Genomic DNA, 72,089 nt, shown 5'->3' with positions numbered 1-72,089 from the left:
CTTGAGCCGTTTCTGTGTTTCAGTCTTTTGTGATATCGTTCCAGGCTGTGATCATGCCCTGCCACATGGCCTTCCTGGTGCACGTAACATGAAGGTAGAGAAATGTATGTGACCTGAGCCTGCAAAGGAGGAAAATGAGCATGACTCGTATTCCCATGTATCAAAATGGAAATAAAAATCTCTCTAAGGTGATTTTACATCCCTTGGAAAAACATATGCATTGTTAAAATGACAAAATCACACCTATCATTGGCTCCCACAGCCACCCAGGTGGAACATACCTACTGGAAAATAACCTCACCCCCTCCTGGTACCCTGCTTTCCTTACATCCTGGGAGTTGGGGAAGTCACTTTAACAAAGGTGCAGAGACACAAGTCTGGTAGCCGGGAGGCTGAAGAATAGGGGAGGACTAGAAAGGGAGTGTCAGGTTTAAATGGCTGCTCTTTCCAAGTCCAGCCTCTTCTCTTTTCATTAGTAGCACCTAAAGTCCTAAGTGGTATCAGGCCCCATTTTTAGAAAGCACAAATAAAAGTAAAGACAGTTTCCTTTTTTTAACTTTTTTTTCCTTGTTGGGGAAGATGGAATTATTTTTGGATTAAACAGAATCAAACCCTTTTTGTTAAACTAAATCAAAGCATATAATTCTAGATCAGAACAAGACAAATCTGAGCTGTTGATACTGATTTTCCGATTCAGCCCGTTTATCACAGTTTTGCCTGCATAGTTTATTAGCTGGAGCATGTGTGGAGGGAAGAGGATGGAGGGAAGGAGTGAAATTAAAATGGAGCCAGAATTGCTTTTTGAATACTAGAAGTGCAGCTTGGAAGGACCTCTTGGGTTAAAACTGCAGACAAAAAGCTATGAGCAGCAATCCAGCAGTTTGGAGTCTTTCAGAGAATGAACAAATCCCCCACATTTTAAATACAGAGAAAATACTAAGCAAATATGTCTCTCCAGCATTTTTTTCCCTGCCACTTTCTTTCATCACACCACCTAGTAATACTAGTGTTCATACTCCGCATATAATTTTTTTCCAAGGATATTCCTTAAAAAAGAGGTTGTGTTTAAAAATATGGTTGAAATTTATGATTCATAAGCAAATATCAGCAGGCCCCTGTTTCAGGGTGTCAATAGGATGGCTGCCTTTGTACTGCTGAGGTGGTTGATAACATGCAGTTGAAATCACTGCTGGCCTCCTTTGCTTATTCCTCCATTAGCTTTTATTGTCTTTGGTAATTCTTCCACTGATTTGAATAAATAATAATTACAGCTCAGTAATCCTTGTTATAGCATAGCCTAATTAGTCTCTGTAGCTTGCTGAAGCCTTTGAATCATGAACATAGAAATGAATTAAATACAGGATAAACACCCCCCCACCCCCCCAACAGCTTTCCCTTCAATGTCATAAAATTTTTTCTCAAGGAACTATGGAAAAACATTACTGGTTTAAAAAGCATTTTAACTTCTTTTCTTGTGTAACTGCCAATTCTTAACTTGTTGACATTTTTATTTTGCTCTCTTGGGTCTCACTTGTAAGATGGACCATGTCTTGAAATGCCGATAATATTTTTCTCCTTAAATAATCTTCTCCTAGGAGTGATGCTGCATGCATAAAATATCTGACGTACAATAGACCAGACTAAGCTCTTGTACAAATCTATCAAAGTCAATGAGTTACACCAAGAATGAATTTGGCCCAGTTCTGGAGAATAATGTGCAACCTATCAGATTATGTACAAGAAAATAGAATACCAGTGCTGCACAGCTGGACAATTTAATCCTATTTTCATTTTGGCTCAAAAGCTTCTTGGTTGCTAGTTTCTATTCTGCATAGTTTTTTATGCTGCAGTCACCACCACAAGATCCAAATACCTTCCAATAATGCATTAAATAGTGTGACTAACAGCTGGTACATACTTGTTTTCTCATCTTCTCCAATGCACTAGGAAGTTCTGTTTACAATGAATCTTTACTAGGAGGAAAAGTATTTGTCCATTAAAACTATTAAAAAAAAGGAAATAGCCTTATTTACACAGAGAATCAAATACTTAGGGGGAAAACAATTCTTTTCTATGCTTTGTAAGTACAGATTTAGACTTATAATGTTTAAAAAGTGCTTTCTGATGATGTCTCAGAAAGAACACTTTGCAGCACAAATATATTCATAATGCCTTTCTGTACCCTGAATTGTTTCAAGGCAAAACTTTGCGAGAGGAGACTGAGTTGTCAAGTCAATGGGAATCAAAGTGGCTCACCTCCTTGCAGAAGATGCTTGGCCATTTCTGAGATTGGCAAGCTGAGAGCAGAGCAGGAGGGGGGAATTTAAGGCTCAGCTCATGGGGTGCTCAAGCAGCAGCTGGAGTGGACAACAGCAGCGTGAATGTTGCCCATCTTCATATAGAATAGGAAGGAGGCAAGTAAACTATTCACGCAATGAAATCAGAAAAAAAAGGAGAACTTGGGATTTGAGTGATATTCCTTATGAATGAGTAGTATACATTTCTTGGGACACAAAAAGAAATCTTCAAAAATAATTAAAAAAAAGGTGAAGAAATGTTCAAAAATATCATTAGTATGATGTTGCATGAAGTTATTTAAAGCCATGTGTGCATTCAAGCCCCAGGATCACTTCTTTTGATACATCAAACATCAATCATGTTATTGCCTGACCGTCTGCATTTGGATGTTGCATTTCAAATTTAGTTGAATCCTAGCAAGCACAGAAGTTGTTACTCCCTAATTTGAATTCAATTGAGTAGTATCTATGCAGAGAAGCTAATTGCACAGATTTTCCATGGTCTTTATATGAAACATTTCCCTTTTTTCCATTTGAGATATAAGGCTTTTGTTAGCTCTGCAGGTAACCACAGCTCAAATTCATGCCTACCAGTAGCTTGTTCTTTGTTTTATTTTCTCAGGTGTTTATGTGAATTTGATTCCATCCTCTTTCACAGTGCTGCCAGATAACACCTATGGTTTCTCCTAACAGTTGATTCCTTGCATAAGAGCATTTCTGTGCCAGCTCTTAGATCACACATTCCCTGCAGAGTTCAGGTACTCCTCTGAGTCCCACCTCTGTTGCTGCAAAAGCTTCTGTTGGCTTTGGGTTCCCTGTGATATGATTTATTTCAGTAAGATTTTCAAAAGATGGTAGTTTAAACAGAAATAACTTAGAAGAACTGGGAATCTGAAATATAAGATGAAGTTTCCTTCAAGCTAGCCCATCTTGAAAGAGTGTCCAGGAATGGTTCAAACCACTATGAAGAGTGTTCTTCTTGGAGGATGCATCAATACCATTTTTTTCATCTGGAAGTTTATGTTGAATAATTAACAGACCTGAAAACTTGTGTATGTGTTCAGCTAGCAGGCAGAATCCACCTTGCTCCTGAGAAGGTGGTCAGCATGTAAGCTACAACACTGCGACTCCAAAGATGCTAGATAGCTCAGAAACTTGCCCAATGACATTTATAAGCATTCAAACTGAAATCTTGCATGTACTTCAGACAAACTGATTTATTTCAACAGTACCTGTACCCTTGAATCCTATATTTTGTCACTGAACCAATCTGCACAATCAGCATAAACATTTGTGATAACTGCTGTAAATGTTGCATTAAAATGGGACCAGAATCTGCTGTTGGCAATGTGAATCTGTTTCTCTTCACTCCTGAGGGAGCTGTAAAAACAGAGGAACGCCCACCTCAAACTGTAAGAAAAATTCACTTTTAGATTGATGCATTTTTCCTGTTTATTATTTTTCTCTCACTCATACTGGAAAGAAAAATACATTATTCTCGTTGTGCTAAGAACTATATTGATTGTGTGTTGCAGCTATAAAGAACCACCATTGCATCTTGCATAGTTTTTATCCCTTGTGTCTGCTGGTGGAAGAAACAGATCAAATTCTTAAAAATTAACTGAATACAGAAGTATTGAACTAAAGGCAGGTGCATTTAAAGAAACAACTAAAACCCATTTTGAAAAAGAAAAGACCTAAAAATAAAGTAAAGCAGGCAGACTAAATTAGCTTTTAACCTTTGTGCTCCAGTACCTGCTTTTTGACCTGTGACTCTTCAGTGGGGCAAAAGAAAGTTTTAATCAAAAATATCCCTGTCATTTAGGCACTATAATAACTTGCAGTCTACAGGCTTTCAGGACTCGGAGAGGTAACTGCCTTTTGTTCAGCTCCTTCTTCTCCGTCATTTTCATCCTAAGCACCTAAGACAGAACGTCACAGGAATCTATGGGCTGATTTCTATTTGAGGAAATTAGAGAATGCTAAGTGCTGTTAATCTGTCTATTACTATCTTTAAAGACCTCCATAATGAGCAGCAGTATATCAGTGATTTGAACTTTTCCTGTTATAATCATCCACATTAATGTGGGACTCCAAAATGATCTCTATGTCCAAAACCATTTTCTTTTTACATGTTCCATACAAAATTTAGTGATGAATTGTAAAAGGCAAATGAACTGTGGCCAGGTGGATAGATTTACCTTATCATAATATTATGACAGCTTACTTAGTCATTTTATTGAGTGAGCTGTGTATTGTGCCACTTCAGAAACACAGCAGAGAGCTGTAAGAATGCATGATGGCAGTTAGCACCTGTGGAAGGTGAAAAAGCCTCATATTGCTGCTGTAGTCTTAAGGGGAAAGAAAGGGATGATCTAAAAAATCCCCCGAAGACTCATTAAGAAGCATTCTATTTGCACATTTGTGTATTGTGCTAAATTTACTTGCTAATTTTGGTGTCAACAGCAGCTAGCACTAAGGAAAAGTTTATGCAACATCAGAGAGTTTAGTAAAGTAAAAATAAAAAAATCAGTTTAAGGAGATAGATCACACCCGACTGTAATTACTAGTTCAAGATTACACAAGACTGTAATTAACAGCTCAGTGTTACAAACACTATCAAAAGGCAGGGGGACCCATTTACAATATGTACAAACACTGTTGCTAGCAAGGTTTTAATATTCTGGGTTTTTTCCTTTTACTAGTGGTTCAAATGGCTTAGATAAGCTAGATGCCAGTAGGGAATTCTGGCCAGATTAACGTTATCTACTGTGTCCCAGTTCAAGATGGCTCTTAAGCTGCTGCTTAAATGCACCTCTCTAAAAATAAATTTCTTAAACATACACTTGACAGTAGCATGTGCTAAGACTGCATTTTGTACAACAGCACACACATAAATATTTTCCTGACTTAGATCCAGGAGGATATAATCCTCATTTTAAACCCTTCCAATCAAAGCACATAAGAATTTAGAGCATCCTTCTAGGTGGAATGTTATAATGTAAACCATGCTTCTCTCCAAAACAGATGCAATAAAAGCAAGACAACTATATTCACACGTGGTCAGGCCCTACAGTGAGATAACTATGATGATTCAGGTCTGATCTGGTGCGTAAAATATTGTGAATTCCCTGCCCTTAATGGAACTTATAATTAATTGTGTTTAAAAAAGATGGCAAGTCTTAACAGAGGGGCACTGTACTTATATAAGCTGGGTAATAAATTTGCAATGAGAGAGGAACGCATCAAAGGAAAGACAGCTAGAGGCTTGCTGCAGGCTTATCTAATGTAGTAGACTGTGCAAAACTCAAATTCAAACCAATATTCCAGAGGGAGATGCTGACCCTAAGGGATTCTTCTCATCAAGGGAGGGAGTTACTTCTAACACCTTTCTGGATCCTGCTATAGGCTTTCAATATTGCTGACCAATGCACGCCTCAATTTTGCCCGAGAGAAGTTGTAGGGCATGCAGACATATTCACTGGAGTAATTTGGAAAGACGAAAGCAATGCTCTACAATGAGAAACCTCATCCCTGCTGCTTGAGGACTCACCCCTGAAGACCCACAGGGCCCAAACTTGTCACTAGCTCTTATCAGTTTCTTTTTCAGTTTATGGGTGAGCTGGTTGGACAGCATGGGCTGAAGCGCTGGCAGTAGAAGAGAAACTATTTACCATATATATACCGTATATGTATTATAAGTAAGATCCAGTTCTTGTGTGGGTTCAGGTTATGGAAGAGGAATAACCGAGCAAGACAGAACCCATGAGACTGGGCAGTGGGAGGCGCCCTATTAACTGCTTCAGCTTGTATGGTGCAAGTCACTGATTCTAAATTACATCATTTTTCATTGCAGCATTTGAATGTGTGCATTGCTGCATCGTGCTGAAGCTTTCATACTTAGAGTTTTCCATCACTGCTCACTCAGAGGTAGCACCATTCAGGTGGGCAATGACCTGACTTTAGCTGTTCATGCCTGTGTCGTCTCTCCACTGAGCTGCAGCTGCCTGATGCAGCTGGGGAGATGGCTGTTAGTGCTTGAGAAACCTACTTAGTTCATGATGGGGCTGTGCTAATACAGTAGATCCCCTTGGCAATCTGATTTTTTCTTTCCTGCTACTCTCTGCTGCCTTCCCTAAAAAACTGTCCAAAGTGTTGGATTTCCACGTTTACCATTCATACATCTCATGGTTTATGCTAACTGGGAGTTTATGCAAATCCAGTTTGTTGAGCACAACTTTTCCAGCACAATGGAAGTTTCCCAGAGCAGGACTGAGTGGGACACAGACCCTTCCTCATGCCTCCTTCTGGGGTCTAACAAGCTCCTCTGGGAAGGCACTTTCTCATCCATAACCTTCATTCTTCACTACTGCAGCTGCAAGTGGTTATTTCTTTGACTTCGTTATCTTTAATGTTACCATATTCTTACATGTTACATTTATGTTTTAAGGGCATGGTGGGTTTTCATTTTCACCTGCTAGCTCATAGAATGGTTTGGGTTTGAAGGGACCTTAAAAATCATCTAGTTCCAACCTCGCTGCCATGGGCAGGGACACCTCCCATTGGATCAGGTTGCTTAAAGCCTCATCCAACCTGGCCTTGAACACCTCCAAGGATGGGGCATCCAAGACTTCTCTAAGCAGCCTCACTGCCCTCATGGTAAAACAATTCTTCCTAATATCTAATCTAAATCTTCCCTTTTTCATCTTAAAACCGTTACTCCTCATCCTATCACATCCCCCTACTTGGAGAAAAATGAGAAAAACCCATCAGTGGTCTCAATAACATCAGGCACTTCAGGTGCTGCTGGAAGACACAACTTGATGTGATGTGCCAGAAAGCAGAGAGCTTTCAGCACCGGAGGAAGACATATGGCCTGTCACTGGTATGGGGACTATTTCTCCATTCAGAAATCCTGCAGTGATGGGGACCAGAGGATTATTAGCACTAATACCTGCTCCCTTGGTATGCTAGTCTTAATTTTTGTTCTCTTCATGTTATCCTATTGCATTCCCTGAAAGAGCTTATGCCATAACACAGCTCAGATAGATCACTGGTCCGGCAATTCTGCTCATTGAACATAAGTATCTCTGGTTTACAATTAAGGTGATGTAGTGGGACTAATAACAGGAGCTTCCGGCAAAATGAACTCTTGAAGCTTTTGCCAGCTTGGGGAGTTCAAAAGCCAAGTTGTACAACAAAGCAACTGGAAGAAAAAATACTCATGAAAGGCTTTTTCAACAGCCATATTCATATATTTTAAAAGGACTATATAAAGTTGAAAGCAAAGTTACATACCTGAAGAATTTTTAACTTACTGTTTGCTATATGCAGTAGATAAATTCTTAACTCAAAAGGATTTAAAATATACTAACAACACAGCTTTGATCTGAATTTTTTTCCTTTTCTCTATTCCTTCTGATATTTAATGGTGGAAATAGAGGCGTTAATTATGACTTGCCTGCAGATAAGATGTCTATCAATATTTTTTTCACAAGCACATTACTAGTTGGGATGTCTGCACTGGGGGCAGAGGGAAAAACTCATTGTCCATTGTAAAGACTGAGCTGTATTATCCATGCAAAAAAATAATAGATGCATGTGTCCAGAAGATTCTCACTTACTTCAGAAACTTAAAAAAGGCGAATATACTGCCATCCTTTTGAATACACATTTTTTTCAGACCAACCACATCTGCCCTCACTGTGTCCTTTAATGTTTGAGACTCTGCATGGTGGCTTCAAATGACTTTTAAAAGTAATTTTCACATTTGTGTTTGTTTTCAGTGATTTCTTAATACAATATAAACTGTTTGCCAGAAACAATCCTTCTCTGTCAGACAAAGGCACAAAAGTAAACATCCCTTGATTTGTCCTTGGGAGCAGTTGAAGGAAAACCTTGTCAACAGGAAATTCTTTTTACTGCTGAAACACTTGGTTATCAAATAAAACTTAGGTGATTTTTCAGGACCATGCAATTCCTATAGTATATTATTTCTGGTAGATTTTTCCGTTTATGCTTTTACCTTTACCGTGGATTTTCCCTTTACCATAAAAAATATTGAAATTTTCAACAGTTCAGAGACAAAATTGTGGTGGGAGCACTGGTTAGCCATGTGCCCACCTTCAGTATGTACATCCTGAATGCCTGGCTGGTTAAGGCAATTTTTTTTCTTTTCCCATTCCTTTTTTCTTTGAATAATTTCCCACATTTGTCTTCTTTGTTTATGAGATTATATATATACTTTTTTTCATATGAGTTAGGATCAAAAGCCATACTAATATCCTAGATGTAGGACATCTACTATTTTTCCCTTAATCACAAGGCCCATCACCTTGCTGTAGAAGAAAATTAGCTTGCCAGGATTTTCTCTTGATAAAGCTACTCCCTTATTCCTTGAGACTTTTGAGCATACAGGTGGCTTGATCAAGGGAACCACAGAGAGCTGACCAGTAAGTAATCCCCCTGCTCCTGCCAACTGCACCTTTAAAAAATAAGCACACATACATGTTTTCTTCTTCTCCCTGCTATTTCTCCCATCCTTCCTGAATTTTTGAAGGGGACTATCTATATATCTGAGGCAGTTTCACCAGGATCATTAGCCTAGGGAAAGCTCATCTCATGTGCCTAACTGGAAAGCCTCCAAATTAACCAATGACCAGCTCACTTTTTTTGCCTCCTTTTGCCTGTTACTGGTACTAACTTCACAAGCCGCTTGCTCACTGCTGACCTATACTTAAGGAAGACTGATGCAAAAAGTCTCTTTCCATAAGACTGTCTAATTCAAGATGGGTTCTGAATTTGCATTAGCTTCCACCACCCTGTTTTGTCTCCCCACCTTCTCTGTTTATTATTACACATTGCTGTCCCCCGGGGGGACCCTCTTCCCACTTCCTTTTGCTTCCACGCAGATGCTGCCCTATTCTTCCAAGTAGCGAAGTGCTGGATTCATACCTTACTCTTCTCACTTTATAATGTCCAGAAACCTAGATGCTCTGGATGCATCAAAATTGTAATTTTTTTTTTCTCTAAGAATAATGGACAATGCAGATTGATTTGCCCCAATCCTACAGATCCTTAAACAAATTTTAAATCAATGCACAAATGTTACAGGCATTTGTGCCACACAATACTGAAGACATGCCAACCCAATTGCAATCCACAACACGGTTCGAATTGCAAGCATCTGTCATCACTCTACTGAGACTTTTCAAAGAGGTATCAAGTGAAAAAAATAAACAAGCACCAAATTATTTCCAGGAAATGGTGACTTCTGTGACAGTGCTCTGCAAGCAGGGAAAAGCAAAGTCTAAATTAATTGTCCCAAGTATTCAATTTGAATTAGTCAATCAGGTCTATGTATAGGATGTAGACTAGTGATTGGGGTGTTGTGTCTTGTGCAGAACAGAAGGAAATATATAAAAGCGACACAAGAAGTCAAATGGAAGGAGCAGAACATGGCTGCAACATTTCCTTAAAAAACCCAGCAGTGAGGCCACCAAGGGCAGCAGAGGGAGACTGGGGAAGGAGACCTAATGGTCTGGCAGCAGGGAGGGATGCCAAGAGCTGCTTGCTCGGTGCCAGTTGTGTGCAGGCCATGTGGAAGAGGATCCGTGGCTGCAGGAGCCACTGATGTGAGTGCAACCAGTTAATAGTCCTGCAGTGCAGAAGGTGAAGTAAAGGTACAGTGGGCAATGTGGCTGGTTAAGGAGAAAGTTCCCATTGAGCCCAGCATTGCGACTGTGGCTTAGCGCTACACAACCAGTGCACAGCAGCGGGGGGGGAAAACCCTTTGTGCAACACAAGCCAATTATACTGGATAAATGCATGGTATGCTACATGCTGGGAATTAATGGCCCCATTCCTCTTCATCTTATTGGGAGCACAGGGCTTCTTTCCTTGCTGTCAGGTAAAAAGCACACCCATACTACCCACAAGGCTCTTCTTCCCAATTCTGTCTTTGAAGCCAGCTCAGATTGCTCTGCAGGTTTTCCCAGAGGTGCCTGGCACCAAATGGTTCATTTGTATCTCCTTGGTCAAGGAGACAGCTGTGATTTACATTTCAGACAAGCGGGCGCAGCTGGCAGGTAATGTCTTTCAAGAAGCATCTCTAAATGTCATTGTTGTTCAAGGCCTGAGGGATGTACACTTCCTGGTCCTCCCCACCTGGTTGCTATAAGGGTGGGCATACAACCAGATGATGACGAGGTAATCCAGGCAGGCATCTTCCTGCTCCTGTCTGAGGCTCAGCCCCAGGCCAAAACACCAATGGCTCTAACAAAACTAACCGTTGAATAGTTTGCATATTGAATAATGTGTCAATGTTAGGAGGAACAGGTTTGCATCCCTTTGCGATGCATAAGCAGCTTCTGATATCGTCTGTATTGAAGGAGGAGGAGAGCTGGCTTTTAGCTTTGCACAGTATCAATAATCCAGGTCTAAGCTTCGTTTATTTATCTCTTTGGAGGTTCCAGCAATGCTGGCTGAGTACTAAAACCTCATCACTTTAGATACCTAAGAAAGCTGCCCCTTCTTCCAAAGTGTTTTTATTGTGCTTTTATTGATACGGTTCAACAAAGAAAAAAAGAATCATGCTCTCTCTCATTTATTCAGGTAATGCATTTGATTTCCTAAAATTACGCACGAGGCTGTCAGGAAAAAACAGGGGACACATCTGAAATTCTGATGTGGTAAAAATGAAGCTGAAAAGGAACTTCACGTTTTCATTTCCTGCGGAAAAAAAGAAAAGCCTATATTTTAATTTAAGCTTTTACTTCTACACTAGATAGAGGAAAGATATTACATCTTCACCTTGTTCCAAGGATGGTTGATGCTCAGCTAAGAGTGGCTTTAGCCCACAACCATGCTTCAAATCTACAAGCCTAGAGGCTCACAAGACCTGGAAACTGGAAAGCTTACCTGTTCTGGGAAATCTTTCAGTTTAATAGAGAAAAAGGAAGCAAAGTGTGGCAGATGAAGTTTCGCAATTTGAAAAATAAAGAAGCCATTGCATGAGTTCTATATCTTACCATAACTACACAAAAGGCTTATCCATTCAAAATGAAAATTATACGAGTGGCCACATTCCGGCTAATGTGAATAAATCTTCCTATTCTATCCACAACATGGCATACCACCACCCTGTGAGTTGTGCTCCTACACAGCCCAGCTGTGCATGAAGCCAGCAGAGCTACACAGCACACTCCCTCTTTGTAGTCTCCTGCCAAAAGAAGGAATAACTCATGCATTTGCCAGGCAGCTGCATTTCCCTGTGCACACGTGTGCGTGGATCGCACCCACATCCCCTGCACATGTGTGTGTGGATCATACCCACATCCCCTGCAACCAGACCCTGCTGCCGCCTCTCTCCTAGCATGAGGGACAACCTACAGCTTGCAGCCTTCAGAGAAACAAACGCTGGTGGGCTCAGGTTTTAGAGATGCCTGTACTAAGGGTTTCCTTGCAAGAATGTACTTCTCTAAATGATGAATTAGCCTTGTATTTTTAATAAGAGTCAGTGGGCCAGGTCAGACAATGTAGGGCTCCAGTACAAAATCTGTGCTCCCAGGTACCTTCTGGCTGCTACCTGGAGTGCTCCCTCATACACACTGTCATTTTATTTTAAAAATATGTGATTGAGCGATCATCTAGAAATTTGCCTAGCTTTTCTTTATTTTTTTCAGTCTTCCTTTACACAAAATACTTAACATTTTCATGCAGTAAACATTTGTCCTATTTAGTTAAAATTCTGTGAAATACTATCACATCCTCACCTTCAGTCTATTTTTCAAACTGATCCGATGGATAGCAGGAAAGAAATCTGAAAGACCTCCATATCCAGGCATTGAAAAATATGCTTATCATGACAAATCTTTACTGAAAAATTAAATTTTTATTGAGTGAAATGATTGCTTTTACATAAGTACTTCAATATGTCAGATAGGAATAGTTATACTTTTGCCATTTGCTACCATGTTATAGTTTCCGTTTCTGCAAGATTGTGTTGTATTTCATCATTCCACTCCTGAACTAAAGACAAACAAAAAGAAGACTTTTCTTCATAAAACTAAAAGACGAACTATAGAAGGCAAAGTTACAGCAATCAAACTCCTTTCATAAACTCACATTACATTTAGTAAGCCTCAAGCTGATCTGGAATTTAAACCCAGTGAATTTTAGGAGACAAAGTATAAAGTAAAGCAATATATAGTTAAACCTTCTTTTTTTTTCAGTTTGTTAGATCAAGAATTACACCCTATGATGTGTCGATAATTCACCGGAGCTTGCACATATATTTTTCACCTGTTATTTTTTCACCTGTCATATATTATTCTACCTGTCCTCGTGCATTGTTTCTACAATCCCTTGTCTTGTCGTCTTGCATTCAGTTCTTCGCCCTCTCCACCCTAGCCCTATTATGTGATTAAGCCTCTTTTTTTCTTTTTCTTTATTTCCAAGTTTCTTTAGCTACCTGCATAATTTATACAGCCTTACTGACCTGGTTTTATTTATCATGTTTCATTACCAAAACAAACACAAAAAGTCATCAGAGATTAGCAGCTCACCCCGGAAGTGCCACAAAATTCCTGAGTTTTGGACTCAGAATTTTATCCTCTGCTGAGAGAAAATGAGTCCTATCTAGTTTTAATGCAATAATAACGTTGTTTTACAGTCACTCAGTTTTTCTAAGTAAAAGCAGGAACAAAGATGCAATAGTGATGCAAAGTACATCAATGTGCAGAAGGGCAGCAAGGTGCTGAGCCCCCAGCTCAGCCCTGGGAGCCGAAGGCAGAGACCCCCAACTTTTTCCCTAACTGGCAATATGAAGGACTAAATGTAGAGGATTCAGCCTCTAAAAGACATTATTATCTTTATCTGCCAGCATCTCCTCTTCTTGGAACGAAGAAGGAAACTATGAAAAAGGCCAGAGACCTTGGAGAAATAAAAGATTAAGTTAAAAAAAGAGTATTCTTGCAACGAAAAGCTCTAGACTGTAGTTTGGGACTGCTGCAGTGAGTGGATGAGGTAGGCACACCACTATGGCAGAGAGAGAAGGCATCTTACAGTGCTTGCTGATGAGTAGCTGCTCAGTCCAGCAATGTCAGGCCATGTGCTGGATAGAGCTAAAATCTGTACAGTTTATGCCAAGATCAAATTACATATTCTTCTGGAATGTACCATCTCCTGCGCCCACGTGAACTGGACAATTTAAGGAGGCAGATTAGAAGGCATGGGATAAATACACGTTGGCAACTTTATCAAAGTACATGTTTTTCCCCTCCATATGATGCATAGAATCATAGAATCATCAGGTTGGAAGAGACCCACCGGATCATTGAGTCCAACCATTCCCACCAATCTCTAAACCATGCCCCTCAGTACCTCACCCACCCGCACCTTAAACACCTCCAGGGAAGGCTACACAAACTAACAATAGTCACAGGTAACACCTGAGAGCCACCGTTAAGAACGATATTGATGACAAACCGATTTCAGCGGTCATGGGAGTACAGATGCTTACATGTTCACACAATTTATTAACAAATGACACTAGTTAGAGCCAATTTCTGAGTGCTTTACTCTACCTCAGAGCAAAAAAGAAGTAACAGTAGAAAAGGTTCAAGAAATCGCAACAGATGGTGTCAAGCATGGGAAGGTTGCTGTCTGAGGAGAGATCGAATTGACTAGGATCTTCATCTTGGAAAAGAGGCAGCTGAAGAGAAGTAAGAAGGATAAAATCACGACATTAATATTTCTAGAGGTCAATGAAGTTCTGAGGGGTGAGGAGGAAACAATGTGCAGTCACACCTTGGAACTGCTTTTCTTATCAGAAAAAGTAGGAGACATGTAACTAGAATCTTAGCAGTTTGTAAGACAAAGGAGACCTTTTATGCAAAATCAAATTATAGAACTTGCTGCTGCAGGATTCTATAGATGCCAAGACTATAAATCGGTTAAAAACAACACTTAAAGGAATTCAAAGAAATCCATAGGCAAGAATCAAACCTAGACACAACTTATCCCAAAGACACAAATTATATTTCAAGAGGTCTCCAAACTGCAGATTGCCATAAATGAGGAGGTACACTGGAAGCGCACCATCCATGCGAGCTGTTCATACATTTGTTTACATGGATCCACCATGCTCGCTGTTAGAGAGACCCGTCTTGAACCAGCAGATCATCCACTCGACCAAGTTTCAGCTTCTTCTTACAAAGCACAGTACCACTTCTTTAAATATCTTTTTAATGCAAAATCATGTGAAGTCCCTCTGTCTACCTAGGGTCACGCTGCTCTTTCTTGACATTTGAGATAGGCAGAAGATTATCTAATGTGTTGTAATTAAACCAGCAATGCATTGTTTCAGTTGTCAAGACATGAGTCACTTTTTCATGCACAGATTTGAATTCAGCAACAGTTGCAAAGGCATCTTTTCAAACTCTTCTCCTTAACACTGGAATGAATTTTTCTTCTGAGCTAAGCTGTCAGCAAAAACTGCTCTGCAGTGAGTGGCAATCAATCCAGCCTTCTCTCTCAAGTTAAGAGTTTTGACACAGCGTGGTTCTCACACAGACATTTGCTTGTGAAAAGGACATTGAAACACTGTAAAAGTGGAGTTTTATCAAAATCATCCACTTTCAGAAAGAAAAGCTCTGTCTAAAGAAGTAAGCTGCTTGCCTCAGCACCTCTTGAAATTTCAGTAATATTGCCATTCATGTGATTAGGAAGAAATATTTCTTCAGTTTCACTTGACATTTTTCACTCCCTAATGTAGAAAGGAGTGTCAGCCAGGACTTGCCAGGAAATATGTCCATGGGTACACGGCACACCATCTCTGTGAAGTATTAGATGGTTGCTTATCTCTTGCATTACTTGAACAACAAGGATTATGAATTATTCGGCTACAGTATGAAATGGATAAATAGGATACATTTCCCAGATTTCATAGAAGTTAAAACAGTGGGCACAGAATACAGGTATTATATTATGCAGAAGAAAAAAATGGGATAAGTACAAAGAAAACATCTTAGCAAAGATGCTTATTAAACAGCTGGAAAGTCCCTTGTGGGAAGAGGGGGAGGCCTCATCACCTGAGATATTTAAAACCAGACCAAACAAAGCATTCATCTCTACAGGGGCAGAAGAAAGGGATGAAATTACTTATTAGGCTTTTTTCCTACCTATCTCTGGTTTTTATGATTCAATAATTTTTTTTAAAATGCAAACCACATTTGGATAACACAAAAAGTGGCAGAAATACAATAAAAGGATTTTTAGTTGTAGTGTTGCACAATGAAACTTGATTTAAGATTAAATTTATGCTAGCAATTCAGACTGCAAGATGACTTCTCTTTGTTGAATGTCTAGCACTGAAAGCTTTGTTGCTGCCACATATGTCTCTAAAAAGATGATTTACCATCCCCAGGCTGGGGATTTATTCTTTGTGCCAGAACTCTTTATAAGCTGTGATGGTTCAACTTTTGACACGCGGAGCTGATGCAAAAGGCAGAATGGTGCTTTACAGAAAAGCAGTGGAGTATGGGGTTTGTGCCTAAGCCTTGGCAAACTTACAAACTCCCTCAGGAGTCGCCAGGACTAAATATTTACTGATGTCACTCAAAGGATAACATCTAATCTGTAAGTATGAAAGTAAAAGTAGACCCTCAGAATAGTCTCTTTCCATTGCTATGAATGTCTTAAAATGATTTAAAAATTCTCAGTTCTTCCTCCCATTTTCTTCCCTTGTAGGCATAGTTCGACTTAAAACATAGCATACTGTCTTGCTTTTGTAGGAATATGAAGAAATCTGGAAAAAAACCCTGAGAAATCTTAGGGCAGTCGAACCAAGCCTGTTTAAGAGTGGAACACATTGGACTTTTCACTACAGCCGTAGTCCACACAGGAAGATGAAATCATGACGTACAACTGCTGTACATGAAATCAAGATGCACACCTGAAGTGAACTGTCATAGAGGTTACGAAGAGGAGAGTGTCGAATCATGGAGGTCCTCAAGCTTAGGACAGCCTCTCACTAATTTTGAACCACCCAAGACAAGGATGTTGCCATGTGTTTTCCTTGTTTTTAAATAAAGAACTATTTTAACAACCTGCTGCCATTTCCCCTCTGCACCCTGTTCTCTCTCACATCCTGACTGCAATTTGCCATCTTTTCAAGTAGTAATCTTGTTGTGCTGGACTGAGCTGCAAACTCACTGTAGTAGAAAATGATGTTTCCTTTCTAAGTACTGTGTACCTACAGTTCCATAAGGCCTTGTCCCAGCAGAGGAGGCACAAAAGTAATGGAAAAAACCCCCTATGTATCTATTTGTACGCACATACACATATATATGCACTATCATAAAAAGAGTGTCAAATGAGTGGACAAAAAATTCATTCAAATGAATTGAATCACACTCTGGAAATGGTTAGAATTAGAAAAAACAGTGGTTTTGTACGCTAATAAGAGGAACTGCCTCAAACACAACACCATCCAGCTTCCTGTGAACCTCTCTGCTCTCCACAGCTTCTCAGCCACAATTCACTCCCACATCCTGTTTGTGAATCCACGGGCCCTGCTTTCCATGTAATCCACCCTCTATTAATCTCCCTTTAGGCTCTGGGCTCAGGCCATGCTTGCAGGAGAGCTTCACCCCTCACTGACTCCTGCTCAGAGTACGGTCCAGCCCAGCATATCCTTCCTGCGTTGTGCCCATCAACTACTACTACATAATTCTGCCCCAGCTCTCAAGAGATGGCACTGTATTATAGTGTTAGGTGAGGATATGGTTTGCATTCATAGGATAAGCAGGAGTTAAAAGCAACAAAAAAAAAAAAAAAGAAATCTCATTTGGACTACATTAATCCTGTAGTAATGAATTTATAACACTCCGTACCCAGTTGAGGCATGTGTCCTGGCAAAGCAGGAATAAAATTCTACTGAAAGGGAATTGCAGGAAGTATTTATGACTGCAAGAGCCATTACTCTCCAAGGAGAGCAAAAAATTCACACAAAGGGAAGGAAATTCAGGCAGGAAGGTATGCAGGACTTGATTCTAGCCCCATTTGAAATGACTTCAGTAGACTTATTCCACTGCAGAGGGCACAAGAGTTTTCAGTTCTAAGTCTTAAGGATGGTGGAGGATAAAAATAATGAAAGAGTAATATCTGAAGTTCTTCTAGTCTCAGTCACACAGCAAACATCATCTCCACAAATAATTGAGATTTAGATCTCCTAGCAATTCTCAATGGCCATTTTATAAGACATATAGGATTTTTATGAGACCAAAGCTGTAATAATGTGCTCTGGCTGAGCAGCAGAATGGCTATACAATCAATATGTTTTTGCACACTCGCATTTTTGAGTGGATTAGTATTGCAGCACAGTCTAAAATAGCAGCATAAATTCAATGGTCTGGCAGCCTTAAAAGTAGTGAAGTATAATAACAGGTGTATTTATTTGTGCTGTGATGTGTGACTGATACCACAGTAATCCTGCGAAGATTAGGCACTGCTTTAAAACCGTGTACAAAATAACAGGTGCTGGAGCTAAGACATTCTTCATTAAGAGAAAACCAACAGGAAAGCACAGCAGGTAGCACTATAGACATGTGCAGAGGTAATACATATATGTCACACATTTACAAAACCTACTTCCTCTGTTAGGTAGCCCTTTATTAGAGACACTATATTCAGACAATTTGAATAAATCCCAAAACATATAAATCCCTAACACTACAAATACATCTTTTCCCAAAGTTATGAGATACTATAAAACCATATAACTTTCTATTTTTCTTGCTTTTTGACACGATTGTTGTGGGACACTTAAAGTTTATGAGTTCATAGAAGAGTCAAACCTTGGAGTATACCAGAACTGGAGATGATACCTCTTCTAACTATATGTGCTTTATCATAAACATTAAAAACAATTACTTCAGAACAGTGATTTCTAGGAATTCTGAAATTGTTTTAGTTATAGTTCTTATCAAGTCATTACAGAAAAGTCTGAAACATTTCCTTTACTCATTCAGTACATAGCTCCATAACTCCATACACTAGAAAACTATATTTTCACTATAAGTTTTCTTCTTACATATGTGTCTATACGTACATACATACACATATATATGCACTACCGTAAAATGAGTGTCAAGAAAAGCAGGACTTCTACATGTCAACATTTCTCCCTATGCCTGCAGTAGGAATGAAACTCTAGATCCCACCTGAGCCATCTACAGAAACTGGTCCAGTTTGACTTCAAATCCCCTTGACAAACACAAAAATCACGTACTTTCCCATTGGCATTTTTCATTCTTACCGAAGTCAGCTTGCTCTAAGAATATATTGTTAGGCCATATATTCAGTCCTCAAGCAACAAACCTCTCTCTCTCTCACACTGCCTTGAAATTACTAACTGTTGTACCTGACCCAAATCCATGCTTGCACTGCTCACTTCTTTACCCTGCTGTGCACAGGATAAGGACTTTGCAGCTGTGGTGTTGACTAGACCTAGTTATACACATAAACATTAAGTACTTCTTATTATTTTGCTCTTCCAGTAGTTCAAAAGTTAGCCTAAACCATGCAACACACAAACAAGCCTTACAGAGCCTGATTCTATTTGTGGAATTGTAAATCATCAGTAATTCCTCTGAAGCCAGCTAATCAAGACATGATAATTGCCACATCTAGAGTGCTATCAACTCACAATGGTGACAGAAAGAGTTCAGGGTATTAAACATTTTGAAGGACTATGTGTTAAACAGAACCCTTCCCAAAGTTATAGTACCTCCTTTCAATGCTCATTCTGTGAACTCAGAAAGAAAAAAACCCAACAGTTAACCATTTCAGATCTTTTTCTGAAATTCATGTTAGTGATTGAAGGTCCTTTTGCTAATGGTTGGAAATAAAAGTCTGTCTTGATAGCTAAAGTCACATAAGCCATATTCTCCACTGTAGCTACCACAGAGTAGATGTGCATGAAGTTGGCCAGGATATTTGTTGGAGGACTAATGGGTTGGAAATGTTGTTTGCTGGTGGAAATGCTGGGAGGGAGGGTTAAGCATAACAGAACATAGCTAGAAAAATCTGCAGAGCTCTGAACTCTGGTGCGGCTGAGTTCCTGGAAGTACTCATTAGCAGGAGTATCTTAGAGGAAGCTGCTACTATATAGCAAGTAAAATGGACTTTTGTTTGGGGAAAGTGTTTTGGTGACAATTTTAGCATGGTGAGAAAAATATTTCTCACATTGCAGAATGCAAAAAATAAGTAAACATTGGCCTCCCACAAATATTTTTGCTATAACAAGAACTGAAAAAAGCAATGATAGCTTGTGTTATCCTTCTTAAAATATTAATTAGGAAAGTGGTGTAATTTGCTATAAATTATAATGAATGAAACCCAGCAGATATTCCAAAACGTCTCATGCTTCACATGAAGAGATGTTGTACTTCAACCTGGAAGGTGCCTGTTGTACTAATTTCTTTGAGGGTGGACCCATCGCCTTGACTGACATGATCAAGTACATAGAAAGCCAAAAGTCTACTCATTTGAATAGTGGCAGCAGCAGCAGGCACCAAGTTTGGCAAGTTTGCTTTATCCATTTCTACAACTTGGCCTTTTAAAATCAGCATGTAAATTATTTCTATTATTTAGCTTAAAAAAAAGAGGGTAGGAATAAAATTAAGTAGAAGAAAAGGACCATATAACTAAGGACACTGCTTCCATTTAGTGGGATAGACAGTAATAAGAATAAATAAGAATACAAAGACAGGATAAATCAACTATGCTACACATGTGCCATTACATCTTATTTTACTGCATTTGTTATCAAGATGACATGCAGTCTAGAACTTCATGGCAAACACACTGACAAAAGCCATAAACCATGAGAATAACAAGGCTCGAAGGAACAAGGCTCACAAAGACAACCCCAAGGGTGACCTTCTTAGATACCAGTAAATAAATCCCTAAAGGCAAGGAACTAAAGTACAGCAACCCTAGCAACCACACTAGCACCCGAATTGAGGTCTGGAAGAGCAAAGATGTGCAGTTCCACACTGTCCAGTTGTGGGACACAGTTGCAACAGAGTCAAAACTCGTAGGCCTGTAAAATTCCACCACGGGGGTTGAGTTCAAAGTCTGGGGACTTTCTCTTTGTACTTCCATGATTGTTATAACCAGGCAATTAGAAGAGGTGTGCGAAGGGCTAACCAGAGACGCCAACCTTTTGGGAGTCAGCAACAGTTCTGTTGGGTTGTCTGGTAGGCATTTCTTTCCCTTTCCCCCACAAGCTAAATTCAAAAGGATGTTGTTGTCATCAGGAAGACTACTAACCTCATCATCTGGCAGGCATGTTTCAAACCTGCAAAATGGGCACACTATGACTCCTTGTGGGGAATCACCGAAGTCTATTATCTTGCAAAGGCATTTGGCACATACTCTGTGACAACACTCCAGCACTTTTGGTTTTCTCTGTCGCAGGTTATAGCGGTTGTAACAGATCTTGCACTCAAGCTCATCTGAGCTTTGGGTCTCCACAGACTCCTCTGGTAGTTGACTGGTCATTTTTTCTGGTGTTTTTTAGACTTGCAGAAAGAGGAGTCGAGGGACAAAGAGGTCACTTTGGCTTATTTTAGAGCTTTTTTCCTGATGATCATATAACACATCTCAAACAGGAAAAGAGGAGATGACATTGTTGAAAACCATCAGTAGGCATCATCCATTTTCAGCTTCTGATAGGGATTGTGCACTGTGATTCCTTTACTCTGAGCCAGGCATCCATCTGAAAAAGACAATAGGGATTTTTTTGTGGAAGAAAAGAAAAACCTGTAGCAGGTGGAAATTTTTACAAGTTCAATTTTTACAAGCTTCGCTTCCTCTGCTATAAAACTACCTCTAAGGCAGTTTTTTCCTGTGACACATGTGCCTACATAGCAGTTGTACTGACAAAACTTTCTGTCTTGGTCAACACCTTTTGTTTAGACTTGCAACTCTGACTGGTTCAGCCCATGAAGTTCTCAGCAGAAGTTGCAACCTAATCACTGATCTGTGACTGTTTAAACTCTGGTTTCCTAAGGAAATCAGACCTGACCCCTGGAGCTTTCTGTCTTTCTGTTAATGCATGAACCTGCTGTCCAATTTCAAACAAATCAGCAAAGAGGCAGAAGTACCAAAGATAACAAAGGTTCTACAAAAGTCGTGAACACTGGCAGCTGGGTAGAGGAGAGGCATTTATGTCTCTAATGTTCTATGACTACCATTTATTCTGGAGAGCAATGGTCAGCCAGCACACCCCCAGCCTCTGCTCTGAACAGGCACCGAGGAGGGCAATACAGGGGGAGGCTGGTGATACTGTGGGGAAATACAGCACTTTGGGGTGTGCAGTGGGTATGGAAGACCTAGGTCAAATTTGGAATAGTTAAGGCTCTTAATTTTGCTGCTTGTGGAGCAGCTCATTTCTCTGTCTCCACCTAGCTGCTGGAAACAGATTACAACAATGAGAGTTCTTTAGCTTGCAACAAATGTCTTCTTTAAAGCGTGGATGCTAGAGTGAAGGCTGACATGTCTCTCACGGGCATTTGCCAGATGCACTGTCTTTCAAGTGTTTCATGGCTGTAACAGCCATTTCACACCTCAGCTAAGAAAAAGCCTGTGGCACGCTTGTGCTGCTGTGCTCCCATTCTGCCATCAGACCTGTCAGCCTCACTTAAAATAATGTATTGTTGTTTTTTGTAATTGTGCATTTTCACAACTTCAGGAAACAGTCCATGTATAATAAACAAAACATTAACTGGGACCATGTACTCTGGGGACCAATAATTACCAGCATTTACAAAAGCAGCTCTTTCATCCTGAAGATAAAAGCTTCCTCCAGATTCAGGCATAGGCTTGCTCACAGAAATGGGTGTGGCGTTCCACTTTGCAGGCTTTCAAACTCATTCCATCACTGCTAGAGCAGCAAGAAATTTGCCGCAGTCAAATGATGGGGGTCAGCACTTTTGTCCAGCTGCCTCTTGAATTATCAATAACTATCAGGCACATGTGATGTGAAAAAATTGGCTTATTTCAATAAACTTGTTTCCCAACAATTAATTTTAGTAAATGTTTGATTCCTTTGATTCAACAGGCTGAGAGAGTTGGGGTTGTTCAGCCTGGAGAACAGAAGGGTCTACGGAGACCTTATAGTGACCTTCCAGTACTTGAAGGTTCTACAAGAAATCTGGGGAGGGACTGTTTACAAAGGTTTGTAGAGATAGGACAAGGGGGAATGGGTATAAACTGGAGAGGGGCAGATTTACGCTAGACATAATGAGGAATTTTTTCACTATGAGAGTGGTGAGACACTGGAACAGGTTGCCCCGGGAAGTTGTGGCTGCTCCATCCCTGGAGATGTTCAAGGCCAGGTTGGATTGGGCCTCGGGCAGCCTGATCTAGTAGCATGCCCCTGCCTATGGCAGGGGGGTTGGAACTGGATGATCTTTTAGGTCCCTTCCAACCCAAACTATTCCATGATTCTATGATTCCTTTCCCTTTTCCTTGGGAAGGTTCTACTCGCTCCTAGCATTCAGATCTTTGTCCTTTTTTTTAAGAATCAGGCAGGAAGTTCTCTCTTCTAAGCAATGTGCTCCTTCTGTCAAAACATTTTACCTACCAGCCATCAGGCACAGTAGTCTCTTTCATGGGCCTCTTGTTCCTACTGCGCTTTAAGGATTTTCCATTCCTTCTTAACCTTCGACACAATATAGCTTCTGTAAGTAACATAATTCCTAAAACTCACCTCTTGGATTTTAAAACAAAGATGTTCTACTTCAGAAAATGCAGTGATGAAAAAAAGCACTACAACATAATGAAAAAACCCCTATATTTCTCAAAGAATTTATAACAAACATGGCTCCCTTCCCATTCACTTTTCTTAATGTTGTTTTCCTGCCTCTTCCAACTTCTTTCTTTCATGCTTTAAAAGTTTTCCTCTCTGCCTTACTTTTGTTTTTATTGTTTGTACTCTGACTATATTTGTGGTGTGTTCTGTTAGGCAAGGCAAACATGAGAATATTGATGCATAACTTTCAGAGTGTACAAACTAAATAACTTATGAGAGACAAAAAGTACATCTTTTAGAGATCTTGCAACCAATCCTTTATCCTTCACTACACTATGTGCTTCCTTAACCATTTCTGCTACTCTTTTTATTTTATTCCAAAAATACTATCTTTTAGATGACTTTTAAGCATATATAAAAGTCATGAGGTGCTAAATTTCCAAAGGATGAAGAAACCACAAAATGGGCCTAAAAAAGTGAGATGCCAGCCTACAAGAAGGAAAAGCACCTGAAAAGTGAAGAAGTCAAACAAAACAATGATAAAAAATCTTCCAGAAAATGTGTCTACTTCTCTTGGAAAATTGTGACCTTTCTCTGAAAACGTCCAATTACAAAATCTCTGCATTTTATTGTCTATAGTGCTCATGAATATTTCCAGGTCCTCACAAAACACATCCTACTTTCCAAACAATTCTATTCAGACATGGATCACTTCTCCCTGAATCAGTTTTCAAAATGAAACTATTTTCCTGATTTTATCCCCTTTAAGTGGCCAAATTTGGCATTAATACAAGGAGTAACAACTCCTTGGGATGACCAATGTCCCAGTTGCCAAGTTGGGATCGTTAGCTCCTTTTGGGAACACAATGACCATCCTATAGTAGTTACTGTTGTAAGCTATTCTACAAATTATTTTCAAACTTTTTTTAAAAAACATATTGTACAAGAAAGAGCTACTTTTATCATCTTTCTCTCTTCATAGAATCACAGGATTTTGAGGTTAGAAAAGACCTTTGAGGTCATCAAGTCCAACCATACCTGTCTACTACTAAAACCATATCCCTAAGCACTTCATCTACCTGTCTTTTAAATACCTCCAGGACTAGTGACTCAACCACCACCCTGGGCAGCCTCTACCAGTGCTCAATAACCCTTTCGCTGAAGAAATTTTTCTTAATTTCCAATCTGAACCTCCCATGGTGCAACATGAGGCCATTCCCTCTTGTCCTATTGCCTATTACTTGGGCGAAGAGACCAACACCCACCTTTCCACAACCTCTTTTCAGGTAGTTGTAGACAATGATAAGGTCTCCCCCCAGCCTCCTTTTGTCCAGTCTAAACAACCACAGTTCCTTCAGCTGTTCTTCATAAGACTTGTTCTCCAGCCCCTTCACCAGCTTTGTTGCTTTTCTCTGAACACACTCCAGGACCTCAATGTCTTTCTTGTAGTGATGGACCCAAAACTGAAAACAGTATTTGAGGTGAAGACTCACCAGTGCTGAGTACAGGGGCAGAATCACCTCCCCGGACCTGCTGGACATGCTATTTCTGACACAAATCAAGATGCCATTGGCCTTCTTGGCCACCTGGCTCATGTTCAGTTGGCTGCCAACCAACAGCCCCACGTCCTTCTCTGCCAGCTTTCTAGCCACTCTTCCCCAAGCCTATAGTGCTGCATGTAGTTGTTGTGTCCCAAGTACAGGACTCTGCACTTGGTTTTGTTGAGCCTCATCCTGTTGGTCTCAGCCCATTGATCTAGCCTGTCCAGATCCCTTTGAAGAGCCTCTCTATCCTCATGCAGATCAACATTTCCTCCCAGATTACTGTCTTTTTAAAAACGTATTCATAAGTAATAAAACATCAATTTCTTTTTAGTTTGGCTAAGGTCTGATGTTGAATTTCTCCTTATGTGTTCTTGTGTGATAACTGCTTACTCCTATTCTTAATTTATACATTTTTCCTTTGAAAATTAAAATTTAATCACTGATTCCTACTAATGCTATTCATACATTTTTTACCTTCTCAGCTCTATGGTGATTTTAGATGCTTCCTCTGTCTTATTGCTTAACTAATTTCTTAGGGAATTTTCTATATTTCCTTCTCAATACTTACTTCCCTGCTGATTTTTTCTCTGCTGAGAACTGACACCTTTTTGAGCTTGACTAATGCTGTCCTGCTATATACATCACATATATTAAATATTTCTCTAATCAGAGACCTATTAACAATATAAGAAAGCTGAGGATTTCAAATAAATTTTACTTCAAATTAGCTCTATTTCATGAGAAAATGAGGCATTTCTTGACAAATATGTCCAGCTATTCAAGCAAGCAACTTTTACTTTATGTCAAAGATTTTCTAGCTTGCCTTTTTAATGTCTCCCAGGTGAGTATTTACTGTAAGCAGGCACAATAAGGAATCAAAGCAGGGAATAGATTAGCTGCTGCGCCTCTGAATCCTGGTCCCCCATCAAACAGGCAGTAGTTGACATACTTCTTGTTGTGTGTGTTGTAAGCAAGAGAAGCTACACTACTAAGTAGAAGAAAAGGACTGTGTTTGTGTGTTTGTGTTTTGTCTTCATCTTCTCTTTGAGCTACTTTTTTATGACATGAGTAAGAATATCCTTATTATATGCTCCAATACTCTGTTAATGTTCGCGATTTTTCAAATACTAAGCTGCAATCTGCATGTTCTTTCTGACCTTGACATCCAGAGGGCAGTCAAGTAAAAACTCCCAAGGGCAAATCCTATGATGGGTTTAATCTCTTACAACTCACATATAAAATTGCTATTGACTTGAGATTAAAGTGAGGTCCCATGTTAACTTTTTAAGCATTGTGCTAATTTTTGTTAATTCTGATATTTTTCATGACTTTAAATTACTCCTTATGCCCAATTTTCCACCTAGGCTTATTTGGTTTCAGATCGAAGTGTCTCACCTGCATGTTTGATAGCAACAGAGAGAAGATGCAACTAGGGAAATTTCAATTAGATATTAGGAAAAAAAAATCACAAGGTGTTCAAACACTGGAATGTGTGCTGAGAGAGGTGAAAATGACATCTCCAACCTTACAGACATTGAAAACTTGACTGGATGCAGCACTGTTCAAGCCACTCTACCTTGGAATTAGGCCGTGCTTTGAGCAAAGGGGACAGAATCCTTGCTGTAGTCTCCTTTCAACCCAAATTATTCTATAATTCTGTGTTTTGGTATCTTGAACTCACTTTATGTGATCTGTTTGAGAAGGTTTGTTCCTTACTGAATAAGGAATCAGCTGACAATTGCTTATGTAGCTAAACATCTTTCCTAGATAATAATTCTTTTGTTTAATATATTAATTCCTTTTTACAGGAAAGCCTAGATACCTGCTATTCTGTCTTCCATGGAACCTATCTAATGGGACTGAAATAGCAGAACTTCTCATTCTTGTGGCTATTACGTAGCACATAGCAGCTTTCCAAACAAAATGTAAACAAACAAGACCTGTTAGATGATAAGAGCACCCATTGCAGTCTATCCAAGACCAAGCACAGCTGTTATACTATGACAAGCATTTATCTTCTCTAAGAATTCTGTCTAAGCAACCACTGCAGTACTGAAACCATCACTCCTGTTCACTTCATGTTTTTGCTGCTGCTTGAGTTCCGACTCCCTCTCTTCCCCTTCCCAATGCCATCCGTACAATACCTTGCAATGTCCTCTACTTGACCCTTTTACTAGAAAGGGAGAGAAGCTGAAGACAAGAGAGGCATTTTCCAGATGGCAGAAGATCGGCAGCAGTCCCCACTGCTGGAGGGCAGTCACAGAAGCAGGAGGAATCTCTTCCCTTGAGAGCAAGAGGAGGCTGCCCAAAGAACCAGACTGAATAAACAGCAAGTTCTTGTGTGTGACCCCAGGCATAGCTGCAGAGAGTGCAATGGACCACACCAGGCCAAGCAGATCGCTGTCCATTGATCAGTTTGCTATGAATCACTGCTAGCTGCAAACTGAAGATTGCAAGCTTTCCTCCCAGATGCGAAAAGAAAGGTGAATGGGTTGGTGCAACACGTCATGGCCCACTCATCTGTCAAACACTGCATAGACAAAGTGTTCTTATGAGAGGCCAAAAGCAATTAGTTTTAGATGAAACTCTCAATATTGGAGCTCATGTCATGCTGACAGGGCCAATTGGATGGGAAATTTGTGCTTCTCCCTAATGAAAAATCATCCTTGCTCAGTTTTTCACACTTTTTATCATTCATCTCTCACACTTTTTTTTTTTTTTCTGTGAAGGGATTTTCCCAATATTTCATATATGACTTAAAACAAATACATGAGATCAATAATTAACTTCTGTAAGAAATAATCCATGGAGCTAGCCAATATATAGTATTTTTAAAGGTTTTCAAAGAATTTCTCCCAAATGCAAGCTATATTTATTTAGGAGAGAGAGAAGGAAAAAAATATATAGAGATAAATAAATACAGATAAACTTACTTTCCAAGAAAAAGAACTTCTTGCAAAGGTTCACTTGCAGGGAATGAAAGAAATTCTTATTCTTCTCCAGATGGGCAAAAAACTGGTGGGAAATGAGGGAAACAAAATTAGTAGAGCAGCAATACAGCTGGGACACTTTTCAGTCTGTTTTCTCTGAGTGAGATGAAGTAGTCCAACTTCTCTGGTTTGGATGGAAATACCCATATTTAATATATCTGCTTTGAGAAATATATTGGGTAAACCTCGATTAATAAAAATATTCCTGTAAAATAATCCAGAATTATCTTTACAGATCTGTTGTTGATTTTAAGCCTCTTTCAATATTATGCGCTGAACACTCTGAAGTGCTATCTCTTCTAGCAACCACATATTCAGAGATGTTAGCAATTCACTCAACAAAACCCAAACAGCAAAGCAGTTAAGGAGATAAACTGTGCTTTGAAAGAAGAGTTTTAAAATCATATCAAAATACTTTCCTTCACAAAACTCATAGAAACTCTTCGATCACTTCTACTTTTCCAAACTGCAGTCTCTTCTCCAGCACAGACCAGGAAAGCAACCATCTCCTGTGGATCACTGCATCCCCATTCCAGCAGCTTTGCTGCATTCTGACTCAGCAGGAAATGACCATCACCCTAGATTTTTCCAGCTTGTGCTAAGCACAATGCAACAAAAACTCCCAAACTGCTTCACTAATCTGACATTTGAATAGACTGTGTTCAAAGTGCCTGCAGCTATTGCATATCCAACCTGTTTCATACCACATTTCTGATAACATTGGATGGGTTTTAACAATGGGCATTTCCCTGTCAATTCTAGTCAATGTGAGACTTTGCACAAGGACCACAGAATGTGACATACTGATCCGTGCTTGCTTTACAGTCAGCTGTATAAACTGCTATGAAAAATGACTCAATTATTTTCATGAAAACATAGTTTTCAATGGGATATATAATGAAGCTATTTCTCCGATAACTATGCATGGAAGAGGAATCCTGCAACACATAGAGCAAACATTTGTGTATTATTGACTGCTTCACAAGTGACTAATATAAAATAGAAGTATTTTTATCAGAAGTTGTTGTTATATTTAGAGTCCTTGCCTGATCTCTCTCTCAATTCTCTACAATAATGTCACAAATATACAAAATAGAGAAATTCATAGGTTTTCATATTCATATCAGGGCTCATGGGTCTCTGATAATTTATTAAGAGAAGTCATATTAAATGATCACATAGAAATCATACTAAATACTAAAGTGCCATCTTATACTAAAAAAAAAGCCCAACAAACAACAGTTAATATTCTTTTATTATTATTATTTTACACCCAGTAAGTAAGGAGGGATATTTTCATCTAAGAAAGGGTTCCCTTTGTTCGGTACTGTGACACTGGCTCTTAGAGTACTTTCCACATCCTTTGCATGTGCATAATGAAGACCCCTAGACTCCATTTACTTTTAACAATACCATTTGCAATACTTTTTTGTTATTCCAATAATTCATATTATGCGTTAGTTAGTAGTGGAAAATGGTATGAATAAATATTGAATGCCTTATTGAAAACCTACTGTCCTCAATGACTTTCTTTCTAGCTAGAGGCTACTACAGTGTTGGTATGAATCTTAAAACTATGATGTAGAAAAAAAACAGATTCCAAGTTGGACTTGTAGAAGCAAAACCTATTCCAACATTACTTATGAAGAATTTTTCCCTCATATAAGATTCATGAGCTGTTTATATAGCAATATGCTGAATGACTATTTGATGGTTCTGGATTGCTTTGTAGCTGTTTTAAGAATGAAAGTAATAATGGACAGAGATCTCTTAATAGTTGTCAGTTTAAACAGGCTATTAATTGCACTGAATCCATAAATAAAAAGAGATTGCTTGATATTTATATTTAAAATGGTAACATTTACTTTTGAAAATACACTAGTTGTTCATTTTAAACTAATTCATTCCTTTTAAAATAATTTTAAAATAATAAAATTCATTCCTTTTAAAATAATTTTTGATTGTTTACTTGCTTACTTGGGCTATTTTAGCATTTTCTCTTGTACTGTTTTCTTGCTGCCTATTGCTTTCCCTTTATGACTCTGTAACAAAAAAATTATCTCCTTCAATAAGAATATATACATATATATTTCATGACAGAACTCATGACCTTACTGTTATTTAAGGGAAAGACTAAACATTCTCCTCTTTGGTAGTAGAGGTGGATTTCAGCAGCCTTCTCAGGTAAGAGAGAGCTCTGTTCCTCTGCTTTAGTGTCTGTGTCCTTTAGAAGCTCCTGAGAACTAAGCAGACCGTAGGACATTGATTCTGGAATATAACTTGAAAAGATAAAAAATGATAAATAAATAAAAAGCTTCCTAGTATTTCTTAACATAGGCATAAATATTTAATTGTATGACCTACAGATATGCCTAGCACTTATCTTTAAACGAGGCAGTATTAAAAGTCAATATGATTTTGTATTAGGTTTCAGAATATGTGAAGATAACATCATAGAGTTTAACTCCTTATTTTGCTTGCTATTGCATGTTTGAATGTTAGTAATTAAAATAAGTCCAGAAATACAAGCAAATATCTTTCTTTTTTAATATAAATTACTGCTGTACTCAAAGATATTGTGATATTGTTCCTCCATATTGTATATGGAAGAACACAAAAATATGAAAGAATTATTTTTCTTTGGATATTTTTTCTGTATTATATGATTGCAGAGGCACCAGGTGAGACAAAATTACAGAAAATTCCTCTTCATTACATCATTCAGTAAGAAATTTGTCTTCACACAGGGGAATAATTTTAATGCATTATAATAAGTTCCAATTAACCCTCAAAATAAGATTTCAAGAAAAGTACTTTCAAGAAAGTAAGTGTTGCATTAGCTTTGTCCTAATGGAGTTGAAAATAATCCCAGAATAGGTTAGTGCAAACAAAAAATAAAAACATTGGAGGATTATACTGAGCAGTACTCATAGTGAAGTTTACTTATTGTCTGCATACATTTGTTTGCACTAACCTATTGAGATAAAATAGAAAACAAAGTAAAATCTTGATACATAGTCATATCCTCAAAAATGTCTGAAACAGAAGGAACCCAGTTAAACATACCTACATATTAGACGGATTGCTTTTAATGACAATCGAAGAAAGCAGGAAGTACGGCTTCATTTCTACTCTGTTCTGGGATTATTTTCCCAATAGCTTGGGAAATACAAAAGAAAATTATCTGCTAGTAGTTAATTTATTTATTTTTTATTTGAGTGCTTCTGCAGAAAACAAAACAGCATTACAGCAATTCCACAAGAATATAACAGAAATGTCTGCCTAGCAGGGCTTCACAGTTGCATGTTTGCTGCATGCAAACACATGACAAAACTACAAAAAACATGAACACTTCTCATTCTAGACACAGGTACATGACTAAAATTGCATGTGTTTAAAAGGTAGATGAAAGGAGTTAATTCATTTGTGCTGAATGATACGCACAACTTTTATGTAATACCATAAAGGAATACAGGAATCCTCTCAAGAAGCAGTTTTAAGTGTTGGTCTGGAGGTATCTTTATGACTGCTGTGAATGCTCTGGGACTGTCAGAGATCCATAAAAGGCTACACCACTAGTCTGAGAACCACTGGACTGTTCTGCTGTTGAGATTTGCTGAACTCATATTAATGCTTATAAAGGATTTAAACTTCAGGGAGACTGGTGTGAATTGCTCTGTTCTTAACACATTATTTAGCAGTGAAATGTGGTATTTTTTTAAACACATTATGAACTGTCAGTGAAAGAGTTTAAATGCTACTGGATGGAGCATTTCAAATGAAGAACAGAATCCACATGGGCTGACACTCTATATACAGCAATAATACAAAGACTGTACTCTGTAAGGAACTGCTTTTGTAGGATCGCTTTCCCAAGAGAAATCCTCTTCATTGATAGTCTCAATGTCCCCTTGAGAGTTAGCTTTGAAGAGTTAGCCCTCACTGGACCTTAAATTTTCCACACTGGACAACAAAAAAATTGGCTCTACTTACTATGTATATGTCATACCATCCTACGCCATTCCTGAAGTACACAGGAATCTGCTGAGGATAAGCTGAAATTTGATACTCTTTGGGTATTTCCGAAGGCACCATGGTCAGCAGGCATTGCCTTGAGACTATTGCTACTTCTGGGAGCTTGGTCAGACCTGGAGTGCCCTTCACATTGGAGAAGAGGAGCAGAAAGAAGCAGATATGTATTTAAATCCAGTTAAGAATGCAACATATCTCCTTCATGTGTTTCTGCTAAAATCTACTGCCATAACGGCAGATAACCCAATCAAGTGTAAATCTGGTTAATCTGAATCTGTAAAGCAGTTGGAAAATGTGTTTCAGTAAGAGTTGCCTAATTCTGTTTTGGGGCAAGAACAACCTGGAGTTTCCAGATTTTCCATCATCTAAAAAAGTTGAACTGGTCAAGTCTCACAAACTCAATGGAGAGTATCAAATTGTCTTTGCTTTGAGCAGACTTAGAACATTTTTACGTCATTTGTAACTACAACAGTTCAAAGGTTAAACTAAATAAAAATGTTTGAAGTGTTCCTGTTGAGCATATTTAAACCACAAAATCCAAGAGAGGAAAGCATTGCTTCAGAAATTTTGGAAGCAATCAAAACATACTCAGAAGTCCAGACTGCATATCAAACTAATTAGAAATAAAGGAAAAAACAATCATCACAGAACTGATGGGGAAAACACAAAATGGAATTCTAAAGATTTAGACAGCAATAGAGTCCATAGAGGGTCATTATAGTAGCTTATTTACCTGGCTTACTGTGAATTAATAACTGAGACCAGGTACTGGCATTTTCTTAACTAGAAAATAGAACGGTAACGAGTTTTGAATTTTGCTTTATGTAATAAAACACCAACATCAACACAGCAGCTTTTCAGTGAGTTTTCCCAAGGATATCAGGATTTATGTACAGTATCACAAATGGGTAGCCTGGCTGAGGCTTATGGAATGAAAAACAAAACGAAAAACGTTTCTTGCCTTTTACTAGCTAAGAAAATATTTTGTTGATAGAACAGAAATATAACCAAGAGCATCTTAAAATACCAGATATCATAAATGACAGTTATCTTTAAAATGTTTCAAATAATTAATTTCCTCTGCTTTGTTTTTACTTAAGCAAGTGAATAAGAAACTTCTGAACGTTCTACTACATAAGACTCTTTTCCAAAAAGGGATACTAGAAAGATGAATTTGTAAGTGTTCTTATTTACTAAACATTAGAGGATAACACATACTTCACTATGTCTTCATCTCCAGTGTGCTGAACGCATACAATTTGCAAAGAATGGAAAATCTAGAGAAAAAAAAGAGACTATAGCAATGTAGTATCTATTTGGAAGCTAAGAAGCATTAGTTTTTATTTATGCAATTGCTTTTCCATGGAAAGTTCCATGTTTGAAGCACCATTACAGAATATTGCTGTTTCTTAGCCTGCTAGACCACATTTTATAAAGTTATAAGTATTGCACTAATAATCAGTGCAAATGGAAGAATAGTACCCACAGTGAATCTGTGACTTTTTTCCACATCTCTGCAAACACAGGATGCATAGTTTGTAGCAAGTTAAAATCCACCTTTTTCCTTGGGCTCGCCTTCTTGGCAGAAGGAGCTCTCTGTGAAATTGAATAAAATCCAGTTCTAGTCTCTTCTCCAGAGTCAAATAGATTACAGCATTCTTTGAGGACTTAAGAGCTCATATTTGCCTCTCTCTGCTTCTGGAGGTTGCTCTCAAAAAGTGCACCCTTAGAAAGTGCACCCTGAAGGGCATGTCCCATTAATTATGGTAGATTAATTGTGGTAGATTAATTGTGGTTGGATGGCCGGGCCCAGAGAGTGGTGGTAAATGGTGTGAAATCCAGCTGGAGGCCAGTGACAAGTGCGGTTCCCCAGGGCTCAGGGCTGGGTCCAGCCCTGTTCAATGTCTTTATCAATGACCGGGGTGAAGGCATCGAGTGCACCCTTAGCAAGTTTGCAGATGACACTAAGCTGGGTGGAAGTGTGGATCTGCTGGAGGGTAGGGAGGCTCTGTAAAGGGATCTGAACAGGCTGGACTGCTGGGCTGAGTCCAATGGCATGAGGTTTAACAAGGCCAAATGCCGGGTCCTGCACTTGGGGCACAACAACCCTGTGCAGCTACAGACTAGGAGAAGTCTAGCTGGAAAGCTGCCTGGAGGAGAGGGACCCGGGGGTGTTGGTTGACAGCGACTGAACATGAGCCAGCAGTGGCCCAGGTGGCCAAGAAGGCCAACGGCATCTTGGCTTGTATCAGAAACGGCGTGACCAGCAGGTCCAGGGAGGTTCTTCTCCCTCTGTACGCGGCACTGTTGAGACCGCTCCTTGAATCCTGTGTTCAGTTCTGGCCCCCTCACCACAAGAAGGATGTTGAGGCTCTGGAGCGAGTCCAGAGAAGAGCAACAAAGCTGGTGAAGGGGGTGGAGAACAGGCGCTTATGAGGAACGGCTGAGAGAGCTGGGGTTGTTTAGCTTGGAGAAGAGGAGGCTGAGGGGAGACCTCATTGTTCTCTATAACTACCTGAAAGGAGGTTGTAGAGAGGAGGGAGCTGGCCTCTTCTCACAAGTGCTAAGGGGCATGGTTTAGTGTTTGATAGGAATGGTAGGACTCGATGATCCGGCGGGTCTCTTCCAACCTGGTTATTTTATGATTCTATATGTTTTACAACAGCAAGTACATCCACACTTTAAACTTTAGTGCAGTATTGATATAACTGAGCCAGATTTGGTACTGGAAGCAACCTAGCTATAAAAGCATCTAGTTCGGGATTAGCTAAACTAATCTGGTTTGTGGGAGATTCAGCCAAACTTACATACCATTTCCCACAAGCTGTGCCAATATCTTGCCTACCTGTAACCAGTCACTGTACGATGTTAACGTACAGAAGACTGCATTTTGAAATATGATAGGAGATCTCCTCGAAGGCAGTAAAAGTTTTATCTTTCATTCTGAGAGTTTCCCAGCTTACATACATCTCAGTTGGAAGTGGGTACCTCAGCGGATCGGTAACCACAAAAAATGGAGACTTTCATCTCCACTTACTCAAAACTTCATGCAAATGTTTCAATTCGCATCATTCTGGCTGCATTCCTCCGTACAGATGCCTTTGAAAGCTGTGGCATTCCCAGTAATGTCCTGCATGTTTGAAGCAGCAAGGCTGCAACTGAAGGTTTGAAAAAAATTTTAACTTCCATGAATTTTACCCTGAGAGAACCCTGTTTCTGATGAGCCTTCACAGAACACTGCTAGATGGATGGATCATTAGACAAAGGTGGATTAAGGGAGAAGCAGCTGCCTAAATAGTGAATTTTATGTTAAGTGGATTCACCAGACGAAATGACTGCTGCAAAAAACCCATCACACAGCAACAATGACAGCTTCGCATACCAGATCAAGTCAAATGACCAAACTGTAAGCAAAAAGAAGTTTGTAGATTGCGGATTAGTTGAGCAGGCAAACAGTTATTGCTTTAAATAAACAAGCAAAAAAATCTACATATACACCTAAGACTGATTTCTAAGGACAAATCTGCTTTCTTATACTGAGTGCAGTGCATGTATTCAGATAAATGAGAGCTATCTGTGTAGTCCCACTGGTTTGAATAAGAGTATCTGGGAAAAGAATGCCAGAACATGCCTACCCCTTGGTGAAATTCTTCTGACCAAACGATTCAGACTGAAATTTCTGATTTAGTTCAGACAGTCTTTGTGGCAATTTTGCCTTGTTAATTAAGCATTCTTTTTCAACAGCAAAAGGTAGTAGGATATCATGCTGTCCATGCCCAGATCTCTAGCTTTCAATGATCCCACTCAACTCCATAAAATAAAAAGTTCTGTACAGCATTTTCCGTGATGCAATTTATGCTATAGTGCAGCAATAGAAGTATTCTTTACTTTTAGGCCGGAGTGGTTAAAAGCTTTTTGATCAGCAAAATGGCAATAGGACATAGGAATGGTTGGACTCGATGATCCGGTGGGTCTCTTCCAACCTGGTGATTCTATGATTCTATGATATTGATAATTCATCAGACAAAGATACTGTAAACCACATACTCTTGTGTAAATCAAGAGTGATTCAACCAAACAAGATGCAATGATTGCAAATATAATGTGAACAGATCATATTGGTTTCTGTCTTAAAAAAGCCCTCTGCTGGAAAAAACAAAATCTTCTTCTCATTGCTTTCCTTGTGCTAGCCTGTAGTTCTAAAGATGTGTTAAGAAAAATTTTACTTGAGAAATTAGTTCATCAAACCTCCTCACCAAGATTAAATTGGAACATGACAGCAGAAATGAAATCTTGGATCCAAACATTTCTTAGGACATATGTACATGCCTTTCTTGACAAAATTCCTGTTTATTAGGGTAACAGGGAGAAACTGGGTAGAATTAAGCACTATAATAACACTGTATCCTTTCTTGGTTTCTGTTTCATAGAATAAAAACCTTTTTGATGTTTTCTAAAATTTGTTACTGTCTCATTTATTCAATTCCTAAATTTGTGATCCTTGCTAAGGCAAAAGTCAGATTGAGTTGACTGGGAGACTGACACAAACAACAATTAATTTCTCCTTGGCTCTATTATTGGAAAAAAAAATTTTTTTAAATTCTCACATCTTGGAAATAGCTGTGCTTTATAATACATAACTCTAACTAGGGAACATCATCAGTAGGAACACCATCAGTAAAGAACTACAATGGCATCAAGTGATTCATAAAAACTGTGGGATGCTGTTCCCTACCCAAAAAGACAAACTTCTTTTAATACACTGGGTTGTGCAGAAAGGAGCAGACAAGATCTCAAGGAGAGTATTTATGAATACACAAATGATGGCAGCCCCATTGGCAGGATATCAAGTCTGAAGGACTTACTGATCAAACGTTATGTGAATGAAGTATTTGATATGCTCACACAGACTTGGTATCATGTCCAAATTAGACACTACAGCCTCAGATATACCTCATATTTTGTGAACATAGCATGTGGAACCACTGGCTTATTACACTTGGAGTTCTGAAAGAACTTTAGCTCTCATTCACTGTCAGTCGCAATCTTTAACCATTTCACTTGGTAATATTTGAACTTAGCTATTCAGAAAAGGAAACTAATTATACATAATTGTCTTTAAAGACTATAAGATATCTTGCATTGACACCTTAATAACCACATCATCTAGCACTAGATCTAAATGGAACAAAAAAGGACTTTCAAAGTAAATGACCATTCTCCTTTCCAAGCAGTCTGCAAAAAATCTTACTCTTGCTTATTCCTGCGAAGAGCCACTGAGCTCAATTCCATTGAGTTACTAATGTTGTGTGTGTGTAGCTGAGCACAGAATACCATTTACAAGATTGCTGTCTCAGATTCTTGGGATCCTTACAGAAGAGTTTTGAATCATAGAAAAGAGAGGGCAGTGGTATGTTGAATCTGGAAGAGTTTTATGTGTAGCATGGGCAGAGGGAGGTAAGTGCAAGTGAAGAAAATGTAAGAAAAATGGTTTCTAAATTGGCATGCTAAGAAACACAGCAGAAAGCATGCACAGGAGGAGCAAGTCTGAATGAAATAAAAACAAGTTTGAGTTGATACACAAGGTGAATTTGTGGGGAGTTTCAAAGATGCATAATTATATGATTTAGGAAGACAGTCAAAAAGAGATACAAGGGGTTTGATAAGGAGAACAGAAGAAATGGAAGTGTCAACTCAGCTAGGAAAGAGTAGGTTACAAGTCGTATGTTACAAGTTACAGAAATCACAGTGAGAAAGTATTAAGGGATAGGCAAAGGTGGAAGGTAAGGAAAAATATTTTGTTACATAACAGTAAATGACAAAATTTGGTACTGACCTGAATATGAAAAGAACTGGAATAAAGAGATATGGGTTCTGTTGCTCACCACACAGATGAGAATGAACATGATAAATAGTAACAGAATGATAAAGCAGGAGAGGAACAAAACAAACCATGGAAGTAATTTTAATGCTGGAGATACCACTGGAATAGCTACAGTGAAATGTTAGAGAACTTGCCAAAGTAAAATTCAGGAGAAAACTGGTTTTTTTTTGTTGTATAACCAAATTCTCTCATTATCAAGTGCAGTCACAAGTGTTAGTAGCTATTAAAAACCCGAACAACAACAGAAGAGATTGGAGGAGGGAAGAGAGTGATGTAGGGAAGAGATGCATTTACAACATTTACTTCCTCAGTTGTCAGAAGACCACCATGACAAATGGCTTGGTTCTTTTAACAGGAAATTCTATTAAGGGTAAAGGCTGGACAAGGAGTTCCAGGAGATGAGGTTCACAGCAGATCCTTTAGTGCTTTAAAAAACACAAGCGCAACTACTGGTCTGCGGTGCAGCTGACGGACATGCATGGTTCTGAGTAACATGCCTTTGTTCTATACACACAGCAACATTATTGTAGAGACAAATAAGAGAGATTAATTGTGGCTCCAGCCTCATGCAGCTCAGCCCAGTGGAGAACATTACAAGATGAGGTCTGCAAACTAGGGAGTTCAGTCTGGGCACTGTATCTTTTTAAAGTCGCTACATAATCCACATTGATCCTGTCTCAGTCAACAACTGAGATGACATTTCAATCCCAGCTCCCCGAAGTTCAGAAGTTTACAGCCTTCTGATCAAAAAGATCTACTGAATGGAACTCTTTCAAGTGCAAGATTATTTAACAGATAGTCAAAATAACCCCTCTGAGGAATATGAAACTAACTTTTATGCTCTGAAAAAGCTTTAGTTTTTGTCTTTGTTTGATTTTTCCCCCTTATGCCTGGATGACTCAAATCCACCTTTAAAAAAGAAAACAAAAATCTTTAATCTTTACCTGTGAGGTCATGGGTAGTTGGAAAAAATGAAGACAAAAATGTAAGATTTAAGAAAGGTCCATAAAACTACACTAATCTTAATTCCTCTGCAGTGGAGACCATGGAACATACTCCCCTAATTCCTGTGTTGAAGTGACTGAATCACAGAACTTAGACTGGAAGGAATCTGTGGAGGTCCTCTGGTCCAAACCTCACTTCCTCAGAAGTCTAGAAAACAATATTGCAAAACTGTGTACCAACAGTTCAGTAGAGCTCAATGTGAGACTTGGCAGAACAGGAGGGTGCTGATCTCACTCCAATTCATGTACTCACAAACACTAAGCCATATGTAACCAAATAATCTGTCCAGTATTCATAACAGAGACACATTCATTGCAATGACATAGTGGAGGGGGATGCCAGTTAGCCCATCCTCAGCTTGGGTTCTTTTTATGTTGGCAACGACGTGCTGCTGCTGGATATGCCTTTCTGTTGTCTTTAGGCGCTAACAGCAAACTCTTCATCTTGTCCCACCTCTGTGCATCAAGAGGATTTACTCACTGACCTGTCTCCTGAAGTGGGTGTCCTGAGAAGCTGCATGCAGGCATGTGCGGTTATCTTCATGATCTCCAAATCTGGATGCCATCAACAGCTGCTTTTATACCCCTTTCCCATTGTTACAAGGTTCCTGTTTTAATTGTTAACAAAAGTGGAGACAGGCCTGAAGTTGCTCAGGGCTTTGTCCATTTTAGTTGTGAATATTTCTAGTGATGATGGAGGGTCCACAACACCTCTGGATACCTGTTTCAAAGCCTGACTCACAGTGAAGCACTGACTCATATCACCCTTGGCCTTTTTAACAATTCAGGGGGCAAATCCAAGGCAACCTCTCACACCATGCATATTGCTACTTCACACACAAAGCACACATGAAATGATGAAGATCTTCACAGCCGCACAAGGCACAGTAAATTGAGTAGAGTATATGAGAGATTTGACAAACACTGACATCTGCCTCCTGAGGTCAGTACAGATCACAGGGCTGCTCTGGAGAAAATAAGCTAGTTTAAAGATAGGTTTTTTTGCCCATCTACAAGAAGGGTCGCAGGGAGGACCCAGGAAACTACAGGCCTGTCAGTCTGACCTCAGTGCCAGGGAAAGTCATGGAACAGGTGATCTTGAGTGTCATCATGAAGCACATGCAAGAGAACCGGGTGATCAGGCCCAGTCAACACGGGTTCACAAAAGGCAGGTCTTGCCAAACTAACCTGATCGCCTTCTATGACAAAGTCACTCGGCTGCTGGATGAGGGAAAGGCTGTGGATGTGGTCTTCCTGGAGTTCAGTAAAGCCTTTGACACAGATTCTCACAGCATTCTACTTTGGAAGCTGGGTGGAAGTGTAGATCTGCCGGAGGGTAGGGAGGCTCTGCAAAGGGATCTGAACAGGCTGGACCGCTGGGCTGAGTCCAATGGCATGAGGTTTAACAAGGCCAAATGCCGGGTCCTGCACTTGGGGCACAACAACCCTATGCAGTGCTACAGACTAGGAGAAGTCGGTCTAGAAAGCTGCCTGGAGGAGAGGGACCTGGGGGTGTTGGTTGACAGCCGACTGAACATGAGCCAGCAGTGTGCCCAGGTGGCCAAGAAGGCCAATGGCATCTTGGCTTGTATCAGAAACGGCGTGACCAGCAGGTCCAGGGAGGTCCTTCTCCCTCTGTACTCGGCACTGGTGAGACCGCTCCTCAAATACTGTGTTCAGTTCTGGGCCTCTCACCACAAGAAGGATGTTGAGGCTCTGGAGCGAGTCCAGAGAAGAGCAACAAAGCTGGTGAAGGGGCTGGAGAACAGGCCTTATGAGGAACAGCTGAGAGAGCTGGGGTTGTTTAGCCTGGAGAAGAGGAGGCTGAGGGGAGACTTCATTGCTCTCTCCAACTACCTGGAAGGAGGTTGTAGAGAGGAGGGTGCTGGCCTCTTCTCCCAAGCGACAGGGGACAGGACAAGAGGGAATGGCCTCAAGCTCCGCCAGGGGAGGTTTAGGCTGGACATTAGGAAAAAATTCTTCACAGAAAGGGTCATTGGGCACTGGAACAGGCTGCCCAGGGAGGTGGTTGATTCACCTTCCCTAGAGGTGTTTAAGGCACGGGTGGACGAGGTGCTAAGGGGCATGGTTTAGTGTTTGATAGGTATGGTTGGACTCGATGATCCGGTGGGTCTCTTCCAAACTGGTTGTTCTGTGATTCTGTAAAACCCCCCCAATCCCTAACTGGGAGCATACCTGTTTGGAAATGTTGGCTATAAGACTTGTTAAATTCTCTCTGAGTGTGTTTGACATTTTACCCCTTAGCTATATGGAATTGCCAGCTGGGTCATATCTTGGGTTCTAGGCACCCCTAAGGGTTTCAGTCATCTCTCTGCCTCTAGCAGGAGGCTGGACATTAAAGGAGTGTCCTCAGTTTTAACAAAGGCACTTAACACTATTTCCTTACACCTGTCTTCATTCCATGGGTTTCTATGCATTATACATTCCCAAAACTATGAACAAATATTAAAAAAATCATACAAACAAGACTGACTGTTGATTACTTGATCTGCATGATGCATGAACTGCACTATCAAATAAAGGTAAATTTTATATGTATGTATTTTTACATGAATGGTCACATTTTCAGATAATATATTACTTTTTTCAGATAATATATTACTTTTTTTATGATTCTGATTTTCAAAAGAAGGTCTAACATGCAGTGCTTCTTCCAGGAAGGGTTATAGAGTAGGGAGTGTGCTGGCTCACACACTATGCTTCAATGCTTCTAAATACATTACTATATAATGTAGGAAATACAGACATATGTGATACTTCAGGATAAAACCTGAAATTGCAATTTTCATGCTGAAAATGAGCACTACTATCTCCTCATAAAAGAAACCACATCAGGTAGAATACTGTTGCTAGTGGCTGTTGTTCAACTGGAAAAACACCACTGCATTTCCGAAAATGAAGAGAAGTAGCTCAATATATTTCTTTGAGCGTTACATTGATAAATTAATGTTTTCATCTACAAGCAGCATATGTGTACAATAATATTTAGCTAGATAATTTTATCTGATATTTCAAGGAAAATATTCAGTCATAGCTGTGCTCTACAATCAGTAGATATTGATGGATGGAGAATGAGTAACACAAACATACAAACACAGACATTCCCACCTCTAAGGCCTTTTCAGCCAGAGGACACAAGATGTCTCTATTCTAAGTGCTGATTCAAAACAGAAGATTTAACAGAATTATCAGGGAGTTACTTAAATAAAACAGAAGCTTGCTTTAAACAAATTAAAGCTGGGACATGATGCCATTACCACAATGCCTTGTATTAATTATTATGTTTGCTCTTTCCGGCTTGTCACAATGATGAACAATAATGATTGCATAATGTGAGATATTCACCATTTAGCTAATTCACTCAGTCTAGGCAGGGGATCAAAGATGTCTCTATACTCTTCTGTTCCTTAACAATGGCCCCTTCTCCTTCCAAATGTAATGAAGACAAACTCTAAAGCTGGTGTGACCTGTGCATATCTTGCCTGTCATATTCCAGAGCTTAAGAGCCAGCTGTGGGAACACAATGGCCAACACAAACTTTTAACTTCAGTCTTTCCAGGGCAGCTGGCACTGCAGAGAGGCAGAACGGTGCTATACCACTTCAGTTCTCTTCCTCTCAGACCTCCAGCAGACCAGCGACCATCTCTGGTGTGTCAGTGGCAATGCCATTCTTTGCTTATGTGAAAGAAAAATTGGGGAAAAAGTGTTTCATGGACATCTGGAGTTGTACACGGGAAGTAAGCTTTGTCAGTGTCCTTGATGGAACCAGCAAATTTAATGGAACAGACCCCCAGTCTTTGCTCATTTCCTACCAACATCGTTCCCTGTGGTTTTCCCATTATAATTTTGCTCATCAGTGAATGTATGATGCTTGCTGTTTGCTGCCTGGCACACTGCATTTCTTTTTGCACATGGGTGAATAACCATTCATATCTCTGACTGGAGCCTTTATTTTGCTACATATGCAACTGGATTTGGTCGGGGCAGCTGTGCAGGGTTTGTGTGCCAGTCTGAGTCGCCCAGGATGTCATGGTGAAAAAATGACGTCATTTCTGGAGCAGTCTTCACAGGAACTGTGCCACTGCTTAGTGTTAGGAATGCTGATGAAATTGCTTTCCCGAGATTTGTTCCTTCTCTGAGAATAATATGAACTAGCAATATATGGGTTCAGTTTGATTTTTTTTTCAACAAGTCTTTCAGACTTTGCTTATTAACTGAGCTCCATACTCCTTTAGGGTATTCTCTAGAAAATTTGATCTAAACATTGCAGTGTGTACTAGTAGCGCAAAGCGTGATATTTTAACAGGCATACTGTCAGGATAGAAATTCATTCTCAACCACATGCCAGTCCAGAAATCCCACTCCTAATTCATACTTCTTCCCCAAAGACCCATTTCTTCCATATTTCCTACTCTAAAAAATCCAAATTCAAAGCAAACAAAACACCACACAAACCCAGAAACCATTCCAACCCATTTTGACTAAAATATGATGCCAAATAATATAAACTTCTTTCTCTGGAATTTTCTGAGATACCTACTTGCTACACTTCTGTCAGTTTAGACCCTAAATTCTGCACAGCAAGGGCTTTATTATATCTTGTCCATCAAAGATATTGTGAAAAAATAATAACAACAAATAATGAATCTAATCCATCAGCTGTGTGCATTACTATAACACACACATACACACTTGAATTTTAATTTCATGCATATAAAAACATCAAAGGAAGTGTTGATTGAGGCTGTCCCCTGCTATTTCTCCAAATGTCCCAAGACAAATGTAAGAGTTCAAACATGATCAAAAGAGCTTTGGGTCAGAAGCAATGGGAAGACATTAACCTTGCTTTTAAATACAGACAGTGATGTGCTGATCACTGTAGATTTTTTGGTTTTGTTTCCCAAGTGTTATTATTTGTCATAGCATTATTTCATGCTTCTTTCTGCCCTTTATCAGTTCTTTGCTTCACACTCCTAGTGTGCGAGCAGCAGAATGAAACACAGAATCATAGAATAGTTTGGGTTGGAAGGGACCTTAAAGATCATCTAGTTCCAACTCCCCTGCCTTGGGCAGGGACACCTCCCACCAGATCAGGCTGCCCAAGGCCCCGTCCAACCTGGCCTTGAACACCTTCAGGGACTGGGACATCCACAAGTACAACTTCTCTGGACAACCTGTTCCATCACTCTCATAGTGAAGAAATTCCTCCTTATGTCTAGTCTAAAACATCTTGGATAACCCTTTGAAACACCTTTTAAAAAAATCTGTGTTCATAGAATCATAGAATAACCAGGTTGGAAGAGACCCACCAGATCATCGAGTCCAACCATTCCTATCAAACACTAAACCATGCCCCTCAGCACCTCATCTACCCGTCCCTTAAACAACTCCAGGGAAGATGACTCAACCACATCCCTGGGAAGCCTGTTCCAGTGTCCAATTACCCTTTCAGTGAAAAATTTTTTCCTAATGTCCAGCCTAAATCTCCTCTGGCGGAGCTTGAGGCCATTCCCTCTTGTCCTGTCCCCTGTCACTTGGGAGAAGAGGTCAGCACCCTCCTCTCCACAACCTCCTTTTAGGTAGTTGTACAGAGCAATGAGTTCCAATGAGCCTGGCTTTTCTGTATTCACATAGACCATAAATGAAAAAAAAAGTGTGACAACACTAAATACAAAGACACAAGATGGCTATTGAAAGAGCTGCAGAGCAAAGCACTGAAGAGGAGGAGGCATCAAATATGCAGCAGGATCATTTGTTACAAGTTACTGTTTTACAGTCAGTGGATAGACACTTCTTTTTTGGACACCTGCATAGAATTATGTCCACAGCTGCTCTTCACTGATCATATTGTGTGAAATCGTTTCTCTTCCTTGAACAACAGGCAAACAAAAGGTGACAGGGATAAACTTGTTCATACGGTAATTTACAGCACTTTATGTAGGCAATTTCCACACCTATATCTGTGATGTCAATTTACACCCTTGGTCTGTCTGGCAAATATAAATATACATGTGCATTTTTGCATAATTTAAAATACTATAGCTCTCTTGGGGGGGAAGTATGTATAAATATCTGTGTGTGTATGTGTGTGCAGACTACAGCCCCAGAAAAGCTGTTACCCTCTCAAGAGACCTACAGAATTTCAAATACACACACACACACACTCTCTATGAGCTATCTATATACATGAGAAACAGTGAGTCAAGCATCATATTAACATTATTAAAATAGAAAATAAATTACAAGTCTGGCATAACTGATATTTCTTTTTATGAATAATTTTAATTTACTGAAGAAGAAAAATAGGCAGACAACTTAATTTTTAACAGACAATTACGTTCAGAAGGCTGTTCAAAATTATTCACAGCGATATCTGAAAAATAAAACTGCATTAAAAATAAGAGCCTCACAAAGCTCCTTCCTATGTGTTATTGTGACATGCCTCCCTCCTCCCTGTCCCAAAGTTAGTGAGAATTCATATTTTAATAAGACTATGTCAACATGTGCTACTGAAACTTTATGTTTATAATGATGAATACATTGAAAACTGTCCTCAGTCCCTATAAGCCACCCTTCAGCATGAAGCAAATGTTTTGGCCAGGTTATAATAAATTCAGAAAAAGAAGCTTCATAATGCAAATGTTGCCAGACCCATAAGCACAGCACACTACTGTGGGCTGTTCAGCCTGGAGAAAAGAAGGCTCTGGGGAGAACTTACAGCAGCCTTCCAGTACCTGAAGGGGCTACAGGAAAGCTGGGGAGGGAATTTGTACAAAGGCTTGTCATGACAGGATGAGGGGGAATGGCTATAAATTGGAGAGGGGAAGACTTAGACTAGGCATAAGGAAGAAATTCTTCATGGTGAGGGTGGTGAGGCACTGACACAGGTTGCCCAGGGAAGTTGTGGCTGTCCCATCCCTGGAGGGGTTCAAGGCCAGGTTGGATGGGGCCTTGGGCAGCCTGGTCCAACGGGACGTGTCCCTGCCCGTGGCAGCAGGGGTGGAACCAGATGATCTTTAAGGTCCCTTCCAACCCAAACCATTCTATGATTCCATGACTTAGGAGATATATGAGAGAAAGGTAGGGAGACACCATTGAATTCAATGTTTCTCCATTCCAGGGTAACAAAATGCTTTTAATTTGCCTGTCAGATGGCATCCATGGGCAAAGCAGACATGCAAGAGTTTCATTTATTCTTAAGAGACGGATGACATAAGATTTACTGGAAACTTAGTTTATTTGGTATTTTTGTGGGATCCATAGATACACACTATTATTGCTTCATTTTTACATCACCTGCACATCATTAATTTTCAGCTCTGCTGTGCTCTTTATAAGTCTTGTAAGAGCTGTTTCTCTGTTTTCCTGTTGAAGAAAGCATCCTTCTTCAGATCCCTACTTGAGCATATGTACAAGTAGGTAGACGCTTAAATTCCATTGAAAGATGATGTATGCTTGAGTGCATAATGCTCAAGTCCTATTGTCTCAAGAAGATATTTTATATTCTAGGATATGATTTGGCAAAATAAAACCTGTAAAATAGAGATGTGATTCTTGAGAAAGCATCTTGGTGAGCTTCCAGGGACTTACCTGCCAGCTGCCAAGCTGGCTCATAGCTCTGGTCTCGATCTGTTCATCCATCCATCACCAAAGTGTCCAAATGACTGATAACAAAACGAGATGATTCATGGTTTGTATGTTCTCTGTTCTCTCTTTGTCCTGTGGGAGACATGGCATTTTATGACTAAAGTGGAACAGTTTTCAGGCTATGAGAAACTTAGAGTATAAAAAGGGCAGTTTTTATCTTACTGGATACATAACTTGTTCCTAATTTTTAAAAGACAGAGAGAGACAAGAATGAAATTTTTCATTGTTAGCTGATCTTTAAATGAGCAAGTACCCATGTCTATCTTCTCAAGTGTAAAATACCACCTTATGGACAATGATGAATAACATAAGCTATACAGTCAGAAGGTGCTCTCCTTTTGCTTATTTTAGATAGGTCTGACGAGTAAGATCATATTTCATCTCCATTTACTTAACAAGTGTTATTCAAGATGTTGACCTTGAACTTAATAGCACAAATATTGAGGACTTATCTTAGAGACCTATAGGGATGATAAGACAACTTCAGCTCTGCTGTGGTGATGGCAGAGAAGAAAAGAGAAATACATTAGAATATGGAAAAATGCAGAAAGCACTTCCACCTAACAACTTTCCTCAAGTAATACAAACAAAATGAGGAATTAACGAAAGAAAACAGCATTTCTCTTTAACATGAAAGTACTTTCTAGTTGCATTATTATTATATCAGATTGCTCTTGAGAAAAGTATGACTATTCACATAAGCTGGGTACCTAACTCACACTGTGAATAATGTAGACTGAAAATTGACAGACAATTCTCCACTAATGCCTGCTAGAAGAGATCATCAAATGGGGGGGGCTGAGGACAAGGCTAATAAGTGTTTTCACTTGTGGACTTGAATGAAATATGAAATAACTTGTGATAAATTGTATGGATTGCACAAAAATTTGGCAGAAAAGTAAACAATTAAGAGTACAGGATTGTGTGGCAAATCAGGCTCATTCAAACCAAATGCACCTGAACACAACCAGATAGCCTGTAATTATCAAACCAATCCTTGAGAATGGGGAACTATCTAATGGAAACAAATAATTTTGAAGAATATAGCATCATAGAACAGAACAGTTTGGGTTAGAAGAGACTTCTAATTGTCATATAGTCCATCTCACTCCCACCGCAATGAGCAGGGGCATGTAGAAATCACAGAAGATGAGTCACTGACCATGAGATCTTAGCAACATGGATTTAGCACTGTGGGGTGGATGAGGAGGGAAACACAGCTGGTTTTTACCTCTAGACACCATTATCATTTATACTTTGGCTAAACTAAGGTAGTTTGTGCAGTTCTGGTGTTCCTGTTCTATAAAAAATATTGAATAATTGGACAGTTTATCACAGAAACAGTGAGATCAGTCACAAAAATATTCAGGAGCTGAATAAAACTTCAAGTGAAGGCTTTAGAGAGCTCAATCTGTTTAGCTTATCTGAGAATGAAAGGCAACTTGATTACAGGAATAAAGCATCAGGTACAAACCCACTCTTTGATTTACTGGACACAGTAAAACGTCTGTGGTATACTGAAAGTAAAGCTAAATACTAGAGCATTACAAAACATCATCTTTCCACTGAATATATGTGTTACAATACAGATTTAGTCATACAATCACACATCATTTTCTTCCACAGGAAGCTTCACTGAGTGTGTGGGATAATCAGCACTTATTTAGTCAATGCTTTGTTTTATTCTCATTGTTTAATTTGTAGCCCCACAACTCATTCACTATACACCATTTAAACCTAACACCAAACACAGCACTGTTTCTTTCTCAGAGTTTCATTTGGCTGTCACTTTTACAACATATGTGTGTAATTCATTGAACTGAAAACCATACAGGAAAATAAAAACCTTCATCACACACACGTTATAGAACACTCCACTTGGACAAAGGGTGATTCAAATGCCTCTCAAAATTTCTGCTTAAGGTGTTTATAAAATTCTAGTTAAATAAGCTAAATATTTTCAACAGTGGTAGAAGCACTGTCAGGCCTCTTCAACCGTATTTCAGAACTACTTTTAAAGAGTGAAATTGTTTAAAGAGTCTAAGGCCAGTATCAGCTTGACCAGGTTTGTTTCCACTACAGAATACTACTATGGAAATATTCAAGGATCCCTATCACATATTAGGAGGCAAATGGCTTCTGCAGGTTCTTGGTAAACACCTGCAGGGTAGCTCCTCAGGGGTCAAGTCGTACTTTCACATAAAGATATTCCACAGTAGAAGCTTCAAGGTCAGATGCTTTTTCAAGCAGACTCTGATCAGGTCACTGCTTGTGAGTCACCAAGGAAGGAATGTTTCCTTTCTATTCACAGGAGTACATCTGCTGCCTGAGATTTACAGACTGGCTAACCATCTATTGTCTGAAATGGGAGTTTTCTTTCTTTGCCATGAACTGCCTGCCAAAATGAGTTCCCCTGCTTAGAACACCACCTGCCCTGAAACTATTAGGGAAAGGTGTGGGTTTCCTGACCAACACCTTTTAAAATCATAGGATCACAGAATGGTTTCAGTTGGTAGAGACCTTTAAGACCATTGAGTCCAACCATTGATCCAGCCCTGCTAAGACTGCCACTAGACCACAGATATTTACCACAGATATTGCAGATGAAGCTTTGAAGGGTTGCAAAAGTGAGCCTAAAAGAACCATTCAGTCCCTAAGTAGGCCACCCACTGCTAAGAACTGGAGCACAGAGTGTAATACCTACACATTTTCCTGGCCAGATGTCTACCAGCCTGTCCTAGTCTGTTCCATCTCAACTTCACTCAAACCAGTCCCAGGTAACTCTCTCCCGCTATGGCCCTTGGCACCAGGGCTACATCTCCATCGTGTGCTGCACATCAACCCCCATCTTATTTCTTCCTGCATACCCACACACCTTCACGTTTTTTTCAGGTTTCCTTACACCTATTGTCAAGCCCAGAGTGTCACACCCCTTTCTGTCTGCCAGGCTGACGTTTCTCCTCATAGCCTGGTCAACTCCTAATTGAGATAGGAAAGCTGAGAGATAAGACAGTCCATCCCTTCCTCAATTTCTGAACATGGCAGCCCCAGCAGTACTAATCTTTATAGATGCTACTCTCAAAATGCAACACATATCTACTAAATACTTGTTAACTTGAGACTTTCAGAGAACCAGAAGTTTGTTACACTCCACCTAAATCTCCTAGAAATGGCGAGAAACAGTAGGCAAACCCTTAATGAATTTCAAGTCTCCGCTCAACATTTTGGAGGTGTTAGAGCATCAGGTTTTCACACTACTTGGACTAAACTTAAATTGCTGCTGTGTAATTTAAACCTCTACTGAATGTTTGCGAAGATCTTGTCTGGAGAGTTAATAAAAACTTCCATCCATTTTGAAATTTACCAAAGCTAAGTTCTCCCATCAACATCCGCTCATTTCAAAATAATTAAGCTCTAAGCCACCACCAGATCTGAAAAATTGGATTTATCTGTCTATAGTGAAAAATATAAAATGGGAGCAGGAAAGGTGGCATTTGTTGTGCCTTAACTGCTGAGCTGCATTATCTCTGCAGGAAAATCAAGCTGAATGAAACCACAGAGGACTGGATTTAAAAAATTGTAGAGCTGTGGTAGGTTAAATGCTGTACATCTTGCACTTCCTTATGTGTCTTTGCTAATGAATTTGAAATCTAAGGTGAGTTTTCAGGAGGCGTGAGCTCTTTGCAGCTTACCACAGCACTCTCACACTTGCAAGTATTTTCTTTATACTAGAAAGTTACAATCAGCATGTTACACTATCCTAAGGTACACAGGTGCCTATACTATATTACTGTCAGAACAGTCATTTATATTGGATAGGAAGCACTTCAGCACACAACGTGTGCAATGGCCACAGGAGAATTTCCCCAGGTTTGCTCTCCAAGGACACCTAATACTCCTTAGCAACCTTGCTGGAAGGCACTGAAATCACAGCCTCTAGACAGCAGGTGATAAACATCCCTGTATACTTGAAACAGCTGCTGGCTACAGCAAGCACATGTGCATCTCCAGAAAAAAACAGAGAAACATTAAACCCAGGATATAGGCAAACATGTTAAACTCAGACTGATTAAAGCAGAAGGAATGCTGGCAAGCAGACTCTGTAGTGGCATTGTATCACTGTGCAGAGTGCACGCCTTTAGAGGATGCTTTCGTGACAATTTGAGAACAGGCTTGTATAAACATTGTCTGGACTGAGGAGCATCAGGAAGGTGTGAAACAACAGTCTAAGGAACTGTGATCTGAGTGCTATAAGAGTTTAGACCATTAGAAACCTTTACATATGTCAGGCTATATTATGGGATGTATTATCCATAGCAATCTACCTTGTTCTTTCCTGGTATTGCCTCAACTACTACATTGTTTTTTTCCTCTGATAAACTTCATCAAGTAGAGCTTACAATTGTTCCACATGGAACAATTTCAGGACTAAAATGCCACTTGGCAGAGGAACCATAAATATTTTGCCTATCCCTTTAGCTTTTAGGGCAAGATCGCATTGAGTTCTGGTATTTCTCATTCTCTGCCAGGCAGTTAAGGGAACAGAAGTCCCCAGGTCTTTATTATACACAGCTGACCTTTTTCTTGCTGCTAGGTGCATTCAATTTCAGATAGCCTGGAGTACGGTCCTGAAATGTTGTTTTCCATCATGCTAAGCTAATCTGAGGTCTCCATTTCTACACATTTAATAAACTCAAGAGTTTGCTTTTCAGTGTTGCATCAAAGCCAGAGGTCATTCAGAAGGTTATAACTTCTTCAACAAAACAACTGTTGTGACACTTCTGAAAAAAGCAAAGGACAAACACTTTTAAACACTAGACAAAACACTGCAATCAACGTAAGTAAGAAATCCAACTTGTTTGTTTTTAGCAAACTAGATCTGAATTCCACTGTGTCTATTGCTATGGTATTTCTCATTTAAATTTTACATTGAGAAATATTTAACCTCAATCAACCCTCATTTTAAAACTTAATCTCAGTTACGCATCTCTCGTGAGAGAAGGCTGTCTCCATTTTATATGCTCCTTGTATTTATGATTGCTGAGAAGAGCTGTATCTTGTCTTTCCAACGTATCAAATATTTTCACACTGTTTGCTTAAATGGTATCGGTAGCTCACTTTTCATTTAAGAGTCACTATTGCTATATACCTCTCAAACTTCTTCCAGTCAATACTTAGCCTGTGGGTTCTGATACTCTGATAGTACCTTTACGTATAGTGTTTTAAATGTCAAATAATCGGATATTTAGTTTAGATATTACTTAAAATTTCAATCCTTGTCCACCCACTCAATAACTATGGTAGCCACTCTTGTCTCATCTCACATACTATTTCCTTTTTTTGTCTTGTTTGCATCCAAGAAGATTCCCATCTCAAGCATCTTGCTTGCTGCACCCACGCCACAGTGCGATTTTGCCTTGGCCCAAACCGTAGTTTATTTCCTAAATCACTCAGCAATGAACCATGATGGCTGCTCCTTTGGACCTCGTTGTGCAAGGTCAGCCATTCTATTATCATTGGGAAGTTGTTCTGAATTTTAAACTTCTGCTGAAAGCGCGTGGGTATTAAAGCAGCCACTATGATTCAGATGCTATTAACACAGCCACTACAAACATTGCTAAGGAGCCTCTTCCGCTAATGACCTTTCCATCGACCCTCTTGACATTAGTATCTCAAGATCTAAGGGTGCCTAATTCTGGACTAACCTTGAGATAAGCAAAGGTGTAAGGTTTTATCATCTCTACCATCTCACCTTAGCTCAGTCTCCTGATGAGCTAGGCTGACTCTGAAAGCTACAGACTCATTTGACACAAAACATTTTGGTGCACTTACTCCTAAAACCGAACAGGAATTTCTTGATTACGTTTCCATACAAATGCTTTGGAATTTTAATATTTTTTTTTTAAAATAAAAGTAACGATTCAGAGCTACCAACCTATCCAACATCACTTTATAAAGCTGAACAAATTAAACTTTGTAACCCCTAAATTTCCAGGGCAGGCAAAGCGTATTGTAATAACACCACCAATAACAACAAACCCATTATTCATCAAGGATAATCTTAACTGAGGAGGGGGAAGTGCTGTCACGGGTGAAGAGGAAAAGCCCAGCCCAGATGGGGGGCTGCAATCCAGGGAGTGGAGCCCGCTTCAGCCGGGAGGGTGCGGGGGAATGCGGGGATGTGCGGGGAGGGGGATGTGCGGTGCAGGGATGTGCGGGGACGTGCAGGGATGTGTGGTGACGTGCAGGGATGGGGATGTGCGGGGCAGAAAGGTGCGGGGAGGTGCAGAGATGTGCGATGCAGGGAGGTGCGGGGACGTGCAGGGAGGAGCAGGGATGGGGATGTGCGGTGTACGAAGGTGCGGAGACGTGCGGGGAGCTAAGCCGACCTGCCGGTCCCGCCCTGAACCGAGCCTCCGCACCTCCCCCGTGCCCCCCGAAGCGAAGTCGGAAAGAAGGGGGTCCCCTTGGGAGAACCGCACCCCGTCGGGCGCGCCCCCCCCCCCCCGCCCCCATCCGCGGCGGGGAGCCCCCCCCCCATCCCCGCTCCCTACCTGTCTCGGCGGTGTGTTCGGGAAGAGGGAGCCTCGCTCCCCGCTCAGCCGGCTTTGTTACTACTCGGAAGAGCCGCGGATCAGCGCCGTCGCTATAGAAACTGGCTGCGCCCCGGAGCGGCGGGAGGGAGGCGGGCGCCGGGCGGAGGTGTGGGGCGAGGAGGCAGCCGTTCATTCAGGAATATCCTGGCCTCTTTCTTCCTCCTCCTCCGCCTCGCAGCCAGCCCTCCCGGCACCGCCCAGACCAGCCCTGGGATGGGAAGGCGGTTCGCTACCCTCACCTCTCCCTGCATCCCTGGGCGGGAAAGATGCTCAGGGTACCCCTGCCCTCACCTCTCCCTGCATCCCTGGGCGGGGAAGATGCTCAGGGTACCCCTGGCCTCATTGCTGCCGCCTGCTCGGGGAGCCTTCCCCGCAATACACACACAGGGATGTTCTCACCACCCCCCCCGGTTCGCTCACTCCGAGAGCCGGACTCCAGGGCAGAAGGGTCTGCGCCTGCACCACAACCTGGCAGGGGTTGACCTGGATCCCTGCTCCTGCCCGCCCGCCTTTGCAGCCCGTTTGGTTCCGAATTGTTGCCACCCCGACCCCACCAGACCCACGACCGAACTTCATTCAGCAACAGCGTTTCATTTTGTAAAAGTGATTTAGCTCCACATCCTCTGGTCAAAGAACTGCTTTCATGGGGTAACTTGCTCCTGGGACCCTTCTGGACCGCAGTTCAGGGTCACCGAAGAGCTATCCAGTGGCATGGTTGGGGTTTTTGTCTGCTGCGCTGCATTTTGTTTGATGCAGCAGCGCTAAGGGACGAGGAGGAGTAGGGGTTGTTGTCCTGGGTGCTGTGCAGGCAGCAAATGGGAAGGGCAACCTGGGTGGTGGGAAGGAAAAGGAGGGAAAGACTGAGAATGAATCAGAGGAAAGTTGCCGGATAGGTGGGAGATACCTTTGCATCCTGATGCTTTTGAGGTTAATGATCTCCCTGGTGGTATCCTGAGTCTGGGGGGTGGTGTGTTTTCCTACAGCGACAGCCTACAGGATTTCATGGATGCCCATCTTCATGTCCTTCTCCATGCTTGGTATGACTGAGAAAAACTGAGGCAGTCCCTCCTTTCTTCTTTCCTTCCTCATCCACTCACTGGTATCTGTTCGTTGAACCTATTATTTTCTAATTTCTTTCCCTGAAACATTCTTATTCTCTCTCTCAGTAGTAGTAAAGTTGATAAAACATCCTTTGAAGTCCAAGATGGATCTCTCCTTTTCTCTTTCCCTGGTTTATATTGATTAAATTTGCTTTCCAAGTTCGCTGAACAGAGACCCAACATGCAGGGTGCAACTCAGAGGCTGCATTATCCATCTCAGCTACTGCCACTGCTAAGCTACAGGGAATGACTATTAAGTATCAGCAGTGCAAGTCACTCTGAGCTGACAAATCTGTGCCAAGAGCTGCTGGCACAATGCAGAAAATACTCTTTAGGAAGAGTTTGCCAAAGGCAAGAAAGACCCCCCACAGGAGTTCTTCACAAAACAAGCTAGCTTATGGCAGAACTGCTGGTAGACTTTAACACAGCTAAATGACAATGACAGCACAAACGAGGGAGACAGAAGGTTGGGTATGAAAGACAGGGGGTCACCATGTATTTATCTAATTTACATGCTAAATGCTAATTGTAGATTTGAAAAATAGAAATCCAGTCAGAGCATAACAGAGCTGAAATACTTTTTTTTTGTTTTACCTTATAGTGAATTTTCTTCCTTTGGGGTGGAAAGATTAACATTAGAGAACTGGAAGATCTGCCACGTGCTGGATCTTAGAGCACAGAAGTTCCGCTGATTTTTCATATATATAAAAGCATGCTTTCCTCTTTTAATCAAATGGAGTAACAATATTAATAATATATATAGTTATTTTTAAAAGACTGAAAGCTGGAAAGCAATTAATATTCTAAAACCTTTTGGAAGACTAAGGATGTTTTTTAGCTTAAGAGTTTAGTGACACAACTGTTGCTATAAGAAGTGGTCATTGTTTTGACAGCAAGCAACACAATGCTGTTGCTATGGTGCCTATTCATTTTTCTTACCAAAGAATTTCATAGCACTTTCTCCCAGGTGGAATCACAGGAAGGGCTAGACAAATGACAGGAAAGACTTATTTACTATCAGGTCTTCACTAATACAAAGCACCTGAGTACTGATATTATTTTGTGTGTTCCTGGCGTTTTTCATCTTCAGTGCAGTTTTACACAGACTTCTAAACGTGTTTCCCTCTCTGGGTCGAAGTTAAAGAATAGCATTTCCAGAAGATGCAATTGAGACAATTGGGTGATATTTTAAGGGACGTGCAGGAGGCGCAGTCAGATGTGTTTTTGTATTGTGCAGATACCTGTGCCTTCTAGATTACCTTTCCTGTGGAGGTTATGATGATATTTTACTGACAGAGATGAGCCATTTTTGTAGGTGGGTATCACCTGCATCTTTAGGGCAGAGCCTTAGGCAGTTCACCGTTCTAGTGCTTGTAAAGTGTTTTACTGCTGTATTTTTTTTAAAAAAACAAAAACTACAACTCTGCTTGAAAAGCTTGAAATGCATTTAATTTTAACTAGCTTAATGTCATCTGGTTCCTAACTTTTGTTATAGCATTTAAAAAGTAGGACACTAATGGCAAACATGCAGAGTTGTTACTCAGGCTGTTTACGGGCACAGTATTTCTGTGGTTGTATTGAGAGGAATGCAGCATAAAAGATATTGAACTCTTGGACTGAAGTAACAAATTAGTATTAAATCAGCATTACATTTGGTAAAATTTTAACACTAAGCTATCCTGCCTCTATGTTTCGACACTTTGTCCCTGTTTCTCCCAGTTTGGGTTAAGGGCAATACTTTCAAAAGCTACAACTATAATGCCTCCTGGCAGCATTTCTTGGGGAACATATACTTCCTCGGGGGTGGGTGATGAAAAAAAAAGAACATTTAAAAAAATTTGTGTTGATATGACCATTGCCAGCTTCTGACTCAGCAGTGACATGTGCATCTTTCTCAGCATGAAGGATTTTTTTCCCAGTAACTCGGTGTACTGAAGGAACATTGAACAAGTGCTAACATTCACGTGGAGCGGGAGAACAGCTTTTGATGGTGCCCCCTCTTTTTTGCCATTTGTCCTCACTCCAGATACCATTCATCCCGCCAAACTCTTATTCTACTGGACTATTTGTTCCTTGTAAGAAGAGCAAAGTATCTTTAGCATAGCACTGATGTATTAAATGAAGAGTGCTTCAACTGAAGGAATGAAATACATTCTTACCTCATCATATTAAAACAAAAGTGAGGAGTCAGCTGTGGTAAAATTGAAGTAACAATATATAATACTAATATTAGTTATCATTAATACTATTATTTTAAGATTGTGGTGCTGCACCAGAACCAGGCACTGTTTTCCTACAGAACAAAACATTTAATCTAAAGAAAAACATTTAATTCTAAAGGAAACTCTACAGGACAGAAATTACCTACATTTTTGTTTTTGTTGAGGGCCTGGAATGCCGTTAGTTACACATTTGGATAGTGGTGAACACAGCGGGGCCTAATTTAATTGTGGCCATTTAGATATATGTAATATAAATTTTAAATAATGTAATAATTGTAATAATCATTCTGTCAGGAGACAGTGCAAAACCCCTTTTTTTTGCATCTATAGGCTAGCAGTTCTTTTGGAGATTAGAGACTTCAGAATGTGGAAAATGAGTTGAAATGATAATTGAAGGAAGCAATAAAACATGAATATACTGAAATAAGGCATGAATTCCTACGTTCTGGCTTTATAAAAGGAAAATATTGTTTCCTCAAGGCTATCTTGCAATTATGCTTCCTCTGATATACCTTCTATTTTTTTTCCCCTTTTATTTGTTTCCCCCCTTTTGCAGAAATGTATGTTTTAAACCGTTGCTTGGGATTCCTGGATGTCCTACAGAGTCAAAACTACATCACTACAGAAGGGACTGGAGTGCCAAATGGACACAGGCCATCGCCAGACCTGCCAGCTGCTTCTCACAGGGGCCTCTGGCTGGGTAGAGCCATCACAGTAGTGGCAGTGGCTGGAAGTGGGTTTTAGTGGTGGGGCACACAAGAAGTTTGTTGAAGGGAAGAGGACTTGAGAGGGAGCACTGTAGTTACAAATTCCATAGTGTCCGGAGTAGGTGTTTGGATTCCCAGCCTTTTTTTTTCCATACCTTTTTTTGAAAAACACATTTTAGAGACACTGGCATAAGAAAAATCAAGTGTGTATAAATATATTCAGACTTGCAGCCTATCACTTAACAAAATGGTTATCAGAGGTTTATAAAGGCTCCTATCCAAACTTACGGTGGGAGACAAAGTACTGTTGAGCATTCAAAACTGTCACGAAACAAGTGTTACAACTATCTGATTGACCTTCAACATGGCCAGGCTCATGCCTGCCCTTCACCATGTAGTACCAGACTGATACCACAGCTACTCAAAACAAGGCAGTGAAGTAGCCTGCTGAGAAACAGGCAATATATGAGTTGAAGTGTACTGCTATACTGTCATGGACATGCTTGATTGTGTTTGCACTCTCTGTGGGGCAGCGTAGATACATCCCGAGTGTACGCACTTACAAGCCTCCTGTGACAACACAGCATCTCAAGGAAACACACCATAGAATCATAGAATAATTAAGGTTGGAAAAGACCTCTAAGATCGTCCACTCCAAATGTCAGTTCAACACAACCATGCCTACTAAACCATGTCCCGAAGTACCACATCTATGTGTTTTTGGAACACCTCCAGGGAAGGAGGCTCCACCACTTCCCTGGGCAGCCTGTTCCAATGCTTCACCACTCTTTCAGTAAAGACGTTTTTTCTAATGTGTAATTTAAACCTCTCTGCCAGGAGTTAAAAGGTTATGTTTATGAGTTAAAAGGATATGTTTAGGGTATTATTAGTCTGGAAAGGGGCAAAATGATGTGGCAATACACAGCATGCATATCATTATTTAATTTTGCCTACAGTAGAAGAGCCTCAGAGATTGTGAAGCCTAGCCTAAGTAGCTAAATAAACACCATAGTGGCCAAAGGCTTTACTCTGGATTGTGTATTTTGTGTTATTCACACAGCCTACTGGGTTCTTAATTGAGTGTAACTGCTTAGAAAAAAAGATCCTGGCATTACTGTAGAAAGCTCAGTGGACAGCTATGTTGAACAAAAAGCTAGTGGGAAAAAAACTCCCGATGCTACAAATACTGTAATTCCCACAGATCCGTTATTTGCTACATATTGAATACTTTGTTCAGTTCTGTGAACATCACTGCAAAACAAATATGGCAGATACAGAGCACATTTGAAGACAGGCAATGAAAATGATTAGAGGCTGAGAAATAAAATTTTGTTCCTGGAGAAATGGAAAACATTAGACATGTTTAGGTCTGAAGAAAGGACATAATAGAGCTTTACAAAAAATAATGAATGCCACAAAGAAGATAAATCCTGGGTTTCTACTTGCCTTTTTTGTAATTTAAGAACAAGCATTAATCCAGTAGAATTTAACAATACAAATTTGAAAGTGATGAAAGGAAATATTAGCTATTAGAGTGATAGCATTCACTGTTATATGAGATAAAATTTAAAGAAATAATTAGATTGTATAGAACATATAAAGGGATTGCAACCTTTATATTTCAATGCATAAGCCTGTCATTAAGCCAGAGGTAAAATAAGCAAGAGGGAAAGAAGCATTAACAGAAACTTCTCTTTGGCCAAATGATTGGATTTCTTGAAACTTCTTCTGAAGCATCTACTGCTGGTGATAAGAAGGAGGAGATATGACAACAGATGATACTGGTTCTCAGCTGATAGGTAGATTTACTTTCTCATCCAGGAGGAATTAAGTCCTCCTGCTCCTCCCCTGCTGACACTCATTTATGCCTGAGTGAACATCCTCTCCAGTTTCACAGCACTGGTTGCTTCACTTTCCACAGATCACCAAGGATTGAGTTGCTGGGGAACTGCAAACTCTTCTTTCTAAACTCATCTGCATATCTGGCCTTTAGGGACTCAGGTATCCAAAGACATATGACAAGTGTCATCCTGTATTTGTATGTTCTGTGCTGCAAGTGGTTCTGACAAACACTTTCAGACTCCTGTCTGAAAACTTCTTGACTAGTGAACCTAGTAATCAACTGTGCAGTTCATACTTACTCCAGCTCAGGGGTAGGCTGAATATTTGATGGTTAATGCTTCTTCAAATAGACACAAACACTCTAGGTGAAAAACAGTAGGACTTAGGTACTGATTCTGTTCTTTTAATATATCACAATCCACATTCAACGGGTCACTTTTGAAATTTTCACCTCAAGCCTTCCATCCATTAGTCATGAAAAACTTAAAAATCTTTAAGGACATGTTAGGATTTTTTTTTAATTATTATTATTACATTTGTCCATAATAAATTCAATTAATCCATTTTGTATTTACTTCTTTCATATAGTGGGAATTCAGTACAACAACATACAAAGCATGTCTGGTAAAAAATAATAGGGACTTCATACATCTTGGGAAAGATAATAATGTGACAAGACCTCACATATCCCAAGACGTTCAGCCAGCTGAAAACCACTTATACTTCACACAGCTATTAGTTATGTATAAACTTGAATCATACTTAAACTTGCTAGCAAATTATGATGCCAGTTCTGCAGAACACTATTACACCTATTACCTTCTTACTCTCCTATTAGCTACATCATCCAAACAAGCCTTCAGCCTGAAGTTATCTGTCCAGTGTACAGGAATCACAGTTTTTCCATGCTATTTGTGCATTAAACCAGCCTGAGATTGTTCAAATAGATTGACTAAGCTGTACTACTCTTTGTCAGATTCAAAATGTGCCCATCTTTTCTTGTTTCCCATAAAAAAACCCAATTACTGGCTCACAGCTGGAGTCTATGCAGCAATTTGGTACTAGGAATGGTTGTTCCCCTTTGCATTTCCATCCACATCACAAAACATGATGGCACAGCTAAAGCAAGTACAGCAGCAATTCTATTTCAGTAGTCATTTGCCACCAACACTATCTATACAATGTTTTGCTCTGGGTTGTTTTTTTTTATTGTTTTGTTTTGATGTTTTTTTAACCAAGATGAATTTCTATTAAAATGCTCATGAACCACTACACCTCCAGCTCCTGCCCCCAGTGACAGTAAGAAAAAAAAATACCAGTCCCTTGGAACCTCATCTTTCTCTAGGATGTGATTCTGTGTCTATCAGAGTCATGAAATTGGTAGAATTCACATTATGTGTTATCATCTTAATTTTCTTTAGCTATACTAGTTCCCAGAGGAAATACGTATTCTGTGTGATATGAAGGAGCCGGTAGGGTAATGTTAATTACATTGTGAAAGAATGTCAGAAACGTTAATGCTTGCAGTCTATCTAATCACGTGCTGCTTCTTAAGGTTTAAAAAAAAAGAAATGAAGAAAACCAAACGCTTTGGGTTTAAAAAACTAAGCCTGAAAAGCCAAAGACAGACACTGTAGCTTTTCCTGTCAACTTCCTCTTTACTTTGATTTTATTATTTTCTTATTCGTTCGTTAACTGCACATAAAGGAGTTAATGAGGAATATAGTAAGAAGGCCAGTGCAGGCAGGATAATGTTGAATAAATGTTCCTGCATCACTAAGGTCTATAAGCTCCAACAGTAATTTCAATATCTGAATCAATGATTTGTTGTTAATTAATGTATACAGTCCTAACCTCAGTTTTGCATTATAATAAATGTAACTTCTTTAAAAAAGTTTAAAAAATCCTTAAATTGTCTCATAATAAAAGTCAATTGGAGAACCAAGTTGAAAAGTGAACATGGAACAAAATTTTTGAAGAGACTTGATGTGAACTTGAGGACAAGAAAAGAGTTTCAGAAAGGTAGGCTTTGGTTAGAAAATTAAACTACAGTTTCAGAATATTATTTATCCATGAAAAAATTCTACTGTTTATTTGGAGTCTTCCTTTACTCCACTATTTATCGTTTCAAGATTTACCTGATAACCACGAAACAGAAAATCTGGTTTTTATTTTTATAATTAATAAAAATCTATTAAGGTTATTTTAGGTTTTCACTCTTCTGCTGCTTACAGGAGGAGTCTAGTATAGACCATGGAGAAGCATTACTTTTCAACTCACCTGTAATAATTATTTTTATTACATGATGCCTCAGCTTAAAACATAACTTGGCACCTGGCATGTCAAAGTTTTCATGTTTCAATGACTGGTTGAACAGACAAGGCTATTTTATACAACTTCATGGCACTTTAAGCCTAGGTGTGATGCATTAGCTTTTGATTATAGGACTGATTCAGAAGTTTCAGGGAACATTTTAGTCATCAGTGGGAAAAACTTCATTGAAGTGGATGAAAACTGGGTGGAAGGATGCCCAAAGGGTAAGGAATGGTGATACAGAGCTTAATACTGAGGAGTTAAAGAGCACATGATTTAGAAGTCCCTACAACTTTCATATTCTCTGCCTGTAGTCACATTGATTTTGTCCATGTCAATACTTGGTAAGACTGTGGTGAGCTGCTAGCATATGCCCTACCCAGCTGTATCTGGTAACTCACTGGGCTCTCAGCAAGCAACACGTTTCCCTACATTTGCAGCAGGGACAGACAGAATTTGCAATGCACTTATTAAACTCCTGTTGAACAAAAAGCTAGTTGATGGCAGATAAATATGCTAGGGTCAGTACAGGACTCATTTTATTTTGGCCCTATAAACCAATTGTGTTCAAAAGGCTGGCATCTTGAAAGTGAAAGAAAAGAAAGGAGTAAGAAAGAGGAGGAGAGACAAAAATTAGAAGGAGTATACAAAGCTGCTGGCATAGAGGAGAAGTGTGGAGCCCCACAGTGCAACAGAAATCCATCACGAAGGAGAAAGGGAAAACCATACCTTAAGCAATGTGGGGAAGGATCAACAGAGGCATGGGTATAAAGGCATGAGAAAAGCAAATGTGGGCAGCAGCCTGATAGGAGAAGCCCCGCTGGGTGAAAATAACAGTGCAGAGAATATTAGCATGGAATAAGATTTTTGGGAAAAGTTGTGGTTTGTGGCATGAAAATACCAGCTCTAAGGACTGTGACATGAGCCTGCTCTGATGTGAGAAAGGGGAAAATGGGATACCTTGTATGGAAAGCAGAAAGAAGTTACAAGCATGCAGGGTGTATGAGCGAAATGAGGGCTACTAGCATCTGAAAGCAGGGGGATATCTGTGGGGAAACAAGCAGATATGAGAAGCCTTGTCTACCTCAGATGCCATAGGGTGAATGGCTCCTGAAAACAGCCATGGTGGTTGTAATGAAAAAGTTACTTTTTGAGTTTGAAGGTTACCACAGATTAGCACAGGACAAGTACCTGATGATACTTTATCAAGAGTTTCCTCAAGGTGTGTGGGAGATAATTTGAGAAGGATCTCAGGGCTTGTCCAAAATGAATCTTCAGTGCAGTTGCACTCAAATCCCACATTTTAGCTCTTGGAGGTGTATCTGTGTCTCTGAGTAAGGGCCCTAGGACATTGATAAGAAGTGTGAGTATGCTGGAACACAGCTGAAAACACCCACCATGGTTAGCTTTGGGGTTTTTTTTCCCTTTTTAACACAAGAACACTTGAAAAACAATATATTGTGATATGTATTTCAGCAATATGTCATAGATGCAAACATTTTTTTCCACTTGGGTTTCCACAACTTTTGCCACCAAGTCTCCACTTTTCGAAAAATGTATGGTAAAAATACTGCTTAATTGAAAGGAAGCAAAACACAAGCATCACAGTAAGTACCTTAACACTTAAGGGGTTCTATTTGTCCTTTTTAAGGCACTCTCATCGCAGACAGGCTTATGTATTCCTAGCTATTGCTCAGATGCTAAATATCATGCTGTTATTAGTGTGGTACTTGCCCAAATAACAAAAATAGAAATGAAATTTCTATTATATCCCTATTATCCTCTGTTATAAGTGAAATAGTATTTATCTGTTTATAATTCTAAAATATCACATGTGCTATGTATTTTTGTATGTGATTAATTTCCTCAAGACAATCAGGTCACTGGATAGATGTAACAAAGTGAGCCTCCACTTAAATGAAGGAGATTTTTAAACCAAGTAGGAATAAATCCTGACTCCTTTATACATATGTATTTAAAATATCTGTCTACCAGGTTTATAAAGGGCTATAAGATATTGATATAGAATGCTGTAAATCTGGAAGCCTGATTTAGTATAATTTAAAGAGAAATTCCACACTTTGGAAAGAAAGGAAGAAATTGCTTTCAGCTGGTTCATTTTTACCTTTTAAAGGACAGTTCTTCTCTTTGTAAGCAGCTTAGAGATTCGAAATACTGGAACCACAGAAGACATTAATTAAAGACATAATTAAAGACATTCACATGCAGGTGAATGGGTCAATTAATCACAATGTTTTCACAGCTTTGTCACTTTGACAGAGTAATAAAGAAGTTCATCATATCCTGTAGATACCATTAGACACTTCGGCCTTGCTACAAACATGAAGTCATCACACTTGAAAGATTTTCTGTGGTCATTATTAGTATATAATACAGTTACAATGACAGTTCTCTGCTGCAATGGGTAATCAAAACTAGTATTTTTTCTCTGCTTTCTCCCTCTTTCTGTGAACACATCAATAACAGATTTAAATATTTCAAGGGTCAGTGGACTTAATGGTAAAACTGACTTTTGAGAAAAATGTGAAAACCCTCCAGTTTCTCATACTTCTAAAAATTTTTATATCATACAACAGTGTGCTTATCTACTGCTAAGCCCAGGAAGCCTGATGCATAGTGAAAAGGCAATGAAATAGGGCACTACAAATCTTTTTGACAGATAATACAGTGTTTTACACAGAAGATGTGGCAAGCATTTTGTAGGTGTCTGTGTGGCTGGTTTTTTGATGAGGTGATGAAGTGGCATTTCAAGATCATCACTGGTGAATGCTATAGAAGTGCAATTGTACATACCCATCTGTGCAGTTTTATGGGAATCATTACAAGTCAGGATTATACACACACTTCCTGAGATTGCCCATCTAAGCAGGATAACCAAAAGAGAATAGTTTGCTAATTTTCCTTTGCACACCTGCAGTATTATGGCTACAAAATGAATCATGCAGCATCTTATTCAAAATACGTGTTGAAAACCAGGTCCTCTATTACAGTGAAAACTGTCGGAATCTGGAAATGTTTCTAGCAATGTGCAGCTGGTGCAATCAACTGGAAAATTTTCTAGAAGCAATACTGAAAATGCTATCCTTGTTTTGCCTTTGCGTTAGCAGCCTTAGTCTTTGCCTGACTAGCCTCTGGTAGGCTGCACAGCGTGTTATTGCCACCTAGAGTCAGTTCATCACAACAGAAATTCTGCGTGTCTTTTTCCCCCCTCCACTTAAAGAAAAAGGAATCCTCCAGCATACTCAGACATCTCCCATCCTGTCCTTTAATGTTAGTTTTTCCACTAGAAAAAAACAACAGTGCATTTCCAACAAGTTAACTATGTGTGAATTCCTGGAGAAAGCAAGGCAACCTGTAGCCTTACGTTCATTAGGGTTTGCAGAGGGTCCAGTTGCACGTGTCAATGATCTTGACCTTTGATGGTGAAAGGCCTCTGGCCTCTTCAGCTAAACCAGCTTACTCAGGAGTGGTAAGTACGTGCAGTGCTGTGCCAAGGCCAAGCATGTGGCTGCTGGGGCGCTTTGCTTATGAGGAATGGCTGAGAGAGCTGGGGTTGTTTAGCCTGGAGAAGAGGAGGCTGAGGGGAGACCTCATTGCTCTCTACAACTACCTGAAAGGAGGTTGTAGAGAGGAGGGTGCTGGCCTCTTCTCCCAAGTGACAGGGGACAGGACAAGAGGGAATGGCCTCAAGCTCCGCCAGGGGAGATTTAGGCTGGACATTAGGAAAGAAATTTTCACAGAAAGAGTCATTGGGCATTGGAACAGGCTGCCCAGGGAGGTGGTTGATTCACCTTCCCTGGAGGTGTTTAAGGCACGGGTGGACGAGGTGCTAAGGGGCATGGTTTAGTGTTTGATAGGAATGGTCGAACTCGATGATCTGGTGGGTCTCTTCCAACTTGGTTATTCTATGATTCTATGATTCTATCTGGATGTAGAACCCTCCTTTTCTTTCTTCAAACCTCATGGCTCATATGTCATTGCTTTTGGTGACATGGGGATGTGGATACACAGCACACAGGGCCAGGAAGGTAGTGAAATGTGGAAATGAAAACTGTTGGAAAATAAAATCCTGCTGAAGATTCAATAGCTGATGCGGAGTCACAACTCTTCTTTTGTGTAGGTGGAGTTTCCACTTCTACACTGGTTGACAAAACACTTACTTCTGAAACAAAATTCAGCTTATCCACTTCTATATTTTTTTCACATTTTATACCCAGAATAACTAAAAACTGGAAACTGAACAGAATTTAGACTAAGGTCCCAATATCGTTCTCATTGCTCCCTCTCACATACATTTTTAATAAAAACTTAGAAATTATCTAAGCTGAAATAATAATTTTGGGGAATCACAGAGCAACTACAACTAGTGGAATCTTCAGAAAAGAAAGGGAAAAAAAAATCTCTGTCAAAGTGCAACCATTCCTAAGTCAGAGAATAAAGGAGAGTAAAGGAGATAAGAGATACTTAGACCCTTTTCATTGACTGCCTGGTCCCTCTCACCTCCCATCTCTACCAGATAAAGAACTCCAGACATGAGCTTTTGTAACCTATAATTGCTTGACCAGACATTTCACAAACATAACTCCTTGATTCAAAACTTTAGAAAGGCAAAATATCGGGACATATAAGTAACGAGTGGCTGAAAGTGATGGCTGAAAATGTTAGGAAGTGATTTCAGGAGAAATTCAGATCTTCCAAACACATGGAAAAAATGTTCTAGATCTGTATTTAGAAACTGTTGATGCAAGTAGAAAACCAAGGGCTTATGAAAAATATCAGTTTAATCAGTTTCTTCTAGCTGAATATGCTTTTCAGAGTGGATCGAGAATTCTGCTAGAACAGATTTCCCTCTAGGAGCACTTGTTTCTGACATTTATCATTCAGAGCCATCAAGAATAATTTATAATATAAATATTCTACTTTGACTGTCAGTAGGAAATGTTTCAGTCTCCATGGCATATATAGCTATGTACTGAAATGTTTGAGGTATTTTAAAATTCATATAATTCTGCTTTTATTTTATTTTATTTTTTCTGAGGGAAGTTGCCATTTTGGTTGGCTGCTTTAGATAGAGAAGAGACAAGTGTGCTGTTCTGTCTTGGAAACATGGCCAGGCTTCCTATGAATTATTATTTCCCACTTTCACATAAGAAAATCACTCATACTGACCAGCTAACAGTTGCTCTGTCTTTGGATGAATAGTAATAAAAAGTTCTTCCTGGGGTACAAACTCTTCAGGCAGGATAGGAAGGGTAGAAGAGGAGGCGGGGTAGCCCTCTTTGTAAGGGAGGACTTGGACACCATTGAGATGGATTGTGGCGATGAGGAGATTGAGTGCCTGTGGGTTAAAATCAGAGGAGCCTACCGGAAGGTAGATTTTGTGATGGGAGTCTGTTACAGACCACCCAGCCAAGGAGAAGCAGCTGATGAGCTCTTCTATAAACAGCTGGGGTTAATCTCTAGATCAATGCCTCTCGTTCTGGTGGGAGACTTCAATCTTCCTAATATCTGCTGGAAGTACAACAGAGCAGAAAGGAAGCAGTCTAGGAGGTTCCTGGAGTGTGTGGAAGACAACTTCCTTGCACAGCTGGTGAATGAACCAACAAGGGAAGGTGCCCTCCTGGACCTGCTGTTTGTGAACAGAGAAGGCCTTGTGGGGGATGTGGCAGTAGGTGGACGCCTAGGACTAAGTGACCATGAGATGATAGGGTTTTCTGTTCTAGGTGAAGTGAAGAGGGTTGTTAGTAGGACAGTAGCATTAAATTTCCAGAGGGCAGACTTTGAACTCTTCAGAAGGCTGGTTGGCAAAGTCTCATGGGAGACAGTACTTAAGGGCAAGGGAGCCCATGAGGGCTAGGAGCTCTTCAAAAAGGAAATCCTAGCAGCTCAGGAGAAAGCCATCCCCATGTTCTGGAAAAAAAGCCAGCAGGGGAGAAAGCCAGCTTGGTTGAACAGAGAGATCTTGAGTGATATCAAGAAGAAGAGAAATGTTTATGGGCTCTGGAAGAGGGGACAGGCCTCTTGGGTGGACTACAGGAGGGAAGTGAGACTATGTAGAGAAAAAATCAGAAGGGCTAAGGCTCAACTAGAAATCAGATTGGCAAAGTCTGTGAAAGATAACAAAAAATCCTTCTATAAATATATAAATAATAAAAGGAGGACTAGGGAGACCACACAGTCCCTATTGGACGCAGAAGGAACAACAGTGACAGGGGATGAGGAAAAGGCTGAGGTACTTAATGTCTTCGTTGCCTCAGTCTTTAATTGTAAAGGAAGTCGTTCCCTCTGTGTACAAACCCAGGAGCTAGAGGAGCAAACTGAGGCTCCCGTGATCCAAGAGGAGGTGGTCAGAGCCTTGCCAGCCCAACTAGACACCCACAAGTCTATGGGGGCGGATGGGATCCCCCAAGGGTATTGAAGGAGCTGGCGGATGGGCTGGCCAAACCCCTTTCTATCATCTTCCAGCAGTCCTGGAAGACTGGGGAAGTCCCACTGGACTGGAGGCTGGCTGATGTTGTGCCCATCTACGAGAAGGGTCGCAGGGAGGATCCAGGGAACTACAGGCCTGTCAGTCTGACCTCAGTGCCAGGGAAAGTCATGGAACAGGTGATCTTGAGTGCTATCATGAAGCACATGTAAGAGAACCGGGTGATCAGGCCCAGTCAACACAGGTTCACAAAAGGCAGGTCTTGCCAGACTAACCTGATCGCCTTCTATGACAAAGTGACTTGGCTGCTGGATGAGGGAAAGGCTGTGGATGTGGTCTTCCTGGAGTTCAGTAAAGCCTTTGACACAGTTTCTCACAGCATTCTGCTTGAGAAACTGTCAGCCTCTGGCCTGGACAGGCGCACACTCTCCTGGGTAGAAAACTGGTTGGATGGCCGGGCCCAGAGAGTGGTGGTAAATGGTGTGAAATCCAGCTGGAGGCCAGTGACAAGTGCGGTTCCCCAGGGCTCGGGGCTGGGTCCAGCCCTGTTCAATGTCTTTATCAATGACCTGGGTGAAGGCATCGAGTGCACCCTTAGCAAGTTTGCGGACGACACTAAGCTGGGTGGAAGTGTCGATCTGCTGGAGGGTAGGGAGGCTCTGCAAAGGGACCTGAACAGGCTGGACCGCTGGGCTGAGTCCAATGGCATGAGGTTTAACAAGGCCAAATGCTGGGTCCTGCACTTGGGGCACAACAACCCCATGCAGTGCTACAGACTAGGAGAAGTCTGTCTAGAAAGCTGCCTGGAGGAGAGGGACCTGGGGGTGTTGGTTGACAACCGACTGAATATGAGCCAGCAGTGTGCCCAGGTGGCCAAGAAGGCCAATGGCATCTTGGCTTGTATCAGAAACGGCGTGACCAGCAGGTCCAGGGAGGTTCTTCTCCCTCTGTACTCGGCACTGGTGAGACCGCTCCTCAAATCCTGTGTTCAGTTCTGGGCCCCTCACCACAAGAAGGATGTTGAGGCTCTGGAGTGAGTCCAGAGAAGAGCAACAAAGCTGGTGAGGGGGCTGGAGAACAGGTCTTACGAGGAGCGGCTGAGAGAGCTGGGGTTGTTTAGCCTGGAGAAGAGGAGGCTGAGGGGAGACCTCATTGCTCTCTCCAACTACCTGGAAGGAGGTTGTAGAGAGGAGGGTGCTGGCCTCTTCTCCCAAGTGACAGGGGACAGGACAAGAGGGAATGGCCTCAAGCTCCGCCAGGGGAGGTTTAGGCTGGACATTAGGAAAAAATTTTTCACAGAAAGGGTCATTGGGCATTGGAACAGGCTGCCCAGGGAGGTGGTTGATTCACCTTCCCTGGAGGTGTTTAAGGCACGGGTGGACGAGGTGCTAAGGGGCATGGTTTAGTGTTTGATAGGAATGGTTGGACTCAATGATCCAGTGGGTCTCTTCCAACCTGGTTATTCTATGATTCTATGATACTATGAAAAAACAGTATTACTTTCTCCCTTCATTCCCCTCAAAGCTGCCCAGTTCCTTTCTGAAAATGAGCAAACTAGATTTTTATCTTAAGATACAGTTTACAGAATACTCTGTGGGTAGAGATCAACACAAACAAATGACACATCCACTGTATGTTTGGTTGGCTTTGACATTTTGAACATTCATGCAACACCAATTTCTCTTCTGCTTTTGAAATACAAAGACTGAACTGTAATACCCAGACTGATCCAGAGGGTGAGGAGGGTACACAGTGAGCTTTTCAGTAATTCCTCCTAGCCATACATGGTGACAGATTGCAGCTTTTAGTTCACCAATCTGTTTTTACTACTCTTCTTCAGGCCAGCATGGAGAGTTTTGAAGAGAAGATTTGCCCCTGACATAATTCTCTGAATTAACTAAGCCTCCCATGGAAGAAACACAGTGCTTGTCTTGGGCATGAACATCATCCTTTTAAAGCAAATAAGACTGAGATTAGTTAAATGAGGTGCTTTACAGTAAGAACACAGTGGCCCACAAATATGGCAGAGCCATTTCAGACTTAGTTGGAAAGAAGCTTAAGTCTTATGAGAAATATACTTCTCAGAAGGGCAGAACTGTAGGCATAGCTGATAGTGGAAACCACTCAACTTGTAACTCTGCAGTGAAAGCTGCCAGACCAATTTATTGGAAGACCTGGAATTTTCCAAATTAAATAATACTGTTGGTAGGAAAAACAGACGCTATCCATTGCAGGCTACTAAAGCAAAAAAAAAAAAAAATCTCAAAACATTTATTGCAGTAGTTTGTAAAAGTGAACAAAAATAATTTCTTTATGGTCTACTTCATAAGCCTTCATTACCAAAACAGGGAAGCCATGGAGCGGTTTGTTGCTGACTAGCTTGCTGAGAAAGACTGACCTTTGTCTCAGGTGTGCTCTCTAGAGTGTGTTTAATCTGCCTCATAGGAAACATTCAAGCAGCATCTGTTCTTTTTCAAAAATACAAGCACAAGTAAACCAAAGCTCAAACCAATATAAAACGTAGATCTCGTTATATTTTAAATAGTCCTAAGGAGTAGTTACTAATAAATGTTTGTATCTAAATCTTGAAAGTCTCTGAGAAACAAATACTTGCATAAAGTAATAAGGCTTTTTAGCTGTTGAGAAGCTCAGCATCAGTAAGAGCTGCAACCTGTGCTCCTTCAAGGCTCAAGATACAAGACGGGAAAGGCTAACATGGGAAATGGATAGAATGAGAAGAGATTTAATTTGTAAAATGTCGGGGGGGAGAAAGAGGATAACTGCAGCTTTGAAAGATCTGGAATGCGCAAAACTAAGCCTTCAGTTTCTGAACAATATTTATGCAAGCCCTCCTGCTAAGTCCTGACCATGCAATCACTCCTTCCCAGAGAAGACCATCAAGGCATGAAGTCTAAGCAATGGCCACTTCTTTCTGAGTACCTTTAGCTTCTCAGGCTTTAGAGAGGCAGAGTTGTGTAGAAATGAAACAAAATCCTCATGCTAGTAGCTATCTGCTAAATGTTAACATGATTTAAAATAGTGTTGCTATAAACTTGAATGCTTCCTTAGTACAATAATACTTTTGTCTGTGTCTGTAAACATACATATGACCATCCAGCTACTCCTAATAACTTTTTAATCCATTGGGCAATTTCAACTAAGATTAACGGAGGAAGAATGGTTTCAAAAATATTGAATTCTTACCAGTTTTTTGGAAATAATTGGCTAAGAAAGGGAAAAATAATGCATTAATGCTCCTCATGGAAGGGAAGAGGTGAAAGCTCATCCTTTATTGAATGGTTGATTATCTGACTGAGACGTTAGTCATGATTCTCATGGGACTACTTGTCATTTATTAGCAGCTCCTCCTGGGATGTGCAGGGATCGCTGTACACAGAGCTAAACCAGATCTCCAGGACAAGTGCAAAACTGGCACCAAGCACAAAGTTGGCTTCTTTCTGGCTCTGTAGTGGTAATTTGCACTGTGATTATCAAAGCATATGAACAAGGTAACAATAATGAATTTTGATTACAGTGGATTAATCTTAGTTTTGCACCTCATTTGCTGGGGTAGTTTTCCCTCTGTTCCTTACTATGTGCAGAGATGATCAAAAGTGTTGATCTTGCTCAGTGACATTGTTAGGGCTCTGAAGGCACCACCAGTTCTGCCTGTCCCTGCCCCAGCTGCCCTGGAGCTCTTGCAAACCTGCCTAGGACCCAGGACCCCATTTCAACTCCTCAGGGCTGCAGCCACATCCAGACCAGAGCCCAGGACCTCGTTTCAGACCTTGGTGCTGTGAATCTTTGCCTGTGAATCCCTCTGAGTGTTTCCCCACAGCCCTGCCCTTCCTAGCTGTGGGCTCATCCTCATAAAGGTGCCAGATGCCCATGGTTGGAGTTGTCTTGCCTTGCCACCCTGGGATTTCTCCCTGGCCCTCACTGCACTCTGACAGCCAGTCTACCAGTGCTCCTATCTGAACCGTGTTGAGGGATTACACCCTACCCGTGCTAATCAGTCTGGTGCTCATCTCCCTGCAGAAAACACAACAGATCAAAAGGATAAGCTTACAGGGCTTTTGTAAACCTTCTCCAATGCCTTCTGCAAACAGGGCAGCAAAGGAGTTTGTGAAAAGCAGAGGAAAGGAGGTCTAAAGACAAGCAAATTGGCTGAAATGATATCAAGGCTCTCCTGGTGCTCTCTTGGCAGATCTTGGTGCTTATCAGGTAAAACTATGAGGGCTTAGGAGGTTTCTGACCTCAGTTGGTCCCCTATTCAACTAAGTGTGATAGGAGATTCCTTGGCCACCACAGTCCACACCCTACTGAATTTAATTAACCACAGTCACCTCAGTTTATGTCAGTATATCAGTCTGGTGCCTATGGCATGGGCACACGGCTATTTCTGACAAGTCAGTCATAGGGCAATAACCTGTGGCAATGGGTAAGCAACTTGGACCCGTAATTTCTCAAAATCACTTCAGTGTGAACTGCAAGAGTTTGAGTGTCAGGGTCCTCAGGACAAGTGTCAGTTTAGTATTTTCATATATTTGTCACTCCTTCCTGTTTTGAAAGGTCACCAAGTTTTTTCTGCCCAGTCTGACGTCTAGTTCCATTACACTTA

General features: G+C 40.3%; 1 protein-coding gene across 2 annotated transcripts; it reads right to left on the bottom strand.

Moving 5' to 3' along the window:
* Positions 1–19,658: 19,658 nt before the first annotated feature.
* RNF182 (ring finger protein 182) lies at positions 19,659–46,309 on the bottom strand. Of its 2 annotated transcripts, XM_069853717.1 has the most exons (3): positions 46,184–46,286; positions 27,596–27,677; positions 19,659–21,081 (listed from the first exon to the last, which is right to left on the bottom strand). In XM_069853717.1, exon 3 carries the CDS (start codon positions 20,862–20,864, stop codon positions 20,127–20,129), a length of 738 nt encoding a protein of 245 aa, XP_069709818.1. In that variant the 5' UTR covers positions 20,865–21,081; positions 27,596–27,677; positions 46,184–46,286; the 3' UTR covers positions 19,659–20,126. The 2 variants fall into 2 exon arrangements, 1 of the variants encoding a protein (XP_069709818.1); XR_011337169.1 differs by lacking the exons at positions 19,659–21,081; positions 27,596–27,677 and adding an exon at positions 38,593–38,720 and having other exon boundaries at positions 46,184–46,309.
* Positions 46,310–72,089: the final 25,780 nt, after the last annotated feature.

Source organism: Phaenicophaeus curvirostris, chromosome 3 (assembly GCF_032191515.1).
Source record: "Phaenicophaeus curvirostris isolate KB17595 chromosome 3, BPBGC_Pcur_1.0, whole genome shotgun sequence".
NCBI classification, from domain to species: Eukaryota; Metazoa; Chordata; class Aves; order Cuculiformes; family Cuculidae; genus Phaenicophaeus; species Phaenicophaeus curvirostris.
The sequence above is the reverse complement of the archived record's forward strand: the minus strand, read 5'-3'. Positions and strand labels throughout refer to the sequence as shown.

What these genes read in the sequence shown, in the direction of transcription:
- RNF182 (XM_069853717.1), bottom strand. Translation starts at nt 20,864, where the DNA reads ATGACCAGTCAACTACCAGAGGAGTCTGTGGAGACCCAAAGCTCAGAT.